A 67312-nucleotide genomic window follows, 5' to 3' on the forward strand; every position below is an offset into this window, starting at 1 on the left:
TTTGTAGATATGGGGTTTTGCCATGTTGTCTAGGCTGGTCTCGAGCTCCTGGGCTCAAGGGATCCATCTGCCTCGGCCTCCCAAAATGCTGGGATTACAGGCATGATCAGCTCCACTTTTTTTTGTTGTTGTTGTTATTCTGCTGTTTCCTCATCTATAGGGGATGAGAAAAGAATCAACTTCAATGAGTTCTTGTGGACTCACTGAAGTTGATTCTTTTCTGATCCCCACAGATGCGTGAGTTTATGCAAAGCACTTAGGATAATACGTGGCAGATGGTGAGCGCTCGATCCACACGAGGCGCTATTGTAGTTGCCATTGCAATGGCTCCGTTCCCTGCTTCCCTCTCATCTCTGGAAATGCCACATCTCCAAGTTGCCCAGACCTACTTCTCCTGTCCTGAAACTTGTGTAATAAATGAGTGCCATTCAATTTTGCTCTTTTTTCCAGTTGCTTTATATCTAATATTGCTTTAAGCCAAACTTTTTCTTAGGCACATTTTACTTAACACAGAACTGGACAAGCAATGAATGCTTAATAAAGACTTGTTGGTTTCCAACCCTGCAGTATGGGAACAATGATAGCATATTTATCATCTTCTTCATGGAAATGTTGTGATAATACATGCGATGGAATTTAATTTCCTTTAATGATGGAAAGATCCGTAAGTCAATCAGGCCATCTTCTTTGCATCCCAGTGTGTCCTAGGGACATGATAAGACATCTTTTCAGACATCAATTATTGTTAAACGAATGCCCCTATTTAGATTTTCCCTAGTGTTCTGAATTCCTTTAGTGTATTAAATTTTTCATACCTAACAATGCTGTTCTGTCAAATAAGCTTTTAGGGAAATAGCGAAACTTTGGCTTCATAGAACACAGGAAGATGACATTTTCTGTTGACCTTGTTAAGTATGTTTTCACTTAAAATTTGTATTGTCAAGTTTCTTCCCATGACAGTCCCAGGAGGAAAGAATTAATCCATAAAATTCTAAAATGAAGAAGACCTCACTGGCATTTTGAAAGCATTTTTGCAACATTATTATGACTACTTTAGTGTGTATAGAATTTTTTCAGATGTGGTGGACTCTAAATTTTAGCCCAAATTCTAACTTTTCTCAACGATGAGCCTAAGAAATCTTGAGGAAAATAATTTCAGATGTGCCTACAGCAGAGGCAGAATGTGATGTGTAAGTTGATCATAATGACCTGATGCACAACAGAGGGAGCATATTAATTCATTTAATTACAATAAGTAATTCATTTAAGAAACATTTATTAGCCAGGCATGGTGGCTCACGCCTGTAATCCCAGCACTTTGGGAGGCTGAGGCAGGCAGATCACGAGGTCAGGAGATCGAGACTATCCTGGCTAGCACAGTGAAACCCCACCTCTACTAAAAATACAAAAAGTTAGCCAGGCATAATGGCACGCGCCCGTAGTCCCAGCTACTCAGGAGGCTGAGGTAGCAGAATGGCTTGAATCCAGGAGGCGGAGGCTGCAGTGAGCCAAGATTGTGCTACTACACTCCAGCCTGGGCGACAGAGCGAGACTGTGTCTCCAAAAAAAAAGAAAGAAAAGAAAAAAAGAGAAACATTTATTGAGCATCGACTATGTACTTGGTCCTGGGGACATAAAGTGGGGTTTGGTTCTAGTAGCAGGAGATAGCACAAATGAAAACTATTTAGTTTTCACTCTCTGAAATGAGGTAATTCCAGATAGTGATAATTGTAATGAAGGCAATAAAATAAGATGACAGGCTAGAGAATGACTGGACCTGGGATGTTATTTGGACAGATGAGCAGACATTGCAGCTAGTTATTTCACAGCTATTCAAAATGTATGCTTAATGAAAAATTCTAATATGGATTATCTCTGTGAAGAGTGATTTTATTATCTCCTTTGTACTTTTCTGTATTTTCCTATTTTTTTACTTGAACATGTACTTCTTTCTTTCTTTTCTTTCCTTCCTTCTTTCCTCTTTCCCTCCCTCCTTTCTTCCCTCCTTCCTTTCTTTCCTTTCTTTTTCTCTCTCTCTCTTTCTTTCTTTCTTTCATTTGAGATGCAGTTTTGCTCTGTTGCCAGGCTGGAGTGCAGTGGCATGATTTTGTCTCACTGCAACCTCTGCCTCCTGGGTTCAAGAGATTCTCCTGCTTCAGCCTCCTGAGTAGCTGGGACTACAGGCACGTGCCACCACGCATGGCTAATTTTTTTGTATTTTTAGTAGAGACAGGGTTTCACCATGTTAGCCAGGATGGTCTTGATCTCCTGACTTTGTGATCTGCACACTTTGGCCTCTCAAAGTGCTGGGATTACAGGCTTGAGCCACCATGCCCAGTCACATGTACTACTTTCATAATCAAATAAAAATTACATATATAAAACTTCACTCTGATAGCAAGAAAATTCAAATTGTGCTCATCCTATGAAGAAAGATACCACGGAGATCTAAAATTCTAAGTGGAGAGAAACTATTATCTGTGATTTTCTATATTCATGATTCAGTTGCCTTTTAAATAAGTTGTAATAAATTTGTAAAGCATCTGGTTAGTGCTATGTAAGTGCTACATTAATAAATAGGCAAATATGTTGAAATAACATATTAATAACATATTATTTGTTAGTTTAACAAATAACTTTGGGGAAAACTACCACATACAAATCTGTTTTTTAAGCATTGTGGAGTAAAAAATAATGAGCATGGCACGGTCTGAGATTCAAATTTAATTGGGTGTGGGTGTCCTGTACTTATTTATACTCTTTCTCTCTCCACCTTTCATGCCTTGCCCCCATTTTGTGAAATCCAGCACCCCAGACTTCAAGACACTTAGAAATAGCTCTTAACCAGAGCTAACTTTAAAAAACTCAAAAAAGGCCGGGTGCGGTGGCTCACGAGGTCAAGATATCGAGACCATCCTGGTCAACATGGTGAAACCCCGTCTCTACGAAAAAAAAATACAAAAAATTAGCTGGGCGTGGTGGTGCATGCCTGTAATCCCAGCTACTCAGGAGGCTGAGGCAGGAGAATTGCCTGAACCCAGGAGGCAGAGGTTGCGGTGAGCCGAGGTCACGCCATTGCACTCCAGCCTGGATAACAAGAGCAAAACTCCATCTCAAAAAAAAAAAAAAAAAAAAAACAACAACACTCAAAAAAGGACCATGCACAACTATCCTATGTGGGGATCGCTCCAGCGTCGAGACCACTCAGTATCTCCGCCATAATGGAGTTTGAGCCCGGACACGTTTCCCACCCCCTGGAGGCAGTCGAGATCAGTGAAGGAGAGATTTAATAGAAGTTTGAGTTTGCAGAAGTCTATTTCTGGTCCACTGACCTAAAGGCTGGGTGAAGGCTGTGTGGTTTTACTAGGCATTGTTTCTTGAAGTACCTGCTCTGGGCTAGTTTTATGACTTTGTTTACCCTCTATTGATGGGTCCCGTGCTTGTTCCTGTGACTATTTGCAAAGTTAATGGGTCTATCACCTCTCTGATGACTTGCATAGATCATTAACATTTTAACTATAGGTTTCCTCACCCTGATAATGAGACCCACCTGCATGACTTGATTGTACCCATTGTGTGTTTTCCACTGCCTAAGCTTGTAGCCGGATGGCTTTCTCTTCCCTTTATTAAGATAATGGCATCTGTTCTGATAATTGAGATGGGACTAAGAATGCTTATGTAAATGAGGTGGGGCAAAGAATGTTCCTGTAAATGAGGTAGGAAAAGATATATATATACTAACTCTGTGTACAATAAAGTTGCTGGTTTTAGGCATTGCTAAATTGGGAATTGCCTGGCCAGCCCTCCAGACTCCAGCTGTTCTGTCTTTTCTTTTCTTCCGTGCACTCTCTTCCAGGTATTGGGACCCTCTTGCAGGTCAAGAGACCCCGGCAGACGTGCCGCTCTCACTGGCCCCCGACAATCCTAGATAGTTGTGCATGTTTATTTCTACTAGAAATTTAAAATTTCCCAACTTTCAATGAATTATTTGCATAGTTCAAAGGAATGGTCCTTAAAAGAAATGAACAATCTCGGTATTGTGGAGTAGGCACCTTCTGGACCTGGTGAGCTGTTCCTGGGTCACTGCCTTCTCTAACCTTGCTGTTTTCTTCCACATTTGATAGGCAGTGCCTGTAAAAACCTTTGGGTATCTATCCAAGATCTCTCATGGAAGTGGCTGGAGGAACCACAGTAGAGAGGTTCAGGCACGTTGTTTGCAATGTTGCACCTTTGGGATGGATGGCTGGAGCAATCCCATCTGGGTGTTGGTCAGGCCAATGGGGGCTGTGTGTGACTACAGGGTTGGAGCTTAAGCAAAGCACTACCCCACGAGATGTCCAGGAGTGGATAGAGCCAGAGGCCAAGAAGCCCATAGTTCTTGGAGGGCACCTGTCAGAATCTTCGTAGACCTGGAATGGGTGAGAATGATGAGAAAGAGGTTTTGAGTAACAGCCATGAACCCTGGCCTCCCTTTATGGCTGACAACTGGATGGCCAATGAACAAGGTGGAATAACTTCCAGTTACAGGGCTCAGTAAACAATGTGTACAAACAAGCATTGCGCTTTGGTCTGCAGTATCAGTGATGGTGCTGATTTCCTGATGTATTTCCTTCAGAACAAACACTTGAAAAATGGTGAGTATGCATTCAGGATTTTGCTTTATAATACTATATTTTAAGATGTCACAAAGTAGCATCTGCAGTTTGTCCACAACTGTTGTTTCCCATCACCCCACAGCAATGACAACATCCTTTTAAGTTTTTTTTAAATTTCTTTCTTGCTGTCAGCACCAGTTCTAAGCATCAGAGAACCCAGACCTTTCCAGCTGAACCTCTCTGGGCTTAACCCTGCCTAGGTCAGCTGGTGCATTAGGAAACCCTTCCCAGGATGCAATGAGGTTGGAAACCCAACCTCTGATGCCTAGGCACTGGAGTGGACAAAGCCCTGACATCCCATGAGTCCTGAGCTCCATCCTCTACTCCAGTGCAAGACAAGCTTGCCCCTCTGGCCCTTCTGTCTTAGCCTCTGCTACCTGGTATACCCCAGGCACCCAAGAGAACCCAAATTCCATCCCTTTCTCTTAGAATCTGCCAGCTCCCTTTGCTTAGAGTTAGCCCTGGTTTCCAGATGCCTTTACCTAGTACTGAGGTAACATCTCTGAATATTGACAACTATATCCACCCAGAATTCTCAACACTGCATTTTAGTCTACTACCAGGACTGTTTATTGTCATTGTATCATCTACATTTTATATTTGGGATAATTAACTTGAACCTCTGCCTAGTCCTGCACCCTTTGTGACTGCTCCCCTCAGCCCCCCCCACCCCACCTTGCACCTCATCATGGGATATGTTCATTCCCTGGCTTCTCCTGCAGCAGTCCGCGTCATGGCTCCTAGCATGTCCCTTGGTCAAGGCTTTCATCACATTGGAGAGTTCCTGCACAAGCTTAACTGCAGCCAACACCTCTGTTAATAAAATGACTACATCTCAGAGCCCATTTGCCAATAGTAACAATATTCTTAGAGAGCTGTAGAGTTTGTCGTGTGCTATCTAATTTGATATGCATCCAATCCTATGAAATTGGTAGGTCCAATATTATTTCAGCTTACAAATGAGAAAGCTAAGGCTGTGAGTCATTTGCCCTTTGAAATACACTCCCAAATTACTTTTCTGAGGTCACGTAAGTGAGTGGCTGAGTGATGAATTGGATCTGGGTACTCCTCTCACTCACTCATGCTGCCCACGCCGGTCATGCAGGGTTACACAAGAAAGTCAGGTCTGACCCCCAGCGGCTTGTGATCTTGATTGAGAAGCTGGGTGTTATATTCATCCATTCAAAAAATATGTACTGAGTGCCCACGATGTGCCAAGCACTCTTCCTAAGCACTGCTTAGGACGCATTGGTCAACCAAAGGGGCAAAAACCCTAGTTCTCACAGTCCTTGCACTTAGTGGTGGTCTACTCTTCAGTAATGCTAGGCTGCTAGTCCTGAGTTCAGACATGGCTCTGCCCCTCGTTTATCCTCTGCAAATGGAGATTACTGTACTGGTGACTCCAGGCCCTCTCCAGCTTTGGATGTGTGATCCTGTGGTCTGCCCCTTAAGGACTCCTTTCAGCCAGGAGCTGCCAGTCTCCCTGTGGGTCCTTGATTTCTTTACAACTTCTTGGCAGCAAAACGACTACAGCAAATCTGGACAATACTGTTGAAAATTATCTCAGGGAAGAAGCAAGAAATAAGATAACACTATTCCTCCTTAGTGCAGCTGTTGAAAAGTGTTGGTGATACAACAGACAGGGCACCTTTTAATGTCAATATTTCCAGTGAGGCTGAATGAAAGCAACTCTACTATGTGGCCTGATTTTCAGCTGGTTTTACAAAACAACAGCAACAACAAAGCCATTTCACTGGTAAAAATCATTTTAGAAGAAAACATAATACCTAAATCTGGGCTAAAAATATAGCATTTTTCTGGTGCATATAAAACTTTGGCATAGAAAATAATATATAGCTGATCTGATTCACAAAATAAGCCTAAGAGATCTGTTAAAGGTTATAATTATCTTAGAATCTTTTGTACAATGGGAGCATGAAAACACGACTCTCTGCGCTGTCATTCCTTTTTTTTTCTCTTTTTCTAATCTTCCTTAAAATATTGGTGTGAATTAAACTCACCGAGGAGGAAACCAGTGAACATCTTCTGCAATGCAGTTATGAAAATAAGAGCGGAGTTGTTATTGCTCCCATCTGGGATGCCAGATGTTTGCAGACTGGTGTGGGAGTTGCAGCACATTTCTGACCCCAAACTCAAGACCTGGTTAAATGTGTTTAAAATATTCTCTTTCTTGCTCCAAACATGTCCATGCAATCAAGTAAGAACAAAAACAAAAATATTAATACCTCGAGTTTGCTAAGAAGTCATGGGAAATAATCACTGTCAAAGACAAGTGGCTGAGTTGGAATCTGGTTTTATCTATTGCTGATACTATAAAAGGAGGGCAGAAAGTTGTGCCATGCAGGCTTTTCTTACTTTAATAAAACCACACCCTGTTTTACTACTGCTGAAAGCAGGAAGTCCAAAAGAGGAAGCTTCCTCAGAGCTTTTGTCTTGAAATGTCAGAGATAATATAAATTTTCTTTTATTCATGTATCTAGAGGGTCAAGAGTGAACACATATAACAAAACTGAAAATACCCCATAATCAGTTGTAATATATCTCTGTCATTTGTTTAAGGCCAAGTGGTCCACCCATTTATCATCTTAACACGAGAGCCTGAAGGAAATGCTCTCATCTGGGATCAGTCTGTTACCCATCACTTTGTTTACTCATAATCTTAGGAGAGTAGGGCTCCCTTTTCAGGCTCTAATGAGGGAGGATAGGGAAATGAGAGGTCTAGCAGAGGACTGAACTTCTGCAAACAACTTCTGGACTTCTAGAAGTTTCCTTTAAGTACGAAGCATTTCAGAAATGCTTCTCATAATATATGTGCAATTTGATAGGTCTATAATATGATTAGTTCTTCCAAGTTCAGAAAAAACATACAATAATTATCTTGACCCACAGTGGCATGAAATAGTTTTCATGACAGTTTGATGACAAGTATATAAGGAAAGAGTTTCTATGCCGTAAAGATCATGCATCTCCTTAACTCTGTTGACAGTAAAATATGGATTTCAGCTTAGGAATACTCTTTGTTGAAACAGTAGTTTTATGTCTTTCTTTTCTAAGACCAAACAGGATTACAGGTATGATTTACTGAACAAAAACTTCAAGGATTTAAAAAAATAATAATTGAACTTTAAGAAAACAAATAAATTACAAGATAAGACTCTGTATCATATTAGGATTAATGAATTTCTTAATGTTTACATTTATAACCAGGCGCTAGTATACCTCCCTTCTAAATTTAGTCATATAGCCTACACAGATTTTTTGATGTTAATAATTTTTATGTATGCTAGATAAAATGATTTTATAAGGCAGATAATTTACTTGTTCTGTACAGAATAATTCCTTTATGTATCTGCTTTGAAAGTTTGGACTTCTATGTGTAATCTTTTCTTAGAATGACCTGAGTGTGTTACGAAGCTTCCATTTTTCCATCCCTTGTGATTTAAAATCAATAATTAAACATAGATAAAGGGAAAGGATAAAAATATCCTTGTTTCCTTGCGTAACAGCCTAGAAATATCTGCGGATTGCTCTAGATCCCATTTAATCCAAAGGTTTTGTTTTATAAAACCTTTGGAGTTTAATTAAAAGTTAACTAAAAAAGTTAACTAAAAATTAACTAAAGTTTTATTAAAAGCTAGTGTTTTTTAAAAAGACTAAGTAATTCTTCTAAGCCACAATAAAGTTTTCTATCTTACATAAATAGAATGTTTATTAAATCTTTACATAATATATACACAATATAGCAAGGCGGTTGTCTACCTTAGTTTCCTCATGTGTGAAATGAAGAATTTTAAAATTCATACCTAACTATTCTCAAATTTCACAGTTGTAAATAGTTCCCAGCAAGTAGAGAGAAAAATAGTTGGAATAAAATTTGTATGTGTGCATTTTACAATGGGCTCTGGGCCTCAGAACCGAAATCTTCTTTCCTTCATACATATTTTATGCATATGGATGTGCTGCCAATGTACAAAATGCCAGTGGACATTTACCTGTTTATAACTGAGGGGAGAGGGGTATTTCTACAGTCTCTCACAGGCTCTGCTCAACAGACTATTATTTTCCTCCCACATTTTAAAACGGAGAGGCCTGCTGCTCACTTCCCTTGTGGACAGAGTCGGGAATGAGAGCAGGACATTCAAGTGCTTAACACCAAATCCGAAACTCATTCAGGCGGCTGTCCTTAACAGATGTATTAGGGAGAGCTCCTAAGTGGAGCCAGGGAAGGGTGGAAAGTTAGGTCACCCTGCAAAGAGAGAAGTAACTTGCCAAAGAGTCAGTGCCAAAAGCAAGAAAAGGCCCCTTGGATTTATGGCTTGGGTATGGGGTCTGGTTCTTTCTCTGGGGTCTGCAGAACAAGCATTCCCTCTGGGTTTTTCCTAGAGGAAACCACTGACTCTAGATATACAGGGATGTAGAGGAGTCATTTGACCTTTCAGATGTATTTGCATTTGGACGTTGCAAAGGCTAACAGGCCTTGAAGGGATAAGGAGCAGCAGAGGGTGGGCACCAGCTGAATCCTAACTCTGATGCTTACCAGCAGCAAGGGCTTACACAAGTTTAACTCACTTTTGAGCTTCAATGTTCTCATCTGTAAAATGGGGACACAATTCACTTCCTCATGAGCTTTAGGGAGGAAAGTGGCAATTACAAATGAGCCAATTGCCCCCTTCAGGGCTCTTTTCCCTAATGGGGTGAGCCCTTACCCTTCCTAAACCAACCCAACTACTGGCTGATCTGTTTTCATTCTCCTGTTCAGCTTGTTCTTTTTCTTCTACCCACAAATTAAACTGGTTTTACTGATCTTAAAAACCATTTTCTTGGCTCTACAGCCTCTTCACACTATTATTCCCACTTGCAACCTCTCCTTCAGCACTAAACTCAGGAGAGAAATAATCTATCTCTTTTGCATCTGCCAAGTCCCACTTCAGCACTCTACAACCTGGCTTCCACCTCCATCATGCTACCAAAACCACCAGTCAGGCTAACTTGATATCTGCAGGCCATTGTGAGATAAATAATAGCATAGAAATATTTATACACAGAGAACACATACACATGTGTGTTAGTATACACACATATTTCATTTTTTCAGCAACTGAGAAGTTCTAGAAGCAATGACACCCCAGTAGCAATGAGTTCCCCGAGTGCCTAGATCTCTGTTTCCAAAACCATTCTCTATTCGCTAATAAAAGGAACCAGATCTCCTTAGAGAAATGGCAAATTTTAGAATTAGGGCAAGCAATAGACAAGGTGACTCTGGAACATCTTCTAGTGCCTAAAAGTAAGTGTCTTATTGAGTTCAGGCTGCTTTAACAAAAACATCATAAGCTTTGTGACTTAAACAACAGAGAATTTTTTTTTCACAGTTCTAGAATCTGGGAAGTCCAAGATCAGAATATCGACCTGGTGGGGGTCTGGTGAAGAACTTCCTCCTGGCTTGTAGAGATGTCTTCTCATTATGTCTTCACGTGGCAGAGAGAGGCGGGAAGCAAGCTCTCTCTTGTCTCTTCTTATTAGGGCACAAATTTCATCATGCGGGCTCCATTTTTGTGACCTAATTACTTCCTAAAGGTCTTATCTCCAAATACTATCACATTGGAGATTAGAGTCTCAACGTGTGAGTTTGTGGGGGACACAGACATTCAGTCCATACCAGTAAGGAAGTAATAATAAAAAAAAACCTCACAATAAGAGTTATATGTCAAAGAGAAACAGGAATAAACTGAAAAAAACTTCGCAAAGTTGAAATAATTTAAGCAATAAAACAAATAAATTAGTATTGAATTATAATCCACAGAATAAATAAATATCTATATTGATATAAATAACTATGTAAATAAATAAGTGGGGGAGAAATCTCACCTGCAATAGAATTCCAAATAGTTTCTGTAGATACTCTCCCCCAAGACGGTGGAGGATAATTCCTCATTCCTTAAGTATAGGTTGTGCATAGTGACTTCCTGTCAACAAGTACAATACGAAAATGGGAAAAAAGATGAATTTTACAGGGGTGAAACCTGAAAACCACGACCTCAGCCAGGTGACCCAAGTTAACATGTACAGTAATAAGTTCTGTTGATAGCGTGTGCCCTTAATATGATGAGAATAGCACTTTACCTCTGTGGGTTTTTCTTTCAAAACTCTATATTCCCAGTCTAATTATGTGGTAAAATATCAGATAAATCCTAATTGAGGAACATGCCACAAAATACCTGACCAGTGTTTCTCAAAGCTATCAAGGTCATTGAAAACAAGAAGGATCTGAGAAACAGCCAAGAGGACCCCGAGGAGTTAAGACCACTAATTGTAATAAGGTATCCTGGATGAGATCCTGGAAGAGAGAAAGGACATTAAAATAAAATATGGACTTCAATTAATAATAACATATCCATGATGGTTATGTTATAACCATCATGATAAATAAAAAGAATGAAGGTGGGCCCCAACTTCACACCATACACAAAAGTTAATTCAAAATGGATCAGTGACCTAAATATTAAAACCAAAGCCATAAAAGTCTTATAAGAAAACATAGGGGTAATTTTTCTTAACCTTAAATTTCAGAATGTATTCTTAGATATGACCTAAAAACACAAACAAAAAAAGAAAAATAACATGTTATACTTAAATTTAAAACTTTTGTTCATCAAAGGTCACCATCAAGAAAGTGAAACAACAACATACAGAATGGGAAGTATTTGCAAAACATATAGGTGACAAAGATTTAATATCCAGAATATACAAATAACTCCTAACATGCAACAGCATCACAAACAACCCAATGAAAAAATGGGCATTTCTCCAAGAGTTACACAAATGACCAATAAACACATGAAAAGATGTTTAACATCATTAGTCATTAGGGAAATGCAAATCAAAACCATGAGATATCAATACACCTCAACCAGAATCACCAATCCAAACAAAACAAAAAATGATAAGGGTTCCAGATGTAGAGAAATTGGAACCCTTCCTTGTGCATCGCTTGCAGAAATGTAAAATAGTGAAGTATAGCTGCTGTGGAAAATAACCTGGTGGTTCCTCAGAAGCTAAACAAAGAGTTACCATATGTATTAGTTTTCTTGGTCTGCCATGCAAAATACCACAGACTGGGTAGTTTAAACGGGGTAAATTTATTTCTCACAGTTCTGGAGGCTGGGAAGTCTAAGATCAAGGTGCCAGCTGATTCAATTCCCAGTAAGAGCTCTCTGCTTGACTTGCAGATGGCCACCTTCCCCCTATGTCCTCACATGGTGGAGAGAGAGCTCTGGTGTGTCTTCCTCTTCTTATAAGGGCACTAATCCCATTATTAGGGGCCCACCCTCACAAACTCATTAAACCTAATTACCTTCCAAAGGTCTCATCTCCAAAAACCATCATATTGGGTGTTGGGGCTTCAACAAATGGATTTTGGGGTGGCACAATTTGGTTCCTAGCACCATATGACCAATAGTTCTACTTGTAGGTATATACACAGAGAATTGAAAACAATGATTCTGGGTGGACCTGGTGGCTCATGCCTGTAATCCCAGCACTTTAGGAGGCTAAAGTAGACAGATCACTTGAGTTCAGGAGTTGGAAACCAGTCTGGGCAGCATGTTGAAACCCTGTCTCTAAAACAGATATTTAAAAATTAGCTGGGCATAGTGGGACACACCTACAGTCCCAGCTATCTGAAAGGCTGAGGCAAAAGGATTCTTTGAGCCTGGGAGGTCACAGCTGAGTGGAGATCATGCCACTGCACTCCAGCCTGGGCAACAGAGTGAGACTTTGCCAAAAAAAAAAAAAAAAAAAAAAAAAAAAGATTCAGCAGATGCTTGGATACCAGTATTCATTGCAGCATTATTCATAATAGTCGAAAGATGGAAACAATTCAAGTGTCTATCAAGAAATGAATAAGCAAAAGATGGTATACACATACAACAGAATATTATTCAGCCATCAAAATGAATAAAATTCTGACACAAGGTCATAAGGTTCAACGTAGATGAATCTTGAAACCATTATGCCAAGTGAAATAAGCTAGATACAAAAGGACAAATGTATGATTCTACTTATGTGAAATATCTAGAATTAGGTAAATTCATAGAGAAAGAACGTGGATTAGAGGTTATCAGGCCCTGAGGGCAGGGCCAGGAAATGGGAATTTATTGCTTAAGGAATATAGTTTCTGTTTGGAGTGATAAAAAGTTCTGGGAAAAAATAATGGTGATGTTTGCACAATACTGTGTATGTAATTAATACTACTGAATCTACATAAAAAATTGTTCAAATGGCAAATTTTATGTTATATATATTTTACCAAAATAAAAAAATCAGTAGAAAGTTTGTACATAAGAATTTCCTAAAGAGAGAGAAAAACACTAAATTATCTATTATGAACTTTTATTCAACTGATTTTGGGGCCAACCCATTGCTAAATTGCATGATAGATCATATTCTTTCTCTCTCTGTTACACACACACACACACACACACACGATGGTGATGGTTGCACATTGTGAATGTAAATAAAGTCCCTGAATTACACACTTTAAATGATTAAAACAGCAAATTTTTTTATGTTATCTATATTTTGCAGAAACAAAACAGAAAAAAAAAAAAACGTAAAGATTAGGGAGATGAAAGAACTTGAAAATAAGTAACTGGTGGAAAGGAGATTCAGGGATGATTCATGAATCAAGGATGATATCCTGAAAATACTCTTCAGGATATCATTCAGGAAAACTTTCCCAACCTAGCAAGGCAAGGTAATATTCAACTCCAGGTAATACAGAGAACACCACAAAGATATTCTTCAAGAAGACCAACCCCAAGGCACATAATTGCCAGATTTATTAGGGTTGAAATGAAGGAGAGAATACTAAGGGCAGCCAGAGAGAAAGGTCAGGTTACCCACAAAGGGAAATCTATCAGACTCACAGCAGATCTCTCAGCAGAAACCCTACAAGCCAGAAAAGAGTGGGGACCAATATTTAACATCCTTAAAGAAAAGAACTTTCAACCCAGAATTTCCTATCCAGCCAAACTAAGCTTTATGAGTGAAGGAAAAATTAAATCTTTTGCGAACAAACAAGTACTTAGAGACTTCACCACCACCAGGCCTGCTTTACAAGAGCTTCTGAAAGAAGCACTATACATATAAAGGAACAACCAATATCAGCCTTTCCAAAAATATATCAAAAAGCAAAGAACATTAATACAATGAAAAATTTACATCAACTAATGGGCAAAACAGCCAGCTAGCATCAAACGCCAGTATTAAACTTATATATATTTCAATTGGATAAAAAGCCAAAACCCATCGGTATGCTGCATCCAGACCCATCTTACATGCAACAATACACAAAGACTCAAAGAGAAGGAGGAAGATTTACCAACCAGAGAGTAAAAATCAACAAATAAACAAAAAGCAGGAGATGCAATTCTCGCCTCTGATAAAGTAGACTTTAAAGCAACAAAGATCAAAAGAGGCAAAGAAGGACATTACATAATGGCAAAAGGATCAATGTAACAAGAAGAGCTAACGATTCTATAGATTGACGAGATAGAAAATTAACAAGGATATTCAGGACTTGAACTCAGACCCGGAACAAGTAAACTTAATAAACATTTATAGAACTCTCCACTTCAAATACACAAAACATACATTACCACCTCACACCTATTCCAAAAGTGACTATATAATTGGAAGTAAATCACTCCTCAGTAATCGCATAGCATTTCATAGGTTTAAATGAAATATTGGTTGGCTATTCGTTTGTTATCTTCTTCCCTTATTCCTTCCTGACTACATCATTAAGTATAATTATCAGTATACAAGAGGTTTTCAATACCCATTACTAAATTGCATTCTAGCCTGGGCAAGAAAGCAATACTCCCATTCTCTCTCCCTCTTTCTTTTCCTTTTTCCTCCTCCCCATTCTCTCTCTCTTTCTCTTCCTTTTTCCTCCTCCTCATTCTCTCTCTCTCTTTCTCAAAAAAATAAAAAAATAAAAATAAATAAAAAAATTAAAAAAAAATAAATGAAAGGAGATTCAAACCCAGGTCCTTCTGATTCTGTGGTCTATATATTTTAGACACATAAGACCTAAGTTAAACAGTACAGGACTATCTTTCATTTAGAATGTTAAAGCCAAGAAGTAATAGAACAAAAGTAACCTTTACCTAAGATCATCCTAGTGGGATAGATAGGTGTGGAGACAGAGTGGACCCCAAGGATCAGCTAGCACAGTAACGCAAGGAAGAGAAAACTAGAGTCTAGACTAGGGATGTAGTTGTGTGCACAGAGAGGAAGAAGGTGAATACAAATATAGTTCAAGGGAAGTAATGACAGTGCTTAGTGATAGCTGGAAAAAGAGTGAAGGACAGAAAAAGTCTACCCTGGAAAGACAGGAGTGCTGTGGTGCTGCTGGCAGTAATGAGGTATTTGAAGAAGGCTTCTCATTATCCTAACGTACCCAGGAATGTGTTCTCATCTCCCAACCAGATGAATATTAGTGTCATCAACAAAACTGAGCTCATTATAATTGGCTCTTGGGCACTAGATGCCTGAGAATACAAACCCCTCTACAGACTGTCTTTCTTCTATGGAGACAACGATTAAGTTAATGCATAATCAGTGGGGACACAGGAAGGGAAAAAGACAAAGGTAAGATACAAAGGATATATTTTCTATATTTTACCCAAATTAAATCAATGATAACTGATATTCTTACCTAATTTTATTGTCTTATCTCTAAGCACAAAGTTCAAAGTTCTACCTGCCTTTTGCCAAGGGACCCAGTTTTGTTGGTCTCTTTACATACAGAATACAACATAGATATAGCTAAAGACACAGGCACCTATCAGGACATGTGATTACTAATAATGAAGGCAAGAATGTAAGGTCAGGATAGGGTAGGGATACAGGTGGGAGGATTAAATTCCCACCTGCCTACATTCTCTAGCTTCAGATGCTATTTCTGCACATCTATTGCTGAAGAGAAGCCATAGTCTTCTTCCATAATGGCTGCAGCTGAAGTTAAGCTGACAAATTATCTTCCACACCCCATGGAAAACCAGCGGAACTATCTAGAGACACAAAGACTACTGACACTTATACTATACTCCTTGGTTCTCACATTTTCTCCCAAGAGACCTAAACGAGAGAGTTTTAGAGAAGTCACCAGATTTATATATTCTAACAAGCCAAAAAGAAAAAAAAGAAAGAAGCACACACACACACACCCACACACACACACACACACACACAGCAGGTCTATTAATTCAATGAGAATTTTACATCCTTATGTGTTTAATTGCCATCCCTTAGGAAGCTCACGGCTTTTTCACTACAGGAAAGAAGTATATTGAAGCTGAAAGAAGGTATTTCTGAATATGGCACAGAAGAAGTTTCTGATGCATATGTCATGTAGGCACATAGTAAAACAACAGACATGCAAATATATAAAGGTTTCTTGGGATACTAAATAGCATTAGAATAATGGAATCGGGTTAAATGTTAATAACACTTAGGAAAGTAGCTAGAACTTTAATGATTATATTTAATCTCATAGACTTGAAGCATCTTGAGAACAGTGACCACATTAAGTGAAGAGTCATATTCACTGTTGCATCTCCAGATCTCCAGCGTCTAGCACAGACAGACGACACATGGTAGGTGCTCAGTTGAATTTGCTGAATGAATGAATAGTAATACCACTAAACTTGACGTTAGCAATGTTATAGAATCATTCTAAGTGCATTTGGGCAAAAGATACTTCACATTGGATTAATATAGGAGGATTGTAATGTATTATTTAAAAAATGTAGCTTCAGTGCAAAGTTGCTACAGCTGTGAATTTAAATCTAAAATAATTACACCTGTAAGCACTTTAGAGTGGCATGGCAAGTTTGAGGCTGATGTGAACTGGCTACTCATTTAATTTGAAGGGAGTGGAAAGAAATTAGAAATTACAATCTTACCTACTTCTCAAGGTTGCAGCTCTCTTTTTATCTCACTCCACCTCACTTTTTTTGAATTGGTTTTGTCCTGTCATTGTGCTGACCCAGTCTGACTTGTAGAACTGGGTTCCAATATTTCTATTTATCGACTAGATGTGGCCAAATCTCTTTAATTTTTGGTTTGCCTGACATGAGTCAGAAATATTTCAAAACTGTCTTCACATACTCCATTAAGGAGTATCTTTTATCCTGGGTCACACATCCCATGCCCGCAGTCACAGATGGTGGAGGTGACATGATCTTGCATAGCCACACATGGTAAATTGTCATGCATGTAGGAATCCCCAGGGACCACGTTAAAATACAGATTCTTGCTCAGGAGACCCAAGGGTGGGGCCAAATTTCTGCATTCCCAATCTGCCCCGTGGTGAAGCTGGTATTGCTGGTCTACATGCTACACACATTGAGTAGCAGACTGGGTTTTACATGTTTCGTTTATTTCAGCTGTACGGGGTGTATGAAATGCTAGAATACTCAATCTCCCAGACTGAAACAGTTTTGAGTCAGTGACACTGCTCCTTCCCCACCTCCAGAATTTTCCTTCAAGTCTCAGCTCCTGCTGTGAGCTCAAAGACTATCCCCCACCTTGCTTGGGGCTACTCTGCAGCTCTGTGGCAGGTGGTTATCTTCCATTATCCTCCGGGTTGTGAAGGTTCCCTCCTGTCTAACCCTAGTGAATTGTGATTGTTCTTCTGTGCTGGACTGTCTTGCACTGACTATGCCAAAATCTCCCACAACTCGGATCCTATGGGCCTCTACATTTCCTGTCTCTGGAAGCCTGATCCTTGACATTGATCCATTTCATGTTTCTTTATCATTTTTATAAGCTCCTTGTTAGGCTCCATTATTCACTTGTGGTGACAATTTTGGACCTGGAATCAATCATGCTACCAGTTGTAAGAACTGGCTGCAGTGCCCCATCCTAGTCAGAGCCATGAGAAAGTCTCCCCTGAGTGTTGCACCTCTTAACTCACATACCCATACCACTTTTGCCCTCTTCCAACCTGCAGCTAGCATGGTATTTCTGAAATACGAATCTAATGAGCTCTCTCTTTCTCTCCACCTAAGAAGGCAGACTGTTTCTTCATTCTGTCCCTGTGTTGCTGAGTGAGTTTTCCTAATCCACCCTTTGAATGTCTTAGCTTCAGAAAGGGGGTTCAGCTGTGACTTCTTACCAGCTACACCCCAGAGCCTCACCATCTCCTAGATAAGCCTTGGGGTTACTGAGATCAGTTAACTCCTACAAGGCAGCCAGGGCATAGCTTACTTCTTTACTCAGTTGTTTCATCAATTCTAGCAACTAAGAGTTTCCCATTTTTAGGATTCTACTACATAGCAAAGAGGATATTTGTCATTCTGTATCCAACATTTCCAGGTGTTTAGGCAGGGCTGTTTGCTGGCTGCCTACTCCTCTGCCTCTCTGGAACTCCCTTGCTCTCTGTCCTCATCCCATAGGCTATCTTGCAGCTCCTCCAGGGTTCAAATCCTCATTCAATTTTTTAATGCTGGTCTTTCCCCTGGGAATTCTCTACTCAAGCTTCAGATCATAAACAAAGGTCAATCACCTAAGAAATATTCCTTAATTGCTTCCTAAATCTAGCTCCTCTCTTACATGTTTCCACAGTTCCCTGTTCTTCTGGCACAGCACCTGTCACAACTGTACCTAGTAATGCCTGTCTCCCCCTCTAAAACCTAAGGCAGGGGCCACAGCAGTCTTGTTCCACACTGGATATAGTCACCAAAGCACAATATGGGAAATAATGAAAGCAAGCATCCAATGAGCTCTTTACCACGACTCCATCAGTATCCCCATTTTTCAAATAAGGAAATGGAGGGATAAAGAGATTAAGTAAATTGCCCAAGGCCCCAAAGCCAGCATTCAGCAGATCTGAAATATAGCCTGGCTCCAGAACCTACTGCCTTAACCTCTATTTTGGTAATACATGGTTGTTGCTCAGTAAATTTGTGTGGAATGACTCTTCCTGAGAGCCCATGAGCTCCTGCACTCTCTGCCAGAGCCAGCCCAAAGATGTCTTATTTCATCCTTTTTCACCACAGGTCCTTCCCCAGGGATCCTCTGTGTATGCATTTGCTGGGTGAGGAGCCCCAGGGGCTGAAGCTCATTTGCATGGCAGAGGTGGCTGGCAAGCCCTGAGTGTGTTTACTGGTAGCTGGTCACTGGTCTAATCTGCTCATTGGTCACTGGTCTGCCTTCTACCCCAGGTTTTCTATGAGAACTTACTCAAGTGACACACAGAAGGGACCATTCAGAATGCTAAAGCTACTGATTAAGGCAGATTCTGGTCAGTCAGCCTGGGTAGGGTCTGAAATTCTGCGTTTTAACCCCATCCCAAGGGATGCTGATGTTGCTGGTCTGCAAATTTTGGGTGGTCAGGAGCCAGAGCAACATACTCCTCTGAGACTGCATTTCCTAGTTTATATTTGGAGCTAATCCCACCTACCTCACAATATTAAAATAAGAATAAAAGAATGTGTATAAAGTACCTAGTCCTGTAATTGGAACATATTCGGTGCTCAGTTAATCGTCAGGATGCTTTTCCCATTTTATTTTTTTAAACATAAGTCAATATCAAATCTAGAAAGATTTTATCATCTGATATTATAATTTTCCACTGGGAAATTAAAACACACACATACACTCAGAGAGCTCTTAAATAATTTTTATAAAAAAGGAATCCAATCAATGTATTTAAAATATTCATCTAACATTACGTAGTATGTTTAAAAGTAGTCATTTCACCCCTTTGAAACTTAAATTCACTCTCTAGCCACCTAACCTCTGGATGTTCTCAGCCTGACTGTTAAAAGCTGATGATGAATCACACTAAGAAGAAAGTCTCATTGCTTCTGGGTTCTCACCATTACTGCAAATCCGCAAATTGCCCAGAACTACAGCTTTGAAGGCTGTTAGCTCCTAAGATTTCTATTATGAATTTACACTTAATCTTTGATCCTGACATATCTTTTAGGCTTCCTGTTTAATTATTTACCAGACCCACTGCTAAAAGCCCTGTGAACCAGCCCTCTCCATGGCTGCTGTCCACTGCTCTTTCCTCTCTATGTGTATTTGTGGCTCCTGTCTTCCTGGGACCCGTGCTGCCCCCGCCTGTCACTGTTCTGGGGGACACTGTAATGGACGGATTGAGGAACTTCTCTTGGTCTGGAACTCAGTTACCGACATTTTGACTGACACCAAGCATGAAAATCACATTACCCTGGTTGTATAAAACCTTCACTGGCTACCTGTAAAGTACAGGATTATGTGTAAAGTCCTAGTTATTAACTTACAAGTCCTTAAATTGACTTGGGTTTGAATACCTCAGAGACATTCTGGAACCATACATCCCCAGTCGTTTTCTTTGGTCTCACTCAATTGGATTAGTTCTTTTTGGCTGAAGACATTGAGCTACGGGGCATTTTCAATGTTTGCTCTCTACTTATGGAATTTATTAACCATGGAGGTCAGGCTCTCTTACTCTCTGTCAAGCTTTCAGTCCAAATTTAAGAGTTACCTTTTCCAGATTGCTGATTTGGTTAAATAAGACATAAATCGATCCACTGTTCTTTAGATTTTGAAGCACTGTTATTCTTTGGTATTTTTATGAATCTGCTTTAAGAGTTTGTTTGACATGTCACAATTAACTTTTATATTATTCCACTTAATAACTTTTTTCCCCCATATGCCGGCTTGAAACACTGTCAAAGTTACTAATTAAATGCTTTGCATGACATGTTACCTTTTCCCATCTGCTTTGGAAGAATGTCACAAGGACAATGAGATGTTATATGTGAAAGTACTTGGATTGTGAAATATCAGGTCTTAAATTCAATTATGTACATATATTCAATTTATTTTGGTTATTCATCAATCACTCCACTGGTAGGGTGCTCATCTGAGTGCCCTAATTGTTGAATGGTGAATGAACGCAAGACCCAAAGGGGAACACAGGTATAGGTTATAGATTTCTTAAGCAAATTTTAATGTAGCGTCTTTTAATAAGGCATAAATAATTCTAAAGTTAGCTAACAATAAAATCTTTAAAAAGCAGGCTGAGACAACACAGAAAAATATGGCACTGGATACTGCACAACTAATGGCCGAATATACTCTAAATTACAGCTCTGTAATTTCCAAGGAGAGTGGAGTTCCCTCAGGCTGGGGCAGCACAGGGGAAAAACTGGTTGTGAGAGGTTGGATTTGCATTGGAGCCACTTGCATGTGTAGCAATGGGATAGGCAAAGAAGAGGTGGCGTATTACAAGACAACGAAATAACGTCAGGAAACAACAGATCACTATGATTTTATTTAAGTTGGAGGAGGGGCATATACATTAAACCTATTTGGCTGGAAGATGATTCAGAGAAAAAGATAGTAAGTAGGGCTTCATTATACATTTAATGTATAACGTTACCAGATTAAGAAGTTCCTCTTTTTTTTTTTTTAAATAAGGAGGAGACACTTTCATTTTTCTGAAAGTCACAAGACACTTGGTTGGGGTTAGAGTGTTGGGGTAGGAAGGATGGGGGCATGAGGAAAGTTCTTTAGGGAAGTAGAAATACTCAGTTGCTGGTTGTGTTTCCTGTTCTGTTTGGGCTTGTGTGTTTGAGGACAGGTTGGTGGGACCAGGGAGACAAGGCATGAGATCCAATGCTGGAACTCAGTTGCTTATTTGAGCAACACTGCTGCAAACATCTAAACACATCAAATCTGCCTTAAAGCTCTCCCATATGAGTCCTTGAATCCGGTTTGAGAAGAAACGTATTCTCAACATAGTGTAAGAAAGCCTGGTCAATTCAATCCAATCTCAATTCAATTCCACAATAATTATCATGGCCTTCTGTGCTGTGCCATAATTGTTATTGCCATCTGGAGGCATAGGGAGGTGGCAGAGCTTAGAATGTACTTGCAAAGATAAACCTCATATCCAGGAAACATTTTATCCATCAGGTGAGACAGAGGCTGAGAAGTACCAAGATGAGTACCAAGTATCGTCCATTGGTGCTCCCGGAGTTCAGAGCAGAGACTGAGGAGAAAAAGAAAGGATATGGAGAGAGAAAGTTCTGAATTGGCTCCGTGGAGTGGGAGTGTCACCACTCAAAGTGTGGTCCTTGGACCAGCAATGCCAGCATCCCTTGAAAGCTTGATTAAAAAATGCAGAACCCCAGGCCCCATCTCAGACAAACTCAATTAGAATCTGCATTTTGGCCAGGCACGATGGCTCACATCTGTAATCCCAGAAACTTGGAAGGCTGGGGCAGGAGGAACACTTGAGGCCAAGAGTTCAAGACCAGCCTGGGCAATACAGTGACACTCTGTCTTTACAAAAAAAAAAATTAGCCAGGCACAGTGGCACGTGTCTATAGTCTCGCTACTGGGAGACTGAGGTGGAAGGACTGCTTGAGCCCAGGAGTTTGAGACTGCAGTGAGCCATGATCATGCCATTGCGCTCCATCCTAGGTGACAGAAAAGACTCTGTCTCAAAAGAAAGAAAGAGAGAGAGAGAGAGAGAGAAAGAAAGAGAGAGATAGATAGAGAGAAAGAGAGACAGAGAAAGAAAAAAAGAAAGAAAGAAAGAAAGAGAAAGAAAAAACAAAAGAAAGGAAGGAAGAAAGGGAGGGAGAGAGGAAGGAAGGAAGGAAGGAAGGAAGAAAATAAAAAAGTATCCACATTTTAACAAGACTCTAAGTGGCTGATGTACATGTCAGTCTAGGAAGCACTATGGCAGAAGATCCCAGCTCACCTGTGCAAGATAGAAAGTATCAAACAGAAACTCTGAGGAAAAGAAACTCAGGCCCATAGGGTGCCTCAATTGTAGCTGTGTACACCCCAAGTCTCTCCCTCTGGCAGACTTCCTGTACTTTAATGGACCTTGCAGAGAGCATCCAAGGACAAGGGTGGCTGCAAAAGCAAGGAAAGTGCCACTTAATGGCCAACCATGTTGAAATATATTCCTGAGTTTTGACAGAAATGTAGAAACATTTAGAAGGTGGGCACAGGCTTGGGAGTAGGCAATGATTGAAAATGCCCTCTCTAGCAGGCCTGGTTCTACACATAAGTGTCTGCAGGTATGGATTTGAGTCATTACTTTCAAAAGTTAAAAAAAACAAAACACTATACACATGCCAAAAAAAAAAAAAAGAAAACACTCACCTTCCTGTTTCTGTCATATGAGTTCATGCTTGCCTGATTGGAATTAAAGTAGTTCATTATGTGGCAGGGAGGGAATAGACATTTTAATGGAATTGGCAAAACCCAAGCCTCAATGTCTGGCAGAATTGGCTAGAAGTAAACAACTATGCCATGGCTTTTTTCATATGAAAAGCGTTCCTCAGGCCTAGAATTAACAGTGCAATTAAACAGTTATACAGAACATCTTATAACAACTCTCTCCTTCCTTCCTTTCTTCTTTCCTTTCTTCCTTCCTTCCATCCATCTTTCTATATGCTTTAAAAAATATAATGTGATTTCCATGCAAATCAAAACCAGCTAAAAGATTGCCAAGGCCAAGATGTAACTGAAGATGGCATTTAAGCCTTAGTGTCTCCTTTGTCTCCTGAGACATCATCATAAAATAAAAGACTTCATCAGGTAATGTTTTCTTCATTATTCAACATCACAATTCTGAAGTGAAAAAAGATAATTAGACATACGGTGCTGTCAACACATAGTTTATGAGGAGCTTCTAGTTAATTAGTTATGGTAAAAGGTTTTTATATAGTCATAATTACTTTAGATTTCAGAGGAAAGGAAGAAAACATACATGTATTTTATTTTACCTGGTGACAAGTTTATCAAAGTGATGCTGATGTTTTGATGACCCTTCTGCACCTTCTTCAGACTTCCCAGGATAGAATGCAAAGTGTCAGGAGGGGATTTTAACAGCACAACTCATGTTAACTTTGATAGGATTTACACATCGTCTTGCTTGATTCTCTAAGAAAATATCATCTCAGTATCTTGAATTTCCTTTGTCATCGATGGAAAACTTACCTCTGAACTAAAGAATGGTTACAGTAATTTTATTTAACATCTGAGATGAGCCAGCTTCATGGGAATACTTTTTCTAACTTCTGGGGTCAGCCACTGAAGCAAAAATGATGGCAAAAATAATACTGGGAAATATAGCATTCTATAATTTATTTGTTTAAAACAAGTTTATCAGCACCATGAGATGGTGAGAAAAAAACAGAATTTTTTAAAAAAAGTTTAATGTGTAAGAACTCTCTCTTAGTTTCACCAGGTGTTTCTATCAAATCTCAATCTAATGAAGAAATGAAGAGAAGTTAAGAGTAAGATCGAGATCCTTGGTTTTCCCCTTTGTGTCTGTAGCAGTTTCAATAACGTCTTAGCTGAGGGAATGGCCAGATGACCTCTGTCACGTCTTACACCCATCTGAGTGCCCCAGAGCACAGGTTCTCCAGTTTCTAGTGATGCCAACCCCGGAGAGAGAGAGAATTAATCAGGTAGCAACATGCCCTTGATTGTTGATCTCCTAAGATGTCACATGGCTGATATATGCCTGGAATACAATCAAAGCATATGCAACTTTGGAGCTAGAATGCAATTTTCCTCAATGCCAGCTGAATGCTTATTACAACAGAAGACGGAAACCCGAGATAGAGGCTAAGAAGGCAAATGGGCTGATTTTCTATGGTACTATGCAAAATGCTAATGTCAACTTATACACTGAAAGTTGCCAGCTGGTCAACTCTAAGAGCTGATGGAAGGAGGTGCTTCTCTCCATTCCTGCCATATTATCTGATGGCACAAAACGTCTAGACAGATATATGGGAAATTATAATAGCTGTCATTTCTTCGGCGTTTAGTGATGCTTGCACCATATTGTATACAATATGGATTTCTTTCACTTAGTTAAGGCCTTGCCACCTCTTAGATGAGTGACTTGGGGCAAAGTACTTAATCTTTCCAAATCTTGGTTCCCTCATCTGTACAATGAGACTAAAAATAGTATCAAGACAGCTAACAAATGCATGATCAGTACAATGCCAGACACACAATACATGCTCTGTAAATATCAGCTATTGTTATTTTTACTCTGAGAATAACTCCAAGAGTTAAATACTTGCTGGACATGGTGGCTCACCCCTGTAATCTCAGCACTTTGGGAGGCTGAGGCAGGCGGATCACTTGAGGCCAGGAGTTCGAGACCAGCCTGGCCAACATGGTGAAGCCCTGTCTCTACTAAAAATACAAAAATTAGCCAGGCGTGGTAGCACGTGCCTGTAATCCCAGCTACTACTTGGGAGGCTGTAGTGGGGGGAGAATCACTTTAACCCAAGAGGTGGAGGTTGCAGGTTACAGTGAGCCAAGATCATGCCTCTGCACTCCAGCCTGGGCAACAGAGTGAGATTGTCTCCAAAAAAAAAAAAAAAAGAAAGAAAGAAAAAAAGAGTTAAATATGATTATTATCCTCATTTCCAGATGATGAAACTCAAATTTAAGGAGGTTAAATCACATGGTGACTGTGTGGTAGAACTGGAATCTAAACCCATGTCCCAAACCCACATTATTAGCCTCATTATAAAGAACTGTAACCATATCTTTCCCTTAACCCTTCCTCTCACCACTCCATCCTGTAGACATACTGGAAAATTGGATCAAAAGCTCTGGTTTCCTTTGGCTCTTCAGCCTAGCTTTGTGTGGATCCAAAAGAACTAGGAGTCTGATCTGGGCATCCTGGCATTGCCTGCTTCAACCTGCCTGGCTTTAAATGCATCCTAATGCATATTCTTCTACTTAAAGGCAGGTGAGGGGAGGAGGAGCACCTAACTGGGACTTCCCAGACATGCTTGCTCTCCTCGCCCACTTGATTGGTCTTTTGTGATGAATGGCAAGGCTTTCACTGCTATGTCTTTTTTTTGTTTGTTTCTCTATAGTCCTCCCTGCATGGTTTCTGCTTCCAACATTATTCTCCAGGATGATAACATGTTTTTCTTGTCAATAACAGATCTCCTCATTTCTAAGTCAATAATCTCCTAAATTTCTAAGTCAATAACAGATCTCCTCATTTTCCCAGCCAGAGAAAAGTCAGTCTGAGTATTCAGCACCTCCAATATCCCTTCTACTTTTTTAAGTAAACCAATAAGGAGAATCAATTTTTAGTCTAGGATTCGAGTCTGCTAAATGCAATCCTACAGTATGCTGATATATTACATAGTAATCATGTTAATAAACACATAGCTGAAGTGAAGAAAGTGACTAAGTAAATTATATTTGACTGGGGGCATGGAGAGCTTGAATAAGTAAGATCAAATAGTTACTGGGTTGTCATTAATGTGATTCTTATTCTGCATGCTTATTTCCACCCTAAATCTAAACATTCGAGTTATGCCCAGACATGAAATTGCAACACAGAGTTATACCCAAGAAAAGAGGAGCCATCTTTGAACTTATTTCTTTGAGATAATTAAGACAGTATTTCCTATTTCTATGTTTTTTTGTTTGTGTAAGACTGGGTCTCATTCTGTCACCCAGGCTTGAGTGCAGTGGTATGATTGCAGCTCATCATGGTCTTGACTTCCGGGGCTCAGGGGGTTCTCCAGCTGCAGCCTCTAGAGTAGCTGGGACTGCTGGTGCATGCTGGGTTAATTTTTAAGGTATTTGTAGATATGGGATCTCCCTATGTTGCTCAGGTTAGTCTCAAACTCCTGGGCTCAACTGATCCTTCCACCTTGGCCTTTCAAAGTGCTAAAATTCTAGACGTGGGCCACCTCACCCTGCCTATTTCTAGGTATATTTAATGTGAATACTTTCAGCTGTGATTGTAATCACTACTAGTCATCTTGTAATCTAGGAAACTAACATAGGTTTAGAATGACAAAATAATGCTTGGAAATAATCTCTCTTTGACTCTTCTAAAAGAAACAACAAAGCTTTCATATATTTAAGGTGAATGGTTTCTAAAATTTGTAATACTGCAGGTCCAGTTAGCATCTTAAGCTGATTTACATAGAATACCATAATATTCAAAGTTCCTGGATAAATAGTTCTCAATTAAGTGTGTTAATTCTCAATTAATTATGTTAATTTATACTAATTTCTAATGTAATTACGAAATTGAAGATTAACCTGGAAATTTGGAGGAGCAACGTTTGTGTTAACTAAACAGGAATATATTATACAGGCAAGAGTGAGGCAGGTTCTTTTTATTTTGTTTGGCTAGTTTGATGCCTATGAAGTACAATACAATCTGAAAACATCTAACTTCACTATCTAATCCACTTGCAAAATTGTGGAATCAACTCCACCCTTCCCTTCACCCCCACTTGCATTCTTTGTCTTCAACATTCCTGAAAGTTTCAAAAGCTGTTATTAACAACAAGGAGATCATCTCTAGCCACAAAAGGAAAAATAAGACTAGGTCCTCGTAAAGCATTTTGTCAGCGTCTGCCTAGGCTGTTGAAAAGCCACAAAATTGCCAGACCTGTTGACTACTGAAGGAGACTAACAAAGTATGAATAATCTTTGTTTGCTGAACCCAAACTAAAGACTCTAAAGGACATGCTCATTGTGACTGTGGCTTAAATTACAAGAACCACTGACCTGCAGAGGTTCGAATAGAGGTATGAGAAAACTGGGGTGGCTGTTGGAGATGATAAGGAATGACATTCTTAACCATTGTACTAAGCGGGAGTGTCTAGCCCTGATTTTATGATGCATTGCTGCATTTTACACACTAACTGGTATTTATAGAGCTTGAGGAGCTAAATTTCTCTATGACTTACTGATGATATTACCATTTAGTCAATCAGTTAATAACGTGTGTGTGTGTGTGTGTGTGTGTGAGAGAGAGAGAGAGACAGAGAGAGAGAGAGAGAGAGAGAGAGAGAGAGAGCGAGCGTGCGCACACTGCCCATCCCAGGCTCTGTGCTAAATCTTGATTATATAAACATGAAAAAGTAAAATCCCAGCACTCAAGAAGCTCTTACCCAAGCAGAAGTGATGGATGTCTCATAGTTTTCTCAACAGAAAATCACTGCTTAGAGAACACAAGTATTCAGCAGGTGGGGAAAAAACTACAAGGAAGAATTGGAGGAATCGAAAGAATGGAGCACTCTGAGAATATGACTCATGGAGCAACAATTTCCAACTCAGTTCACATTACTGACCTATCCTAGACTTGTAGACGGAAGTATTTTGTGGGTTCACCTAAGGTGAAATAATTCATCTCATTCTGAAGCTGTAAGGAAGGGGTCATCTTTGCTTCCTTCATCTCGAGGTTGCAGGAAAAATACTTCCCCATGAGTTAGTAGAGAAGAATCCACTGGGAATTTGATATAATCCTCGTTTCCCCTCTAAAAGGCTTGTTGACTTACATTTGGTTCTAACCCTAATGAAAACTTTTTACTTTTAACTCCTAATGAAAACAAATGTTCTTCTTCTGAGGTAGGGCACCCATGGACCTCGGATGCTGGGAAGAATAACAAACAAATGTTTCTGAAGTGCTTTAAACATCCAAAATGAAATTTGCCACATTAAAGCCAAGTGTTATTAGTGACAGGAATTGCCAGTGTGCTAAGAACAAAGCAAAGCAACAAGCACTTCTCATTCACCTTATACTTTTCAATTTATTGTGTTTTTCTTTAACAGTAAAACTGATCTTGTTTTAAATTATTTGTCATAAACTACTTGGTTAAAATCTTTTGACTCTTCATTTGAGTAAACCACGAGGCAGATTTTTGCTGTAATTAAAAAATCTACCAAGTGAGCTCTAATTCATTTTACCATTAACATCCAAATAAAAGCTATAAACCAAAAGAAGAAAATGAGTCATGGTTGCATTCCAGGATATATTAAAGAATGAAATATTATTTTCAGTATATTGGGATTAACTATTATTTGCAAATTCCACCACTGGTAGCCCTCTGTCTCAAGACAGAAAATGCAAAAACACATGATTAATCCCAACATGTTACTTATTAACATTAATCTAGATTAGCACTCCCAACCCTAGTTTGTTTCAACTGCAGGGCATTTCCAACTACCTCAAGAGATTTTATGGAATTTTCCAAATTCCTAAATCGAAATTATTTTTAATTTACATTAATGTTAAGAATAAATATATGCCATATGGCAGATTAAGGGAGAAAAAATACTGGAAAATCAAACTAACAACTTAGAAAAAGATTCGAAATCATTAGGCAACTTGAGGATTTAGATAACACTTTTTAAGCCACAAACTCTCAGAAAACAGGAATGTAGTTCTGGAAATCAGGAAAAACATTACTGAGTTTTAAGTCATCATATTATATAGTGAGGTCTCTTGACAGAACACTTTTTTTAATACCACACAAATTTCCAGTTTCAAAAACATCTACAAATTTCCTAGTTCTTTCACACCAGGTAAAGATAATGTTTTTCTCTCTACTACTGTTTCATGGTTTATCATACACTTCTGCACATGGTGTCTTCTCTGATAAGTGATGCTGGGGAGCATAAGTGATAAGTTTGGCTGTGGAGAATGAGAACTGAAGAGACTGTCTCAGTGAATGATCTTCCCTAAACTAAATCTGAAGTAGAATAAGGTCTACAATACCACTGAGAGTTTACTATTAGCACCTGGGAAGAATGGGTCATGGAAATGGCTGCTACTTTGCTCTTGCCTCCCCAGCCCCAGAGCCACCCATAGAAACTAAATGATGCATGGCCTTGGAGTCACTCTGTCTTCCTCCCAAGCAGAGGAAGGGATCGTCAGGAGCCAGTGGTAGAGGCGTTCAAGAAATTTAGTGGTTCGGAGAGAGATCCAAGATGGCTGATCACTAGCAGCTCGGGATTGTAGCTCCCAGAGAAAGAGCACAGAACGAGAGGACGCCACACTTTCAGACAAATTTTTGTTACCTACGGACCAGAAGATTCCCAGCGGAGGAACCCCACGGGTCGCCAGGGTGACTCTTGTGGCCGGCGTAGCAGTTTTGCCAGCGCCTTGGCGTGGTGGTTCTTGGTGCAGAGTAAACAGGACTGGGTCCCCTTTTGGTCGATGTTTGGAGTTCTGGGAAGACAGAGTCGTTCATTTACCTGATTGAAGAAGGGACTCAAGAGGGAAGCCAGACCGGAGATTCCCGGGCAGAAGAGCACCACGAATCTTAATGCCGCTGTTTTGGCTGGTGCAGTGGGTTGCTCAGATTTCAGCGCTGGGAATCAATAAGTTGGATGTCCACTCAGAGACCTAATTTGAAAGTAGGCAATTACAAAGACAACAGGTGGATGAACTCACAATGATGGGAAGAAAGCAGCGTAAAAAGGCTGAGAATACCCAAGATCAGAATGCCTCTCCTTCTACAGGGGATCGCAGTTCCTCATCAGCAAGAGAACAAGGCCTGATGGAGAATGAGTGTGTTCCATTAACAGATTTAGGCTTCAGAAAGTGGATAATAAGGAATTTTAGTGAGCTAAAAGAACATGTTCTAGCCCAATGTAAAGAAACTAAGAACCTTGAAAAAAGGTTTGACGAAATGCTAATGAGAAACTTAGAGAGGAATATAAGTGAATTAATGGAACTGAAGAACACAATATGAGAACTTCGTGAAGTATGCACAGGTTTTAACAGTCGAATTGATCAAGCAAAAGAAAGGATATCAGAGGTCGAAGACCAACTTAATGAAATGAAATGAGAAGACAAGATTAGAGAAGAAAGAGTAAAAAGGAATGAGCAAAGTCTCCAAGAAATATGGGACTATGTGAAAAGACCTAATTTACGATTGATAGGTACACCTGAAATGTCATGAAGAGAATGAATCCAAGTTGGAAAATATTTTTCAGGCTATTATTCAGGAAAACTTTCCTAATCTAATAAGACAGGACAATACTCAACTCCAGCTAATCCAGAGAACACCACAAAGATATTCCTCAAGTAGAGCAACTCCAAGACACATAATTGCTAGATTCACTAGGGTTGAAATAAAGGAGAAAATTCTAAGGGCAGCTAGAGAGAAAGGTCACATTACCCATAAAGGGAAGCCTATCAGACTCACAGCAGACCTCTCACCAGAAACCCTACAAACTAGAAGAGAGTGGGGGTCAATATTCAATATCCTCAAAGAAAAGAATTTTCAACCCAGAATCTCATATCCCGCCAAACTAAGCTTCATAAGTGAAGGAAAAATAAAATTTTTCGCAAACAAGCAAGCACTCAGAGATTTCATCACCACCAGGCCTGCTTTACAAGACCTTCTGAAAGAAGCACTACACACAGAAAGGAACAACCAGTTTCAGTCATCCCAAAAACTTACCAAAACTTAAAGAGTATCTCTATAATGAAGAATCTACATCAACTAATGGGCAAAATAGCCAGCTAGCATTAAATGACAATATTGAACTCATAAATATTAATATTAATTCTAAATTTAAATGGATTAAATGCCCCAATCAAAGACACAGACAGGTAAATTGAATAGAAAGTCAAGACCCATTGGTATGCTGTATCCAGATCTATTTCACAGGCAACAACATACAAGGACTTAAAACAAAGAGATGGAGGAAGATTTGCCAACTAAATGGACAGTAAAAAAAACAAAAAACAAAAAACAGGAGTTGTAACTTTCGTCTCTCACAAAATAGACTTTAATAGACTCCCGCACAATAATAGCAGGAGATTTTGACACCACAATTGTTAATATTTGATGGATCAATGATATAGAAAATTAATAGGGACATCTATGATTTGAACTTAGACCTGGAATAAGTAAACTTAGTGAATATTTATAGAATTCTCCACCCCAGGTCCACAGAACATACATTTTTCTCAGTATCATATTAAACCTATTTTGAAAGTGACTACATAATTGGAAGTAAATCACTCTTCAGCATTTGCATAGTATTTCACAGACTTAAATGAAATATTGGTTGGCTGTTTGTTTGTTATTTTCTTTCCTTATTCCTTTCTGTCTCCGTTGTTAAGCACAATTATCGGCATAAAAGAGGTTTTTAATATCTACTTTTAGATTGCATTCCAGCCCGGGCAATAGAGCAAGAATCCTGTTCTCTCTCCCCCTTTTTCTTTCTCTTTCTTTGTTTCTCTCAAAAAAAAAAAAGAAAGAAAGAAAAAAAGAAATTTAGTGGTTCACCATAAACTGAATTGAAAGTAAGCCGTGTGGGTAATGAGTGCCTGGGAAAAATGGGTGAGTGGGCAGGTAGACCACGTGGATAGAAACTGGAAAGCTTGCAAGGAAGAAGTTTGAAATAACACCTATGGAGGGAGGCATCTGAGACCCAAAAGGAGATCCAGAGAGAGGCTCGCTCACTCTTTTAAAAGACCAACTTTTTTACACAAATAAAACACAAAGACATTGTGCTCGTTATGTCATTTAGGGTACTGAAGAGTATTTTTTTAACCCAAAATTTCTTCCCCATTTGTGATCATATGAACCTAACTCATATTCTGGTTTTAATACTTGTTCAGAAGAATGCAAGTGGAAATAATCGTTTAATGTTTTCAGCATATATCTAATTTTTAGTATTCTTAAAATGAAGTGAATTTACTGAAAGCTTCTATCATCTTACCATTATAAAAATAGTTGAGGAAGCGATGAATAATTTGAGAATTCTGAAATTTTAGATCTACCTACTGAAGAATTACACCAGAGGTGTATTTAACTCACTGACCCTAATCGGAGTAAAATGCACATCAGGATGGATATGATGTTTCATGCTCTTGGGCTGTTCTCTGAATCTCTTCCTGCAGGTGGCAGACATAGAAAACTATAAACAGACTTTGAAGGGGTTTCTGGTCCCTTTATGATGGCCAAGAATTATAAAACTAATTATTGGCCAGGAGCAGTGGGTCATGCCTGTAATCCCAACACCTTGGGAGGCCAAGGTGGGTGGATCACGAGGTTAGGAGTTTGAGACCAGCCTAACCAACATGGTGAAACCCCATCTCTACTAAAAATACAAAAATTAGCTGGGCATGGTGGTGTATGCGCCTGTAATCCCAGCTACTCAGGAGGCTGAGGGAGAGGAATTGCTTGAAGCCGGGAGGCGGATGTTGCAGTGAGCCAAGATCATGCCACTGCACTCCAGTCTGGGCAACAGAGTGAGACTCCCATCTAAAATAAGTAAATAAATAAATAAAACTAAATATTGTTAGTTGGCTTAGGGATAGTTGTTCACCCAACAATTTTTTTGTAAAACTCTTCAGCAGACTAGGATCTTGGCCTCCAAGAAGTCACAGTTCAGTGTAATAAAGATATGCCAGCAAATAAGTTTAACACAATATGGTAAAGGGTTGCAAACAAGGTATGTATACAAAACCCTAGATACTCATGGAAGGGAGTTCTAGGCTTTTTCTAGGGGAGATGGGGAAACATTCTCACAAAAGACAGTCTTTAGATTCCTAAATGAAGAATAGGAGTTACCAAGTATAAGCGAGGGGCATTGAAGGCCAAGGGAAGAGAAAATGAAAAGTCACAAAGGTATGAAAACACATTCTCCAGGGAAGAGGGAAGGGAGTCACATGCCTGGGGCACCGAGTGTAAGGTACAAACAAGGGCAGAGGTACAACATGGAAGGGTAGATGTAAGGCAGAAAAGTTCTAAAAAAAAAAAAAGCTCTTAAAATGCAAAAGTGTCTAGGAAAGCAATATTGAACTTGGCAATCATCCTAGCCTTATACTTATTCCCAATTCTGAAGCTTCTAGTAAGTAGTGTATTCAAGGGATACTAACCTAATAATAGAAATCAGCAAGAAAATATATCTTTCTTTCTAGAAATATGCTTTACAGTTTATTTGTTGTTGCACACTCATTTTATACTGAACTCATGGCTTAGTTTTGATATTGGAAAATTCTTACTAAAAAAAAATCTAGAAAGGATATGTGCCCTGATTGTTAAGAAGTGCCAGATTCCTACAATTCTATTGGAAAATTAAAAGACTTCAAGTGTACAAATTTAATAAAACCACCATCCACATTCACAACTGAACACTTTCCAATGAGACCAAATTTTCACCCCCTGTGTTTCCCCTCGCTATAATCCTCCCAACTCTACTAAGAAGCTGCTGGGAAGTATGCCTATCATGAAAATTGCTCAATTTTCAAAATGATCTATGAATCATAATGGAAATCTTGGTAGTTAAGTGTCTCCAATAACATAAAAATGCCTCACAGCCCTTAAACAGGTGGTAGAAAGAAGTCAAAAATGACTCTTAGGATGGTCTTTTTTTATCCATTGAATTCCAGTATATCAGACAGTATTAAAAGAAATATTTTTAAATACAGAGGATGATTTTAATAAGATACATAGGTTTTCTGTATGATAATATCTTAGATAGCTAAATGCCTGGGTTAAAATCCTGGATCCATCACTTATGAGCTATGTGATCTTGGTCAAGTTCTTGGGCAACTGACGCCTCTCTGTGTGTCAGTTTCTATAAAATGCATGCAACAATAGTATCTACTAAATACGGTTATTATAAGTATGTGGAGTATCTTCTCATTGCCCCTTTAGTTCTACCTCCAACCTTTCTCCAACCCGCTTCTGTACAATGGGAGGCTGACCTATACAAGAGGCATCAATGAGCTCTCTGCTCTCAGCTTTCTGTTGGATTTGGCTAATGAGAGTATGGGCAAGAGAGCCAGGGGCAGGAGGACAGTGAGGTCAGAGTGATTATTCTCCTTGTTCCCTGCCTGTCAGGTTGCCATGGGTTGTCTGCCAGCCTCTAGGAAGAAGCTCTCTCTGGGTACCTCTAACCACTCTCTCTCCAAGACCCTTCAGGCAGGCCCGGGGGTGGTATAGGCTCCCTGCTGCTGTGAGCCAGGGTGTTGCACAATCCCCTATTGCATTTTCTAAATCCCACTCACACCTTTGTAAATATTCCTTGTATTCAATTCACTTCAATTTATCCAATTTGAGCGTGCCATCTGTTTCCTGCCAGGATCCAGACTAACAGAATGAGTTTCTCTTTGTAAAACACTTAGAATAATAGCTGGCACATGGTAAGCACTATATAAGTATTTGCTAAACAAACAAAATAAATGAGATTTAGAAACTTTTTTTGTAGTCAACGTTAAACATATCTTTCTGTATCCTGTCATACAAAGCAAAAATCTTCAGAAGCTTTTTCCCAAAAACAACTCTCTTCTCTTCAATAGGCTTTTTGTATATGGAATAACCATCATTCTATTTTTAATCATGTTTGTAGTGCTTTTGTTGAAAAAATTCTGTTAAGCAAAATATTATTAAAGTTGTTTTTTATTCAATAGGAACCTATGGGGAAATTTATATAACTATATTCATTATAATCGTTATGTATAGTTATTTTTCCTATTTTAATACTTTGTTGTCCTTCATATACCTTTTAGCACATGTACAATATTGTCTCCTTTGATGTTTTAAAACAGTTTGGATTGTAGACACCTGTGTTTTTCATTCAAACCATCAAATAGAACAGCATTTCACATTTTAAATGTATCTGGTAAAAACTATAGGCTTGCTGCTTTTCTGGGTGAAAGACAAGAGATTTTTCATGCTGATTCCACTTTTTCCATCCTTCATTTCTTCACTCTAAGGTTCTGAAAGTCCTCCTCTACCTCATTTGATCCCAGGATATTTTTCTGTTTTGTGTACTACTATTATTTAAGACACTTAAACCAGATAGCAGCAGCAGCCTTCTCGTTTGAGCTCTCGTTTACTTACTTCTGTTTTGACAAGGGGTTACCTCAGATTGATCTTAGCAGTAACATCTCCATTATTTTAAAATTCTAATTCTTTTCCTAATATTTTGGTATATGGCCTCAAGTAAGCTATGAAAAAGACAATCTGAGACTTTTTTGCATTTATGTGTGAATGGCAACTGGCTAAAATGGGGTATTCCAAGGTATCCCACTCTTTCCTAAGCATTTCAGAGATATTGGTCCAGCATCTCGTAATGATTGCTATAGCAGAATATGATAAAGGTGGTCTGGTTTTTTACCATTTTGAAGTTAAGTAAGGTTGCTGGCTAGAAGACCATCATACAAAATCTGTTTTTTGTTTTGTTTTAACTCCAGAAACAAATACTTGGAAAATATAAGCTTATTTTTAAAGGTACTATTTATAAAGCAATTAAAAATATAAGATAACTAGGAATAAATTTACCAAAGATTATTATTTATTTATTTTTAATTGCATTTTAGGTTTTGGGGTACATGTGAAGAACATGTAAGATTGTTGCATAGGTACATACATGGCAGTGTGGTTTGCTGCCTTCCTCCCCTTCACCTATATGTGGCATTTCTCCCCATGCTATCTCTCCCCAACTCCCCACCCCCCGCCGTCCCTCCCCTATTTCCCCCCAACAGATCCCAGTGTGTAGTGCTCCCCTCCCTGTGTCCATGTGTTCTCATTGTTCAACACCCGCCATGAGTGAGAACATGCGGTGTTTGATTTTTGTGTTCTTGTGTCAGTTTGCTGAGAATGATGGTTTCCAGGTTCATCCATGTCCCTACAAAGGACGCGAACTCATCGTTTTTGATGGCTGCATAATATTCATATGTGCCACAATTTCCCTGTCCAGTCTATCATCGATGGGCATTTGGGTTGGTTCCAAGTCTTTGCTATTGTAAACAGTGCCGCAATGAACATTCGTGTGCATATGTCCTTATAGTAGAACGATTTATAATCCTTTGGATATATACCCAGTAATGAGATTGCTGGGTCAAATGGAATTTCTATTTCTAGGTCCTTGAGGAATTGCCACACTGTCTTCCACAATGGTTAAACTAATTTACACTCCCACCAACAGTGTAAAAGTGTTCCTGTTTCTCCACATCCTCTCCAGCATCTGTTGTCTCCAGATTTTTTAATGATTGCCATTCTAACTGGCGTGAGATGGTATCTCAATGTAGTTTTGATTTGCATTTCTCTAATGACCAGTGATGATGAGCATTTTTTCATATGTTTGTTGGCCTCATGTATGTCTTCTTTTGTAAAGTATCTGTTCATGTCCTTTGCTCACTTTTGAATGGGCTTGTTTGTTTTTTTCTTGTAAATCTGTTTCAGTTCATTGTAAATTCTGGATATCAGCCCTTTGTCAGATGGGTAAGCTGCAAAAATTTTTTCCCATTCTGTTGGTTGCCGATTCACTCTAATGACTGTTTCTTTTGCTGTGCAGAAGCTGTGGAGTTTGATTAGGTCCCATTTGTCTATTTTGGCTTTTGTTGCCAATGCTTTTAGTGTTTTGGTCATGAAGTCCTTGCCTACGCCTATGTCCTGAATGGTTTTGCCTAGGTTTTCTTCTAGGGTTTTTATGGTGTTAGGTCTTATGTTTAAGTCTTTAATCCATCTGGAGTTAATTTTAGTGTAAGGTGTCAGGAAGGTGTCCAGTTTCTGCTTTCTGCATATGGCTAGCCAGTTTTCCCAACACCACTTATTAAACAGTTTCCCCATTGCTTGTTTCTGTCAGGTTTGTCAAAGATCGGATGGTTGTAGATATGTTGTGTTGCCTCCGAGGCCTCTGTTCTGTTCCATTGGTCTATATCTCTGTTTTGGTACCAGTACCATGCTGTTTTGATTACTGTAGCCTTGTAGTATAGTTTGATGTCTGGTAGTGTGATGCCTCCTGCTTTGTTCTTTTTGCTTAGAATTGACTTGGCTATGCAGGCTCTCTTTTGGTTCCATATGAAGTTTAAGGTGGTTTTTTCCAGTTCTGTGAAGAAGGTCATTGGTAGAAGAAGGTCATTGGGGATAGCGTTGAATCTGTAAATTACTTTGGGCAGTATGGCCATTTTCATGATATTGATTCTTCCTAACCATGAACATGGGATGTTTCTCCATCTGTTTGTGTCCTCTCTTATTTCGTTGAGCAGTGGTTTGTAGTTCTCCTTGAAGAGGTCCTTTACGTTCCTTGTTAGTTGTATTCCTAGGTATTTTATTCTCTTTGTGGTAATTGTGAATGGCAGTTCATTCTTGATTTGGCTCTCTTTAAGTCTGTTATTGGTGTATAGGAATGCTTGTGATTTTTGCACATTGATTTTGTATCCTGAGACTTTGCTGAAGTTGCTTATCAGTTTCAGGAGATTTTGGCCTGAGACAATGGGGTCTTCTAGATATACAATCATGTCATCTGCAAATAGAGACAATTTGACTTCCTCCTTTCCTATTTGAATACCCTTTATTTCTTTTTCTTGCCTGATTGCTCTGGCTAGAACTTCCAGTACTATATTGAATAGGAGTGGTGAGAGAGGGCATCCTTGTCTAGTGCCAGATTTCAAAGGGAATGCTTCCAGTTTTTGCCCATTCAGTATGATGTTGGCTGTTGGTTTGTCATAAATAGCTTTTATTATTTTGAGATATGTTCCATCAATACCTAGTTTATTGAGGGTTTTTAGCATAAAGCGCTGTTGAATTTTGTCGAAGGCCTTCTCTGCATCAATTGAGATAATCATGTGGTTTTTGTCTTTGGTTTTGTTTATGTGGTGAATTATGTTTATAGATGTGCGTATGTTGAACCAGCCTTGCATCCCCGGGATGAATCCTACTTGATCATGGTGGATAAGCTTTTTGATGTGCTGTTGCAATCGGTTTGCCAGTATTTTAGTGAAGCTTTTTGCATCTATGTTCATCATGGATATTGGCCTGTAGTTTTCTTTTCTTGTTGAGTCTCTGCCGGGTTTTGGTATCAGCATGATGTTGGTCTCATAAAATGATTTGGGAAGGATTCCCTCTTTTTGGATTATTTGGAATAGTTTCAGAAGGAATGGTACCAGCTTCTCTTTGTATGTCTGGTAGAATTCGACTGTGAACCCATCTGGACCTGGGCTTTTTTTGGGTGGTAGGCTCTTAATTGCTGCCTCAACTTCAGACCTTGTTATTGGTCTATTCAGAGTTTCGACTTCTTCCTGGTTTAGGCTTGGGAGGAGGCAACTGTCCAGGAATTTATCCATTTCTTCCAGGTTTTCTAGTTTATGTGAATGGAGTTGTTTGTAGTAATCTCTGATAATGGTTTGAATTTCTGTGGAATATGTGGTGATATCCCCTTTATGGTTTTTTATTACATCTATTTGTTTATTCTCTCTTTTCTTTTTTATTCATCTGGCTAGTGGTCTGTCTATTTTGTTGATCTTTACAAAAAACCAGCTCCTGGATGTATTGATTTTTTGAAGAGTTTTTTGTGTCTCTATCTCCTTCAGTTCTACTCTGATCTTAGTTATTTCTTGTCTTCTGCTAGGTTTTGAGTTTTTTTAATCTTGCTCCTCTAGCTCTTTCAATTTTGATGATAGGGTGTCAATTTTAGGTCTCTCCTTGCTTCTCATGTGGGCACTTATTGCTATATATTTTCCTCTAGAGACTGCTTTAAATGTGTCCCAGAGATTCCGGTATGTGTTGTCTTCATTCTTGTTGGTTTCGAAGAACATCTTTATTTCTGCCTTCATTTCATTGTTTATCCAGTCAGCATTCAAGAGAAAGTTGTTCAGTTTCCATGAAGCTGTGCGGTTCTGGGTTAGTTTCTGAATTCTGAATTCTAACTTGATTGCACTGTGGTCTGAGAGACTGTTTGTTATGGTTTCTGTTCTTTTGCATTTACTGAGGAGTGATTTACTTCCAATTATGTGGTCAATTTTAGAGTAGGTGTGATGTGGTGCTGAGAAGAATGTATATTCTGTGGATTTGGGGTGGAGAGTTCTGTAAATGTCTATTAGGTTTGCTTGTTCCAGGTCTGAGTTCAAGTCCTGGATATCCTTGTTAATTGTCTGTCTCGTTGATCTGTCTAATATTGACAATGGGGTGTTAAAGTCTCCCACTATTATTGTGTGGGAGTCTAAGTCTCTTTGTAAGTCATTAAGAACTTGCCTTATGTATCTGAGTGCTCCTGTATTAGGTGCATATATATTTAGGATTGTTAGCTCTTCTTGTTGCATTGATTCTTTTACCATTATGTAATGTTTTTCTTTGTCTCTTTTGATCTTTGTTGCTTTAAAGTCTATTTTATCAGAGATGAGAATTGCAACTCCTGCTTTTTTTTGCTCTCTATTTGCTTGGTAAATCTTCCTCCATCCCTTTATTTTGAGCCTATGTGTATCCTTGCATGTGAGATGGGTTTCCTGTATACAGCACACCAATGGATTTGGCTTTTTATCCAATTTTCCAGTCTGTGTCTTTTGATTGGGGCATTTAGTCCATTTACATTTAGGGTTAATATTGTTATGTGTGAATTTGATACTGCCATTTTGATGCTAGCTGGCTGTTTTGCCCATTAGTTGATGCAGATTCTTCATTGTGTTGATGCTTTTTACCATTTGGTATGTTTTTGGAGTGGCTGGTACTGGTTGTTCTTTTCTATGTGTAGTGCCTCTTTCAGGAGCTCTTGTAAAGTAGGTCTGGTGGTGACGAAATCTCTGAGTACTTGCTTGCTCTCAAAGGATTTTATTTTTCCTTCACTTATGAAGCTTAGTTTGGCTGGATATGAAATTCTGGGTTGAAAGTTCTTTTCTTTAAGGATGTTGAATATTGGCCCCCCACTCTCTTCTGGCTTGTAGGGTTTCTGCTGAGAGATCTGCTGTGAGTCTGATGGGCTTCCCTTTGTGGGTAACCCGACCTCTCTCTGGCTGCCCTTAGAATTTTCTCCTTCATTTCAACCCTGGTGAATCTGATGATTATGTACCTTGGGGTTGCTCTTCTTGAGGAATATCTTTGTGGTGTTCTCTGTATTTTCTGGACTTGAATATTGGCCTGCCTTGCTAGGTTGGGGAAGTTTTCCTGGATAATATCCTGAAGAGTATTTTCCAGCTTGGATTCATTCTCTTCATCACATTCAGGTACACCTATCAAACGTAGATTAGGTCTTTTCACATAGTCCCATATTTCTTGTTGACTTTGTTCATTCCTTTTTACCCTGTTTTCTCTAATCTTGCCTTCTTGTTTTAGTTCATTGAATTGATCTTCGACCTCTGATACCCTTTCTTCTGCTTGGTCAATTCCGCTGTTGAAACTTGTGCATGCTTCGCGAAGTTCTCATGTTGTGTTTTTCAGCTCCATCAATTCACTCATATTCCTCTCTAAGTTGTCCATTCTTGTTAGCATTTCATCAGATCTTTTTTCAAGGTTCTTAGTTCCTTTGCATTGGGTTAGAACATGTCCTTTTAGCTCATGGAAGTTTCTTATTACCCACCTTCTGAAGCCTGATTCTGTAATTTCATCACACTCATTCTCCATCCCGTCTTGTTCCCTTGCTGGTGAGGAGTTGTGATCCCTTGTAGGAGGAGAGGTGTTCTGGTTTCGGGTGTTTTCATCCTTTTTGCGCTGGTTTCTTCCCATCTTTGTGGATTTATCCACCTGTCATCTTTGTAGTTGCTGACTTTCTGATTGGGTCTCTGAGTGGACGTCCTGTTTGTTGATGATGAAGTTATTTCTGTTTCTTATTTTTCCTTCTAACAGTCTGGCCCCTCTGCTGTAGGACTGCTGAGGTCCACTCCAGGCCCTGCTTGCCTGGGGATCACCTGCAGCAGCTGCAGAACAGTAAAGGTTGCTACCAGTTTCTTCTTCTGCTTTGTCCCAGAAGGATACCTGCCAAATGTCAGTCTGAGCTCTCCTTTATGAGGTGACTCTTTGGATATACAGGGGTCAGGGAGCTGCTCGAGGAGATAGTCTGTCCTTTATAGTAGCTCAAGTGCTGAGCTGTGAGCTCTGTTGTTCATTCAGAGCTGCTGGGCAGGTACGTTTAAGTCTGCTGCAGCAGGACTCATAAACCCCTCTTTTTCCCTAGGTGTTCTGTCCCGGGGAGTTAGGGTTTTATTTATGAGTTTCCGCTGTGCTGCTGCCTTTTTTTTTTTTCCCAGGGCTTCCCTGCCCAGCAAGGAGGCAGCCTAGTCACTGTCTGCCTGCAGAGGCTTCACTGAGCTGCTGTGGGCTCCGCCCAGCTGCCGTGTGAACTTCCCTGCAGTCCTCTTTCTATGGGTGTAGTTAGAACTGCCTCGGTAATGGTGGCCTGCTTTGTAATGACGGACTCTCTCTGTAATGGCGGGTTGCCTCAGCAACGGCAGGCTGCCTCAGCAATGGTGGACTGCCTCCATAGTGGTGGAGTGCCTCAGTAATGGCGGACGCCCCTCGCCCACAGAGCTGAACCGTCCCGGGTTCAGCTGTGCTTGCTGCAAAACTCTCAGCCCAGAACATTTCCAATTGCTGTGTTTTTGTTTTTGTGGGGGTGGGACCAGCCGGGCCTGATCACCTGGCTCCCTGCCTCAGAGCCTTTTGTTTTTTAGTTGAAAGGTTGGCTCTCTCCTAGGTGTTCTGGTCGCCTGTTGAAAAGGCGCCAGGATCTGTGTGATTTCCCATGCAGCAACCCACTGCGCCGGCTGAAACAGCGGCGCTGAGATTCGTGGTGCTTTTTTGCCTGGGAATCTCCTGGCCTGGCTCCCTGTTTCAGTCCCCCCTCTTTTTTTTTAATCAGATGAATGAGCAACTCTGCCTTCCCAGAGCTTCCCGGAGCTCCCCTTGCTGGCTAAGCGGGGACCCAGTCCCGTTTACTCTGCACCGGGAACCGCCGCAGTGGGGCGTCGGCAAAACAGCCATGCTGGCCAAAACAGTCACTCTGGCGACCCGTGGGGCTCCTCCGCCTGGGAACCTCCTGGTCTGTGGGCAATAAAAATCCATCTGGAAATGCGGCGTCCACTCACCCTCTGTGCTTTCACTGGGAGCTGCAATCCTGCGCTGCTCCTAACTGGCCATCTACCAAAGATTATTAAATCTTACTGAACTACATTTAAAATGACCTAAATAAATGGACAAATTGCACAATCATGATAGGAACAGGGAGAATCAGTACTATAAAGATGTCGACTCTCCTTCCTAAAATCTACATATTCACTGCAACTGGGACATTCACTTATCCATATGGAAAAAACAGATTTGTACCTCACACTGTACATAATAAAGTCAATGTAGATTCAAGAGCTAAAGATGAGAGGAAAATGTTAAGACTTTAGAAGAAAATAAAGTAGAACATCTTTATTACCTCATGGTAGGAAAGGATTTCTTAAGTAAGATGAAAAATCACAAATCACCCAAAAAAGTGATCAATATGACACATTAAAATTAAAGACTTTTGTTGGTCAAAAAACACCATTTAAAAGTAAAAAAAAAAACAAAAGCCACAGACTAGGAGAAGGTATTCCCAAAACATCTAACTGACAAGAATGAATAAAGAACTCAATCAGAAAAAAGACAATCCAATAAAAAAATGGACAAAACATAGGAACAGACATGTCACAGAAAAAATATGGATGACTAACAAACAGAAAGATGATCAATATCATTAGAATCAAGGAAGACTAAAATAAGATCACTTAAATACCATTCTGTACCAACTGGATTGGCCAAAAAATAAAAGTTCTGAGAATATGAAGTGGTGGTAAGAATGTAAAACAGTAGACATGCATATAATGATGGGTGGGGGTATAAGTTGATACAATCACTTTGGACAGCCATTAATATTAGAGAATCAAGATGCATGCACCCTCCTGTGACTCTGTAATTCCACTTCTAGAGTAGCAAGCTCTCAAACTTGGCAGTGCATCAGAATCTCCTGGAGGGCTTATAAAAACACAGATTGCAGCCCCTACTCTCAGAGTTTCTAATTCATCAGGTGTGTGGTAGAGTCCAGTTAAAGTATTTGTATTGCCAGGAAGATCACAAGTGATAATCAGGCTGCTGGCATAGGACCATGCTTTGACACTATTTTAGAGTAACTTTTTTTTTTTTTTTAAAGAGTTAGAGTAACTCTTAAACATGCATTTCTGAATTCACTTACAAGAAAGTTTGTAGCAGCATTTTTGGTAATACCAAAAAAATGTAACAACCCTAATATTTGTGGAAGAGAGAATTAAAAAAATAAATTGCAATATGTTCATAAAATATCATAGAGCAGTGAAAATAAATGAACAGCAGCTTTGTGCATCAGCTTAGATGAGTATCAGAAAATAAAATGTTGAACTCAAAACGTTTTGGAAGAAAACACAGAGTATAATACTATTTATTTGGAGTTCAAAACCATCAAAACTTAAACTACATATTGTTTAACAATAAATGCACTTACATTAAAAAGTGAAGATAATGATAAAACTCAATATAGTGTTTACAATGTGAAGATGTGTAAAGAAAGGTAAAATCAGAGGAGGGTAAATGGTGGAGTGTCTAACAGTATTTGGTAATGTTTCCTCCCTCCCTCTCTCCCTCTCTCTTTCTCGCCCTCCCTCCCTCTCTTTCTTCCTCCTCCTATTCCTCCTCCTCTTCCTCTTCCTCCTTCTCCTCCCTACCACTTACCTCCCTTCCCTCTTTTCTTTCTTTCTTGACATGGTCTCACTATGATGCCCAGGTTGCAGGTTAGTGGCTATTCTCAGCCTCAATCATAGCTCACTGCAGCCTCAAACTCCTGAGCTCAAGCAATCTTTCTGCCTCAGCCTCCCAAGTATCTGGGATTACAGGTGTGTGCCACCATATCCAGCTTGTTTTATTTCTTAAACTAGGTGAAGCATACACAAATGTTTGACATATTATTTTTAGATTGTTCATGATATATGAAATATTGAGAAACAAACTTAAAATGATTCAAATAAAAAATTTAAAAAGGAATCTAAACATTTTTCTCTTTGAAAGTTGAAAAATCTCATGTCCTAGTTATAAATGACTATGGATATTTCTTGGTTTATGATATTACTTTTTTCAGTGTTACCCTCGTGTGACTTGATCTTTTTGTACTTTTGCTATTTGTTCCATCTCCAGAACATTTTTCACACAATTTGGATATCCTTGTTATTATCTTCTATATCAGTTATCTTTTTTGAATTTTTTATTTCTACCATGTATATAAGTAATATATGAAATCTAAATCTACCACATATATAAGCGATTTATGAAATTTAAATCTACCACATATATATGAAATATAAAATTACATTTAAAAATGGACACACTTCTGCTAATATACATTTATCATATATATTACATCTTCCTCAATCTTTTTTTCTATTCTATTCTCTCTTTTCTTTCTGAAACTTAATTATATGTATGCTAGATCTTCCAGTATTGTCCCATAAGTCCCTGAGGCTCTGCTGATTTTTCCCAGTATTTTTTCCTTTATGTTCTTTAGATAGAATTATTTATATTGATCTGTCTTCAAATTCTCTGAATTTTTCTTCAGTCACTTTCATTTACTGTGAGGCCCCTATAGCAACATTTATTTAAAATATTGTATTATATTTTTTGGTTTAGAATTTTTATTTGATCATTTTAATAGTTTCTAGTTCTCTGAGATTTTGTATTTGTTAATTCTTTACAAAACTATTTACCTTTACATTCATGAGCATAGTTATAATAGCTGATTTAAAATTTTTGTCTGTTAATTATTTATCTGAGTGTCAGTTTGTACTGATTGTTTCTGGCTTACATTTTCTTTTTTTCTTCATATGCCTACATTTTAGATAGTATCCAGAAAACTGAGAGTGATATACTGCAGAGCCTCTAGGTTCTGTTATATTCCTCTGAAGAGTGCTGATTTGTTTTAAGCATGTAGCTAACTTAACTACTTCAAACTCTGAACTGTCTCCAGTACACAGCAACAGAAATCTCTGTTCAGTTCTAGCCTTAGCCGGGCTATTTGCACACATGGTTCATGAGTCATCCAATGACTTATGCAGAGTTTATACATAGAACAGGTTACTTCCCCTCTTTGGCTCTCATTTTTTTCAAGATTCCCCCTATCCCCCTCACTTTCCGGTTACTCCTCACTTTCTAGTTACTATAATCATCATGAACCCTATCTCCTGGTTCTTCATGCTGGTAAGACTACAGATTTTCTATTCATGTTTTAGTAAACTTTATTTAGCATTGATTGGGACTGGCTTTCCAGCAAAGAGCTGTAATATGGGAATTTTCCCATTGTTATGTCCTTCTTCCAAATGCAGATTCTCCTCCATTGTCTGTCTGCTAGGCTGCTCTTCAGTGCCTCTGGTTAGCTGCTTTTTATATTTTGTCCAAAACCCATAGTTGTTATGTGCAGGAGGATTACAGAAGCCATAGCTTATTTTATTTCTAGTTTGAGTTTGTTGGTTTCCCATGGCTTTTCTTCTTTCTTCTTCATTATTTATTACTTTTTCCTCTCTGCATCCCAGGGCAGCTCTTCTGGTGCCCAGAGTCTCATGGCCTCTCCTGAAAACAGTCCCAACAGACTTCATCATTCTAACCACAGAGGCTCAAATCAAGTCCAAGAGGCCATCCAGGGGATGAGGATATGCTATCAATGTCCTTGTCTTCGTTTTATTTGAAAGCAGCATAGTTTATAGATCAGCAGCCATTTATTCAATTCAGCAAATATTTACAGAGTGTGTATAAGGTATAAGGCTCTGTTTCAGGCCTTCTGGATACACTGATAAACAAAACAGTCAGGTATCTTTGCCCTTGGGAGTTAAAATTCTAAAGAAGAACACACATAATAAACAATAGACATAATAAATATTATAGTATGTGGTATACAAGGTGTTAATTTACCACCTTCATTCTCATCCCCAAAGCAGTTTTGATTGTTTGAAATCAGTCATTCCCAACATCCTTATCTCTCTTCACTTTGTTGACTTGTTAGAGTTGTTTTCCCAGAACTAAGAAATAGGCCATGAATCCTGAAGGAAAAGCATTCGGCCTTAATCGCTGCAGTGACTCAATTTCACCACTGGGTGGGAAAAAAAGGTGGAAAGAGCTAAAGAGGAATCCTAAAGGGATAGAGGACAAATGAAAAACTACAGTTCGTGTATTCCTAAATTCAACCTACTCTCCACTCGCCATGTGACCTCTATTCTACTTTTAGTGCATGGATAATACAATCAGGTAGAGTAGTTTTATCACTCTGGTGGTATTGTTTCCAGAAACTGAGAAACTTAATTTTTTTTTTAGCACAGATTATTTATGTGTGTGTGTGTGTGTGTGTGTGTTCTATTTGCCTTAATACTTGCATTCTTTCATATATGTGTAATATATATGTGTATGTGTATATATTTTACTTACATCAATACATATATCTTTTTTGTGTATTACATGTGTATATGTATGTATGGGTGTATCTATTATATTATAGGCCTTCAACAAGTCACTCTGTGTTAATTATTTTCTTATTTTCTGATGCTTTGACATTTTGAGATCTTGCTGATCATGGAGAGACTGCCCCTTCCAGAGTTAGCCAATACCTAGAGATAGTAAACACCTCCCCAGGAGTGAATCTTTCCTATACAAACCAACCAATCCAGAGACCATGCCCTCAACCACCTCTCACCATCTTTATCCTCTCAGTGACACTATTTCCCTGCCCTACTTAACCTAGGGCCAGGTATCAGGAGATATTGGATGGTTCCTGTGCCCCAGAGCCCGTGGAAATTATCCAAACTAGCCCATCCTAACTGCCTACCCTGCTTGTCTTTCCCACAGAAACTTCAATAAAGGCTCCTGCCTACATTTCCCTCTCACTCCCTCTGCCTTCTGCCCAGTCTTGGTGCTTCTTCCATGTGGCCCTGTATGGTGTACCCTGCCTCCTGTTTCTAGGGATCCATGAATACAAATTCCTCCTTCAAGACAGTTATTCTTGTGTCCACATATCTCAGCATACTTGATGAAAGCAAATCCCAGGTACATCTAAAAACATATTGTTAAAGTTTTTTTTGAGGAATAGTGTTCTCAGTATGACAATTTTACATATATGTGCATCATCATCATTGTCACTGCTCACATTCAATAAATTTACTATGGTCCAAGCATTGTGCTAGGTATTTTGGGGTATTTAATCCCCATGGAAATCCCTCAAAGTAAGTGCTCTTATTACTCTCACTTTACAGGTGAAGAAACTGAGGTGTAAAGAGGTTAACTCACCCAAGCTGGAACTAGGATTTAAACTCAGTTCTGCTTAACAAAGCCACTATTCTTAACGGAAGGTCAGCATTTTTTTTGCAAAAGGCCAGAAAGTAAATATTTTAGGCTTTGTAGGACTTATGATCTCTGTTGCACCCACACATCTCTGCTGCTACTGTAGTGTGAAAGCAGCCATAGATGCATAAATTCACGGGCAGAACCCTGTTCTGATAAAACTTTATTTGTAAAAATAGATGGGGGGGCTGGGATTTTGTGCGTGTGTCGGTTTGACTGCCCCTGCTTCTTAACCACTAGGCTTCACTGTCTCCATAATGGCAAAGATTCTGATTAAAACTGAACACTCTTCTCTCTCACTTCATAACAGTGCTTAGCAGAGGCAAGACCACTCAGGGCCTCGATCCCTCCTTTAGTCCTTCACTGTGAACTTCAATCCCTTAGGTCTTGGTGGGAACAGGAACTTGACCTATACTGCAGCTCTGAACTTTATAATTCTGGATTTTCAAGAATTGAGCTCAGTCACAAGGAGTTGTGTGCCATCATAGAAAAGGAAAGAGTATGTCAACATCCATAAGGGTGGCTCAGTCTGTCTAAAGGAGACATTCAGATGAAAATTGTGAGAGCCTTCTCTTACTTCTTTGTCTCCAAAACAGTACACTAAGTGGTCTACCATCTTATAGCCAATGGGTGAACAAGCCAGAAATTCTGTTTAAGGAAAAGAGCATGCTTAGTGATTTTTAGTATGCATAGGTACCATGCTAGGCATGTGAAAACCTTTATTTTACCCACAATATCCCTATGGGGGTAGGTGTGGTAGTTTAGGGATAAAGGAGGAGAACTGAGAGGATGTCAATATCCAGAGGATTGCAAACAAGGGTCTCTCAGGACAATGCCTCATTTTGGAATCTGGCATATCCAGAAACTAGCTATCATTAGTATTAGTGATGACAAATCCAATTACCAAGTGAACAGGCCATCTGTTCTGACACATAGCCAGAGTACCAATTTATTTATTTGTCTGGGGATATTCATATCAAATGGGGAGTTGGTTCAACAAGCATTTCTTGAACACCTAATATGTGCTAAGGCCTTGGGAACAAAGATACAGAAGAGGACATGGTCTTTGCATTGAAGGAACTTTGAGTGTCACTGCATGCCGCTGAGTGATATGATGAGTGCTGGGTGGAGATGATGAGTCAGGGACAATCTAAAAGTGAGTCATACCCCAGTACAGATCTACCTGTTGGGGCGAACTCCTCTGGAGCCTACTCATGGGATAGACAGAACGGCACTGAACTGGCTGCCCAGGATCTATAGACTTTCTTCTCCTCCATCCTCTTCTGAGACATTGAACACTAATGATAATGGCTCGTGGATCCTGATGCATGTGGCACTGTTTGCTAAGTACCTTGCATACATGACCTGGCAAACCAAATCTGAATTCCTGAGTGTGATAGTGTAGGCCTCCTATGATTGAGCCCCAACATTACATGCTAGCTTTTTCTGCTGTATATGCACCCTAACCTGCAGCCATACCACATTTCTTTCCATTAATTTCATGTTCCAGCTTTAGTTGACATGATATTTTCCACCTGGATTGCCTCAGTCTGTCATTAAGCCAGCCATCTTTCTATGCCCAGCTCACACACTCATTGTTTCTTGAAAATTTTCCTTGACAGGGATCTCTCTTCTGAACACCTATAAAACTTGGAGTTTCACTCAATGGCACTTAAATCCCTTTTAAAAAATCATCTTAACACTGTTGGTTCTGATTATAAAAGTAAAATGCTGATCAATGTAAATGACTCAAACAATAATGGTGAAATTTTCGTAAAAACATCACACTTTTCTCATTTTAAGTTTCTAAAAGACAAGACTGTGTTTAATTCATCTTGATATCCCCTGGAATCTGCTCACTTTAGCGCCAGAATGTCTACTCCAGTCTTCGTTCATAGTGAGAATTACGAAAGTATTTATTTATTTGAATAAATGGATTATACTTAGGGCTTTTATTGCTAAGCCTAGAGCTGATTTTAAAAATTTATGTGAGGTTTATGATTAATGATGCTATTAACATATCTTTACTTCTAATATTATAATACCTCTTCTCTAAAAAGTTACTGATATAATTATTCTGTTGCCAGATTAATGCAACGCCTGTGCTTTCTTGGAGTGTCAGGCCAAATCCATCTCTGATTATTTGCTATTACTGGAAAGTTTACTGCCTCTATCTTCAGACCACTTTAGAGATGAATTACTTTATTCATGCTGAGAACGTTTCAGTACTCCGGGTTGTTCACCTTTCAAAGTTCCTCAGGTTATCTGCAAGAATTTGTAGTTAAAATATTCCAGGGTTGTAGGTCTTAACGTCATTGAAAATTGACTGCACATTTTTATCATTAAATCATAAGCATCAGGTGACTTTCACATTTCTGCTGAAGGCATGTTTCTTATTAGGGTAAAGCTGTTCAGTCTGTACAATTAATGGTTCATAGCACACTAGGGAACATTTATTAATTTTCATTTTACTTGTTTTTTGAAGGTTATGGGGGTTAACGGTTCTAAGTTGGACTTATTGAAATTTTAAAAGGTGTAAATAGGTAAATATTATGGTTCCTGAAAAAGTGCGACATTTTCCCCTTTGAGCATGTGATTAATATTACTAATAAAAATGTCATCAGTCTTCCCTGCCAGGGTGATGCAGTTAGAAAGACATTTTGTGTGTACATGTGTAGTTTGCTTTCCATATCTAATATGACATTTTGAGAGACAACTTAATGTAAGAAAATTACTTTTAAAAATAGATTCTTGATGCTTTGTTGTTCTTATGCAGTAATTCTAAAGGAAAAATTGTATCTTCCTGTACATTTACTTAAGATTTTACTTGACTCCATTTGGTGGCTTATATCAGTGTTTGAGAAATAAGAGTTTTGTCTCTCATCAGATCATGCAACAAGAATGCCATTCTTGTTGAAGATTGAATTTCTGGAAAGCAGGTCTCCTTTCTATGCTTTTGTGGATAGATCATTTATCTTATAGTTAAACTTGGTTTTATTCATAAGCTAGTTTCTTAAATTATTTCTTATGCTACTATTCATAGTACATTGATTATATATAGTATAATCAATGGCATTGGTTATATATAGTACACTTATTTTGGCTTAGATCAAGCAATACTTTTTAAACAGCCATACTGAGATATAATTGGTAAACCATTATAGTTCACACATTTAATGTGCATAATTCAGTGGTTTTTAATGTATTCACAGAGTTGTATAATAGTCACAAACATCTAATTTTAAAACATTTTTGTCATCCCCCAAAAGAACTCCCATGGCCCATTAGCAGTCACTTCCCATCAGCCCTAGCAACCACTAATCTACTTTTTTAATTTTTTGAGACAGGGTCTTGCTCTGTTGCCCAGACTGGAGTGCAGTGGAATGGTCTCAGCTCACTGCAACCTCTGCCTCCTGGGTTCAAGCCATCCTCCTGCCTCAGCCTCCCTAGTAGCTGGGACTACAGGTGCGCACCACCATGCTCAGCTAATTCTACTTTCTATCTTCATAGATAAAGCAGCATTTTAACAACATATCTTAACTACCTCAAAGTTTTCATGATTTCATGACCTTATTAAAACTAATATATTCAATATAATATTCAGGTATATAATGGCATTTTTCATCTTTTACAATTTTTATCTTTAAAATGAAGCATCTGGTTTGTCACAATTTCAAATCTACAGTTAAATGGCAGGAGTGTTAGGTTTGCCTGTGCTGCCCTTCTTCTTGCTTAAGAGTTTTACATTTGCACCTACACCAATGCAGAAATGTTTAAGTTAGAAATATGGTGAATATTTGAATGGTTAGCATGAAACATACTCACAGCAGAATGTCTGAGGCAACTGTATTGTCTTTCCTTTTTATTCTTCAGTTTCTTCTCCCTCCCTCTCAACACATAAACACACACACAGACACACATTCACACACATGTGTGAACGCACATACACACACACAGCAGTCAAGGTCACACTTACTGAGCAGAATTTATCCAGTGACAATAAGAAGTAGCAATATATGTCTAGTATTGATATATTATTATTCAGACTGTAAAAATAAGATGTGTTGTGTATTTTGATTGCATACATATATGGCTTATTTTTAAATCAGTGGGAGTTACAGAACATTCTCTAGAGGTTAGAAGTGTTAAAGCAGAAAGCAAAACTATATAAAATAGTATTCTAGGTATATGTTTGATTCTACCTATTTTATTCATGGTATTATCAAAAAACCTGGAGATGATTCATCTAGTTAATCATTTTCTCCACACCTATTTATTGATTAATGACAATATAAAGGGCATAGTGCAAGACCCAATAACAATAAACAATAAACAGCTAGAATTCAGCTTCCTCAGGAACTGTTGTCCAACTTCAGCACATAAAAGAGTGGCCTTTCTTCTCACAAGGAAAGAACAAATGAATCATGAATCTTTTCCTTTTTCTTGAAAAACCACAGCCTGTATTTTGCTCGAAAATTCAACATAATTGGTATATACCCATCTTTTTAGGTGAATTAGGCCTTAACTGACAGATAACCCACTTTGTTCTAAAATTCAACAAACTCTCAGAAAATCTTATTCCACACAATCTTTTGAATATGTCATTTGCCATTTATATTTGATGGCCTTAAGAAAAAAACTTATGAAAAGGTATTAATGCAAGTAGATAATAAAGCTGAATTCTATAAATCTATAGCAGCTTACAGTAATCATTAGAGCATGCAAAAGCCTTTCATCTATTCAAAAATATGCAGTGCACAGAATGTCTGCTAAGGTGCATGACAAGTCAGAGTTAAATATATATTAATAAATGAATTAGCTTCATAAATAATAGCCATAATGACATTTTAGGAGACAATAAGTCTGAGGATTGTCAGAAAACGGTTGATGTATGAGCTTCACGTCTCAGTGATTCTTCAAAATGAATAGGCTTTGCAAGATAGTTCAGACCCGCGACCAGCCTATTTCCTTGAATAATTTACTTGTTGTCAATTTGTACAGCCACATTACACATGCAAATTGTGCTGCCTGTGCAAACACCACTTGGAGATGATAAAAACAAATTTACGAAGGCTATAGAAGAAGGATTTATTTCACTTTCTCACCCAGGTCAAGCAATACATGTATCTGACGATTGTGTGTACCCAATTTTGTTGTAATTATATCAGCAAATTATTCCTTATAATCTTATTATTTTTAGCAGTCTCCTTGTGCTTGGGATAATTAGCTTTCTTCACTCAGTGTAAAAACAATTCAACTTGCCAGCCAGGTAGGGCACAGCTCCATTATCTGTTTTGGGTTTAAATTTATTCCCTATATTCTTGGACACTTTGTGTAAATTAAAAATTTCATAGTCCCTAATACTGTACACGCTGTTCATTCAGTGATGAATTAAGGCCCCTAAACCTCTCCGTTTGCTATTAGATATCTCACCCACTTTATATGTTAATCTGTGCTAATGAATTCCACAACCCCTAGCCACAGTGAGATGACTAAAATTATTACCACTTACAGAGATATGCCTTTTTCATTTAAAGTTCAATTCAAATTGCTCGCATAAACAGTCTGCCACACAAAGATACCTCCTATAAAGGAGAGTTACTTACCTATAAGTAGAGTTCTCTGAAGGTAGTATTATCTTTGGATGCACATTCCTGGGTCACGTGCCCTCAGGTCTGTGGCATGAGGGGAGAGAATTCATTGCTGATGGGCAGGTCTTTCTTTCCTTGGGGCCCTTCATTAGCTATGTGGCCTGTATTCCTGAGGGTTATTTGTGCCACACCCCTTTACCCAACCAATCCTGTCCTTAGCACAACAGACCCCAAGGGAAATAGTAGGGTAACAGAACCACCTAATGAGAATTGTAGGACTGGTTACCATCAACGATGCTGAGGAGCCAAAAGCAGCCTCCATTGTTGAAGTTACCTATAAAATAAAGTGCCCAGTAACTAAAAAAAAAAAAAATCTAGTTTCTTTTTACATATACTATATAATCTAAATCTATACTTTTTTAACTTTTTGCAGAAGTAGCATTTTCATTATGAAAATAATAAATTCTCATGGAAAACTTAGAAAATATAAACAAAAAGAATAAAAATCACACATATTCCCACCAATGGTCCCACCACCCAGTGATAGACACAACTGGTTTCTGGCATCTATTTTTACAGACCAGTTTTCTACTTAGATACTCTCATAAGTTGACAACAAAATCACTAGTTATCAGGTCCCGCTTCAACCCACTCCAACCAGAGGTTCTAGGACAGGGTGCCTACCTCATTTGCCCCTACATCTTCCACTTAACTCATTTTAAGAATGCTGTCTGCATTCTTCCTCTAAAGTTGAGTGATTCCCAGAGTTTTGGGTGCTGAGCCCTTTGCTCCTTCCATCTCTCTTTCTTCAACAGAACATTCAAGCAAGTTCTCGTCCTGCTTTAGCCCTAATTTACTTTCTGTAATTACCAACTTCTAAAATAACCTTTCAGAAATGATGCAGTAAGACACAGAGTGTAAGGCACAATCTGAGGTTAGCCCTTGGGCCAGTCTTCATTGTACCTTGCACACCTGGATTGTCTCAGTGGTACAGGCGGTACTGCCGTTTCATTGCCCCCTCTGCATTTGATCCTCACAACTGCTGTGCAAACTGGCAGAGCAGGTGCTGTTATTCCTGTTTTTCAGATGAACATATAAAGTCTGGGAGGTTAAGCAACTTGCCTGGGAGAAAAGAATGAGTACCCAGGTCTTTGCAACTCCTGAACACAGGACTCTCCATTTTAATTCTTGCCCTTAATTGTTGCTTATGATTTTGGAACTTAGGGCAGTTAGTATGTTTTCAGTATTTCTCCTTAAAGATGGATTATTTTCTAAGGTAAATCTTTGGAAATCTTTTTGGTTAGGGATTCAGAGCTTCATACATTATTTTATTTTGAGGTTCCTTAATTATTTATTACCTTGAGAAGGCTATTTACATAAAGCAAATATTTTGCTTTAGGAGAGTTTATAATAGTCTACCTTTTATAGGATTCCCTGCTTAAAAGTCAAAACAACTTCTTGGGAATAAGAGTTTTCCAGTCTATGGTTAAGAAAATACCCACAGATTAACTTAATTCATTATCACAGCTGGATGCAGTATCATCAGGACCCAACCTGAGCCCTTCCCACTCTGCACTTCTCTTTTAGCCACAGGGTCACTTACAGCATTATGCACTCACACAGTTAAGATGGCAAATCCCATGTGATATATAGCATGGGAATAACATCAACTTAGAGGAACCATTTAGTACATTGTTTGAAAATGTGAAGCCATCACATGGATGATAGATTGAGCAACCTGCAATTAACCTGAGTTAATATTTGGCAGAGCCAGAGGGACAGCTCTTAACATCTAATCTCATCAAATTGCTTCGTGTTCTTCATAAATAAAGAATAATAAATACAAATATACTTTAATTCATCATCTTCTCTGGAACACAGTGTGTTCACCTAATTGTCTTATCTCCATTTGTGAACTGCAAATGTGAGTTTGGTTGCAGCAAGACCAAGCCCAGAAAATTGTGTAGTAGGCAAGGGTGGCTTTCTGCATCTCAACCATTCTCAGGAGTAACTCCTTTCTTCTTCCTCCCAGTGTGCCGTGGCCCCTTCTTCTTGGATGTCTTTGGCTTGCTAGTTCTCTTCTCATTAAAACCACCTCCCCTGAACCCAGATGGTCATTCATCACTGTAGTGCAGTTGGGTAATGAAGTTTATTGTGTTCTCACCCCCAGAATTATTTTTGTTTTGACAGGGGAAATCCTTGGCAAAGATATTTAGGGACCAGGAAGATGTTCCCAGTGACCATCAAATGATGTGATTTGGCTCAAAGTTCTCAATTGTTATGCATGTCATTTTGGTTGTAGAATTGTTGAATGCCATGTGGAAGATTTGGGTACCTTTTCTGGTTTACTCATATACTAGATGGGGATAACAAGAAACCTCCCTCCTATGACTGTTGGGAGAATTCAATTAGTTAGTGTGTGTAAAAGCACTTGGAATAGTTTGGCAGTTAGGAAGGACTCAGTTCATTTTTAGATATTCTTTCCTCCTTGCCCTTCGTTTCCCTAGGAGAAGCGATGTGGTATAGTAGAAAGCACATGGGCTTGGGAGTCAGGTGATCCTAGACTCAGATCTAGACCCTGCCATTCACTAGTTATGCAATCACAAGCACATAACCTTTTCTGAACTTTAATTCCTTTAATCTAGGGATAGAGTATCGCATATGGTTGCATGAAAATTAAGTGAGATAATATATATGTTATGCTTAGCAAGGTGTTCTGTACCTAGCAGACACACATTAGTGAATTATTATTATTAATGCTAATAAACACAAAGACATAAATATATTGAAGTTTGACAGCACAATTTTTAAGTTATTGGCTCTTGTAGTCATAGTTACATAGTTAAGTGTAACTATGAATGTCACCTTGTTTGCATTTAGTAAGAGTTTCTAGGCTTATGAACCCTAGGTATCATTTCCGTTCTGTATTTCCCCACTATCCAAAACAAACAAATTAAAAAACCTAATGGGGCCGGGCGCGGTGGCTCACGCCTGTAATCCCAGCACTTTGGGAGGCCGAGGCGGGTGGATCACGAGGTCAAGAGATCGAGACCATCCTGGTCAACAAGGTGAAACCCCGTCTCTACTAAAGATACAAAAAAAAATTAGCTGGGCATGGTGGCGCGTGCCTGTAATCCCAGCTACTCGGGAGGCTGAGGCAGGAGAATTGCCTGAACCCAGGAGGCGGAGGTTGCGGTGAGCCGAGATCGCGCCATCGCACTCCAGCCTGGGTAACAAGAGCGAAACTCCGTCTCAAAAAAAAAAAAACCTAATAGTATTATTTGGATAAAACATTTTAATGAAGTATTAAGGAGGTATTAATGAGTGGATTGTTGAGATAAAAAAGATGTAATATATGGGAAAACATGAAGTATATGTTAATAAGACCTCAATAAACAATAAAAGGAAAATATAAAAATTCTTTTAAGCAAAATTATGGAGAAAGTTCTTTGAGCTTTAATTGAAAAAATTAGCAAACTTTGAAAATTCTTTTTGCAGCATCTTTCAAGTTCTATTACCAGTTAAATTAGTTTATGATTGTTTTAAAATATATTTTAAATAATTCTCTTTATATCAGAAAAATAGTGTATATACCATATAAAATAATAATATATAATCTACTTTACAATAGGTTTAGAGTTGTTTCATTAAATTGGTTCTAGCTGTTTCCATTAAACTTCCTGAATTTCATTTTTTCCTTCCTCCATAGAATCAATGGCCAAATCCTTTATATTTGTTTCCTCTTTTTCATCTTTTTCCAGTCTATGCTTGGAACAGAAAACACAGTCTTTTGCTTTTAGGTTCAGTCCTATTGCCAATACCTTTTACTTTATTATTACTACAGCCAACTACCAGGTTTCCCTAACTACAGTCTATAGGCCTCTATTAACCTGTCTCGTAAGAGTCTCCACAATTTGAACTCTATTCAACTTTCCCATTTTTCTGATTATGAAACTAAGGCTGAGGGAGGTTTAGCTTGTTGAACATAGTCATACATATCTTTGTGCTTTCAAAGTTCTAGGTCTTATCATTAAACCATGCTACTCTTTCCTAAACACGGCCCAAAATTTTCCAAATTTTTCTATGAATTTTCCTATCATATATACCTATTAAGCTCTTTACTTCCTTCTAAGGACAGAATATATCCTACCTTTACCAAAAAACTCTCATGAAATCCTGAGCTGATTGCATTGCTTTCTATTTACTGTGATCTTGATAGTTTTATTTTAATATTAATTTTAAGTTCAGGGTACATGAGCAGGTTTGTTACACAAATAAACTTGAGTCATAAGTGTTTGTTATACACATTATTTCATCACTCAGGTATTAAGCCCAGTATCCATTAGTTATTTTTCCTGAACCTCTCCCTCCTCCCACCTTCCACCCTCCAATAGGCCCCAGTGTGTGTTGTTCCCCTCTCTGTGTCCATGTGTTCTCACATAATAGTTTGTTCTAATTTCAATATAGCACTTAACATCGTTTGCTTTATATTAAAGTTATTTACATCTGTCTGTATTCCCAACTAGATTTTAGATTCTTGGATGGCAGGGAGCATGAGTTATCTGTCTTTTTTAAAAAATCTGTTTTCAGACAAGGGTTCTTAGAATTGTCTGTCTTATTTAATTATCCTCCCCTTTCATGCAAAAATAGTGTCCTCCAAAGTACTTTAACACTAATAGATTTTAAGTCAATGTTAAATAAATCGAATTAAAATTTTATTTTAAAAGAGAAGTGGTGTTCTGTTTTTTGAGAAATCTGTGTTTCTTCTTTTCTAATGGCAATTTTAATGGAAAAATAGCAATTATTCATTAAGTGTTCTTACATAGAATAACTTTTCTCAACAAGGATATATTCTGTATAGGTAAGAAAAATGTATGCCAAGTTTACTTGTTATTTGTCATTTAAATACTTACCAAGTTCCCAACATCTAGCACTATAGATAAATAATACAATTGTCAAAGTAGTACTGAACATAAAAAGTAACAGTCTTTGATCTTAAATAATATAAACTAAAATGAATAAACTCTAACAATAACAATAATGACGATGAAAAGACTCCATCAAAAACACACGGGAGGTTTAAAAAGTTATGTGCCTGTCTGAATTACAAACACTTACAATTCCCAAGTAAGCTTCTATCTTACCAACCTTTCCACACATAGTATCTGTGGACTCAGGAAAGAAGCAAAATAACTGTTTGAAGGCATTGGAGAAGAAAAAAGAGCAGGCAGATACTGGAGAGGTTAGTCAGAGAAGAGGAAGGCAAGGGATTAGTTTACCTTTTTTATTATTTCAAGCTTTTATCCTGAGACCAGGTCTCAGGATAGGGTAGGAAGGCTAGAAATTGAATAGAAATCTTACTTTGGGAAAGACTTTGGGTCAAGAACAGCTGCTAGAAAGTGAAGCATAATCTTGAAAAGAAGTGAGGCAGAGGGGGTGAGCCTAAATTCTACATATAAGCTAAGCATATAATCTATGCATATAATCTCTGGGTGACTGTTGAATTATGCAAGTGAAGGGCAAACTTTAAGGAGTCCAGCTAAAGCTAAAATAACTGAACTTAGATTTGAGCTGCCACCTATTACAAGGCATAGGTGGGAGACAGAGCTTTTATTACAAGGGAGACAGAGCTTGCACTATGGGCTTAACCTAGTTAGCTGTCTGCTTAAAGATAAATATATACACATACATATATATATATGTGTGTGTGTGTATATATATAGTATATTTATATATAATGTATATTCCTTTGGAGAAGCATTATAGAATCCAGAGTTTCTACAACATATCCATCACAATTTCTAGCATAAAGTCCAGAATTACTTGTCATGTAAAGATACAAAAAAAAAACCATGAAACAGTTCTAAGAGAAAAGAAAATCAATAGAGACTAATTCTGAGATGACACCAAGGTTGAAATCAAAAGATAAGAATTTTAAAAATAATTATGCTTCAGGACTGAAATGAAAATATATTCTAATAATGAAAAGATAGAAAGTCTTAGTTGGGAGATAAAAACTATACAAAGGAAATTAATAGAAATTCTAAAACAAAAAAATACGTAAAATTAAAAATTTACTGGATGGCTTAGATGAAGAATCAATATACTAGAAGAAAGAATGAGAGAACTTGAAGATAGACCAATAAAAACAACATGCTCTGAAGAACAGAGGAGAACATTTTATTCTTTTGAGACGGAATTTCACTCTGTCACCCAGGCTGGAGTACAGTGGCAGAATCTTGGTGGCTCTCTGCCTCCTAAGTTCAAGCAATTCTCTGCCTCAGCCTCCAAAGTAGCTGGGTTTACAGGCACCCACCACCACGCCCAGCTAATTTTTTTATTTTTAGTAGAGGCAGGGTTTCACCATCTTGGCCAGGCTGGTCTTGAACTCCTGACCTCATGATCCACCCACATCGGCCTCCCAAAGTGCTGGGATTACAGGTGTGAGCCACCATGCCTGGTCTTTTTTTTTTTTTTTTTTTTTTTTTTTGAGACAGAGTCTCGCTCTGTTGCCAGGCACCAGGCTGGAATGCAGTGGCACAATCTCAGCTCACTGCAACCTCCGCCTCCTGGGTTCAAGCAATTCTCCTGCCTCAGCCTCCCAAGCAGCTGGGACTACAGGCGTGCACCACCATGCCCAGCTAATTTTTGTGTTTTTAGTAGAGACGGGGTTTCACCATGTCGGTCAGGATGGTCTTGATCTCTTGACCTTGTGATCTGCCCGCCTCAGCCTCCCAAAGTGCTGGGATTACAGGCATGAGCCACCGCGCCCGGTGCCTGGCCTATTTTATATATTTTTAATATATAGTTTTTTCTAAATAGAGATGGAGACTCACTATGTTGCCCTGCCTGGTTGTGAATTCCTGGGCTCAAGTGATCCTCCTGCCTTGGTCTCTTAAAGTGCTGAGATTACAGGTATGAGCCACCATGCCAGGCCTATTTTTAAAAATGATCATAGCCTCAGAGTCATGTAAACAAATATTTAAAATATCTAATATTAGAGTAATGAGTGAATGATCTAGAGAGGTTATTTGAAGAAATAATGGCTGAAAATTTTAGCTAAAGATACAAATTTTTAGTTCTAAGAAGTTCGGTGAACTTCAAGCAAAATATACAAAAATAAACAGCATATTTAGAAACACTACAGTCACACTGTTAAAAACCAAAGATAAAGAGACAGTCTTCCAAGCAGCCAGAGAAAAATGACAACATTCATATGGGGGAGTAATAATTTCAAGGATCTCAAAGATTGCATCAGAAATAAGAGAAGCTAAAAGACAATGGAACAACAGTTTTAAAATAATAAAAGAAAAAGCTATCTACTGAGAATTCTATATCCAGAAAAACAGCCTTCAAGAATGAAGATGAGGTTCACTTCTACCTAGGACATAGAAAGCTACAAAGAGCATTAATCCTATTCTAAAAATAGGAAAGTGTCTTATAAATGACAAAAGTATAACTTTCCTTCAACCCGGAACACTAAGTTCACAGGGCAAACAAATGGCCATAAATCCAAGAAATGACAAGCTCCTTCAGGGAGCAATGATATGGGAGCGCTGACTCATCTGGGAAAAGCACAGGAAGAAGGAAAAAAGAAGAAATGGAATAAACAGAAAATATCTAGAAAGGTGGTAGATTTAAATGAATACACAAATAATTACATCAACTATAAATGCTCCAGCTACAACAATTAAAAGACATTGACAGGGTAAAAAAGCAAGCCCCAAGTATGTATCACCACAAGAAATACACATGTTTTTTAAAATAGGGTCTTGATCTGTTGCCCAGACTTGAGGGCAAGTCTTGGCTCACTGCGGCCTCAACCTCCCAGGGTCAAGTGATTCTTCCACCTCAGCCTCCCAAGTAGCTGGGCCTACAGGTTGCACCACACCTGGCTAATTTTTGCACTTTTTTTTTTTTAAAGGAACATGTCTTACCATGTTGCCCAGGCTGGTCTTGAACTGCTAAGCTCAAGCATTACACCTGCCTCAGCCTCCCAAAGTGTTGGGATTACAGGCATGAGCCACCATGCCTGGCCAAGAAATATACTTTAAATGTAAATTATATATATGTTAAGAATAAAATAATGGATAAAGATATGCCATGCAAATACAAAGTTTTTAAAACCTAGAGTGGCTGTCTAGATACCAAACAAAATAGACTTCAGAATAAGGAATATTACCAAGGATAAAGATGACTATTACATAATAACTAAAAGGTCAATTCACAAAGACGTCATAAAACCCGTATATATATGTGCACCTAAAAACATAGCTTCAAATACCAGAAGCAAACCTGATACAAATGAGAGAAGAAATAGACATATCCATAATAACAGTTTGAGAATTGAATATTTCTGTCTCAGTAATCAATTGAACAAGTTGGCAGAAAATCAATAAGGAAACACAAAACCTGAACAGCACCAGCAACTTGAGCTAACTGATGTCTGCAGAACAATCCACACAACAACAAAATTCATGATAAAAATTTTAAAATTATTTGTATATAATGGCAATGAAAAGTTGGAAATTGAAATTAAAAACAGTTCCTATACAGTTTACAATAACAATTTATAGCATAAAAGTCATGAAATAGTTTTAAATACAAAATATGTACGTGATCTATGTGCTTGAAACCCCAAAATATTCATGAGAGAAATTAAAGAAGACCTAAATAAATCTAGAGGTAAACTTTTCATTGATTAGAAGACTCGATAATGTTAAGGTATCAGTTCTCTCCAAATTGATCTATAGGTTTATTGCAGTCCCAATCAAAATATTAGCAGTATATTTTTGTAGAAACTGACAAGCTAATTCTAAAATTTATATGAATAAGCAGACAAGCTAGTATCACAAAAAAAACAATTTAAAAAAAAGAATGTGGTTGTAAGGCAGACATTACTTGATTTCAAAACTCATCATAAAGCCACAATAATTAGGAGAGTATAGTATTGGAGAGAGAATACATGCATAGACCAATGGAACAGAATTGAGTCTAGAACATATATGGTCAATTTGATTTTCAGCATAGGTGCAAAGGCAATTCACTGGAAGGAGTTTCAATAAATCATGCTGGAACAACTGGACATCCAGGTGCTAAAAAATAAACCTTGACACATACTTTGTATCCTATATATAGTTGATGCAAAATGGATCATAAACCTAAAAGCTAAAACTATAAAAATGTGTAGAATAAAACAGAAATAATAAAACTGACAATAATCTTTGTGACCATTAGCCAGTCAAGGTTAATGAAGGCTCAGGAGGCTCAGGCAGGAGGACAGCGTGAGCCCACGGGTTTGAGGTTTGCAGTGAGTGGTGGTTACCTTGAGCTGTGATTATGTCACTGCATTCCAGCCTGGGTGACAGAGTAAGATCCTGTCTCTAAAAAAAAAAAAAAAAGTGCTAACAAAAAGGAAAAAAGTCTGTCTTTGTGACTTTGGACAAGGCAAGAATTTCTTAGGATTTCCTAGACATAACACATGAAGCATAAATTATGATAGAAAAAAACTGATATTAAACTTTATAAAAATGGAAAACTTTTGCTCTTTGAAACACACTGCTAAAAAAGTCGAAAGACAATACAGAGACATCATAAGTTATTAGATAAATTATAATTGATACACATTGAGATACCACTACATACTTATTTAAACCCACTTATCTTTTATGTCCATACTGAAGAATGGGGAGCAACAGGAATTTTCATACATTATTGATGAAAATGCATAATGGTACAGCCACTTTTGAAATCACTTTGGTAGTTTCTTACATAATTTAATATACACTTATCATACAATTCAGCAATCCCATGCCTAGGTATTTACCTAAGAGAAATGAAAACTTTTTTTACACAAAAACCTTTATGTGAGCATTTTAGCATCTTTATTTATAATTAATAATTGCTAACAACTGAAAACAATTCAAATATCCTTCAACTGGTAAATAGACAAACTATGTTTTTTGTTTTTTCGTTTTTGAGATGGAGTCTTGCTGTTATCGGCATGGGCTGGAGTGCAATGGCATGATCTAGGCTCACCGTAACCTCTACCTCCTGGGTTTCAGCAAATTCTCCTGCCTCAGCCTCCCAAGTAGCTGAGATTACAGGTGTCCACCACCACACCCAGTTAATTTTTGTATTTTTTTATTGTATTATAGGTTCTGGGGTACATGTGCAGATCATGCAGGATTGTTGCATAGGTACATACATGGCAAGGTGGTTTGTTGCCTCCATCCCCGTCACCTATATCTGGCATTTCTCCCCAACCTCTCCACCTGCTGCTGTCCCTCCCCTAGCATCCCCAATGGACTTCATTATGTGATGCTCCCCTCCCTGTATCCATGTGTTCTCATTGTTCAACACCCACCTATGAGTGAGAACATGCAGTGTTTGATTTTGTGTTCTTGTGTCAGTTTGCTGAGAATGATGGTTTCCAGATTCATCCATGTCCCTACAAAGGACACAAACTCATTGTTTTTTATGTCTGCATAGTATTCCATGGTGTATATATGCCACAGTTTCCTTGTCCAGTCTATCATTGATGGGCATTTGGGTTGGTTCCAGGTCTTTGCTAATTTTTGTATTTTTAGTAGAGACAGGGTTTCACCTTGTTGGCCAGGCTGGTCTCGAACTCTTGACCTCAAGTGATCCAACCATCTTGGCCTCTCAAAGTGCTGGAATTACATGCATGAGCCACCACACCCAATCTATATTTTGATTATTTTTAAAAGTTGTGTGTGACCCTGCCTGTTTATCTGTTAGAATAATAGTGTTTTTTATGTTAATATATATTAACCCACCTCAGCCTCCCAAAATGCTGGGATTACAGGCGTGAGCCACCACACCCAGTCAGCAAACTATGTTATTGCTACACAATGGAATACTACTTAGCAATAAAAAGGAACAACCTGCTGATACACACAACAACATGTATGATCCTCATATGTATTAAGCTCTTTGAACTAGGCCAGATTCAAAAGACTACAGACTATTTGATTTCATTTATATGACTCCATTCTGGAAATGGCAAAATTATGAGGACAGAGAACATCTCAGCAGCTTACAGGAGCTGGGGAGGGAGAAGTAGTTGACTTCATATGGTCATGATGGCAACTTGGGTATATTCTGTATACTGATTATAGTAGTGTTTACATAACTATACGCATTTGACAAATCTCATAGCGTACATATAAGGTGTGAATTTATATTGCATGTAAATTGTATTGTACATAAATTATGCCTCAGTAAACTTCACTTTAAAAAAGATTGAGGGTAAAATAAAGATATCTTCAGATAAAAGAAAACCAAGAAAATCCATTGCTGGCAAATCTATACTATAAGCCATGTTAAAAGAAATTCTTTAGAATGAAGGTAGTATGAAAGCAGATGTAAATTCAGATTTACAGGACGGAATGAAGAGCATCGGAAATAGTAAATATAAGTGTAAAAGACTATTTTTTCCTCTGTATTCCTTTAAAATACAAACATAGTTTCAAGAAATAAAAATCCCTTAATGTGAGATTTACAATGTGTGTAGATGCAGCACATATGAGAACATCAAGAATGGGCCAAGAGCTTTAAATGGACCTGTGAAGTTCTGATGTTTCTACATTTCACACAAACTGTTAAAATGTTAACTTTAAGCAGCCTGTAAGAGTTAAGGAGGAGTACTGTAATCCCTAGAGTGACCATTAAAAAATAAGACAATAAGATATAGATAAAAAGCCAATATATACATTTGATCTGGTTTCGAAGGATGAAAAGATATGTAACAGGTATAAAAGAGAAAGTTATTTCAGGCAAAGGAAATAGTATATATTAAATTCCATTTAGCTTACTTTTCTATTAGGAATTTCGTAGTTCATACTTACATCATGAACCTCACAATTTTAGTACTTATGGTTTAAATATTATATCTCAGACTACAAAAAAGCTAATGTATGAATTAGAATGGAATTCTAAAAAGGACCTAGAAGTGAATTTGGGAAGAAGGAAGACCTTGCCCTAGGGATAGTCAAAGGCTCAGAGATGGGAGGAGATGATGGCAAGGCCCCATGGCTCAGTATCTGATTTGGTTAGGTAGGCTGAAAACATGTCTGTAACTCAAGACCATAGAGTGGAGTGTGCTTTTCTTAACTGAAATTAAATGATGTAAACGTATCCAAAGTTTAAAGATAGAAAGCAATTTGCAGGGCACGGTGGCTCACATCTGTAATCCCAGCACTTTGGGAGGCTGAGGTAGGCGGATCACTTGAGGTCAGGAGATCAAGACCAGCCATGACCAACATGGTGGAACCCATCTCTACTAAAAATACAAAAAAAATTAGCTGGGCATTGTAGCATGTGCCTGTAATCCCAGGTATTCAGGAGGCTGACACAGGAGAATTGCTTGAACCCAGGAGGTGGAGGTTGAAGTGAGCCGAGATTACGCCACTGCACTCCAGCCTGGGCAGCAGAGCAAGACTCCACCTTAAAAAAAAAATGTAGAAAGCAATTTGAAGACATTTCAAAGACAGAACATAGTACAGGAAAGTAAGGCAGATCATTCAGGATGTCCTCAAATTGTAAATGCATGGTTTCAGGTGTTTATTTTAAATAGTTATCTGAAATTCAGAATAGTTACTTCATTAGAGACAGTGTTCTGAGTGGTGATTAGATTCCCTGGCCACAGAGGATAATGCCATGTTGCTACACATAACACACAAAATAGTTAAATAATAACACTGAATAAGAATTGATTGCCCTGTACTTCGGATGGTGGAAACCCTGGAAGATTCTGAAGGGCTCTTCTGGCCACATTCAAAGTGAGATGTGAAGTCTTTAATTCATTTTCTTTTTCACTTTAAACTTACAGCTTTTCCTTCACAAGCATGTCAGAATCTAGTGCTTAGCAGTTATGATTAGTGTGATAGGTAGTGGTGTTTTGTGGGCCAAAAAAAAAAAAAATGATGGAGAATAAGATTCTAAAGCTACTGAGCTAAAATTGGAAAAAAGGTTTCCAGATGGTGTACCTCTACCTGTATTTGTGTGGAGGAGATTAGCTGGCCTAGAATTTTCATACCTTGATGTGTAGGAATCAAAGGAGAGGCAGAATGCACTTTTTAGATTCACTCTGTCCTGAGAGGGAAATGTATTGGGTTAGCCCCCAAGAGGACTCCCAGGAGGCCACCTGCATGACCACCACTCACCTGGAACAGATTTGTTGTTTAGAGTAAGTTGAGAATGTGGTGGCAAAGGTACAGAGAGGGTGAGAAGTGATGTACAATAGTTTGTTCTGGGGGATGTTTGAAAGATTAATCAGGCCAGGCACAGTGGCTCACGCCTGTAATCCTACCACTTTGAGAGGCCTAGATAGGCGGATCACCTGAGGTCGGGAGTTTGAGACCAGCCTGGCCAACATGGCTAAACCACATCTCTACTAAAAATACGAAAATTAGTCAGGCGTGGTGGCACATGCCTGTAATCCCAGCTACTTGGGAGGCTGAGGCAGGGGAATTGCTTGAACCCAGGAGGTGGAAGTTGCAATGAGCTGATAACCCGCCACTGTACTCCAGCCTGGGCAATAGAGTGAGACTCTGTCTCAAAAATGCAAGTAAGCAAGTAAGCAAGCAAGGTTAATGCATTATGAAAATTCTAGTAAAGAAGTTATCCACAAGGGATGGATTGAATTCATAAAACTGAAGACCGAATATGAATGGATGGAAAGCATGAACAACAATAGTAAGAGCAAAAATATAAAAGCAAGAATGAGAGGGAATGAATGAATGAATGGGGAAAACATTAGATTTGATGAGAATTGTCCCTTATCCTCTATTCCCATTGTCTTTGTCCATATGCTAATCATTATTTACATAATGACCTTCTAGCCAGGGGCCCTTCATGTTGGCTCAACTCTCTCCAAATCCATCTTTCATATTCGTAAGACTGTAACATTAATCTTACTGGAGCACCTGCTTCACTATGTCACTCCCTTGATAGAATCCTGCCATCCCTTCTACTGTATCAAGTTAGAACTTGTCTGTTTCCCTTAGTGGAGGCTCCACAGTCTGATGCAAGCTGGTTTCTCATATCTTCTTAAATCACAACATTCCTGTCCCTCTTCATTTGTTCACATGATGCTCCT

At 38.6% G+C, this 67312-nt stretch overlaps 1 long non-coding RNA gene across 1 annotated transcript; it reads right to left on the reverse strand.

Annotated features, from left to right (window-relative positions):
* Positions 1 to 4264: 4264 nt before the first annotated feature.
* On the reverse strand, positions 4265 to 53524 carry LOC105714197 (uncharacterized). Its single transcript, XR_010341691.1, has 4 exons — positions 53477 to 53524; positions 53206 to 53274; positions 10542 to 10639; positions 4265 to 4409 (listed from the first exon to the last, which is right to left on the reverse strand). It is a non-coding gene; the product is annotated as an uncharacterized LOC105714197 (long non-coding RNA).
* Positions 53525 to 67312: the final 13788 nt, after the last annotated feature.

The sequence above is a fragment of the Aotus nancymaae genome, unplaced genomic scaffold (assembly GCF_030222135.1).
Source record: "Aotus nancymaae isolate 86718 unplaced genomic scaffold, 86718_ANA_hifiasm-v0.15.2.pri h1tg000010l, whole genome shotgun sequence".
Lineage (NCBI taxonomy): Eukaryota > Metazoa > Chordata > Mammalia > Primates > Aotidae > Aotus > Aotus nancymaae.